At 38.4% G+C, this 72,089-nt stretch overlaps 1 protein-coding gene across 3 annotated transcripts; it reads right to left on the reverse strand.

The window, feature by feature from the left end:
* Positions 1–25,303: 25,303 nt before the first annotated feature.
* SCNN1A (sodium channel epithelial 1 subunit alpha) lies at positions 25,304–56,196 on the reverse strand. Of its 3 annotated transcripts, none has more exons than XM_074194437.1 (13): positions 56,130–56,196; positions 55,083–55,437; positions 42,666–42,924; positions 39,494–39,678; positions 36,089–36,192; positions 35,794–35,957; positions 35,068–35,169; positions 34,759–34,876; positions 27,864–27,942; positions 27,599–27,656; positions 27,279–27,334; positions 26,882–26,954; positions 25,304–26,084 (listed from the first exon to the last, which is right to left on the reverse strand). In XM_074194437.1, exons 1-13 carry the CDS (start codon positions 56,194–56,196, stop codon positions 25,872–25,874), a joined length of 1,833 nt encoding a protein of 610 aa, XP_074050538.1. In that variant the 3' UTR covers positions 25,304–25,871. The 3 variants fall into 3 exon arrangements, with proteins under 3 accessions (XP_074050538.1, XP_074050539.1, XP_074050541.1); XM_074194438.1 differs by lacking the exon at positions 56,130–56,196 and adding an exon at positions 55,980–56,123 and having other exon boundaries at positions 25,306–26,084; XM_074194440.1 differs by lacking the exon at positions 56,130–56,196 and adding an exon at positions 55,614–55,972 and having other exon boundaries at positions 25,306–26,084.
* Between the last annotated feature and the right edge of the window lie 15,893 nt (positions 56,197–72,089).

Raw genomic sequence — 72,089 nt, forward strand, 5'->3', positions numbered from 1 at the left:
AAGATAAATTGTTAAGCTCTCTGCAAACCTTAAAGTGATATGTATATTATCTATTATCATTAAAAACTCTTTTTTACACATCAATTGGGAAAAGTTGTGGTATATGGCCCTGACAGAATATTACTGTACTATAAGAAATGATGAAAAGGAGGGGCGGAGCCAAGATGGCAACAAGAGAGGATCATGTCTTAGGCGCTCTCTCATAAAACTCTAACTAAATTTTCGAGAGACAGAATCCACAGAGGGACCCAGTGAGGCAGTTCTCCTACTCAAGGTAACCTGGAAAAGAACAGAAAGGCTCTGGTCCCTGGGGTTGGAGGGGCAGCCCACCAGAGGGGTGGCCCACCAGAGCAAAAGAACTTCAGCCTCCTGGAGGCAGCCCCAGGGTGCTGGGAGCCTCAGCTCACAGCAGCGGGGGAGTTTCCTGACCTACGCCCCAGGGAGCACCGGGCAGAATTTGGGGGAACAGCAGGGGGACCTCTGGCAGAGTGAGCACGTGAAGCCCAGTCCTCAGAGCACACATCGAGCAGCGAGCAGCACAGCATGGCCAAGGCAGTCCAGATCCAGGAAAAAGAAGCAGGCAGAGCAGGTAAGCAAGAGTCCCCAGGGCATGAGCCCATTGAACCTAAGAAGGGGAGTGAAGAGAGACTGCAGAGCCCTGTCCTCTGCCCCTGGAACAGAACGCTGGGGTTCTGACCACATTCAGATCCTGATCACAGTCTAGACCCTCCCATAGAACAGCAGGGCCCCCCCACCTCTGCCCCGTGGCAGAGGGCAACGCTTATGGTCATTCAAAGACCAGGAGGGAGGACAGTGCCTCACACGCTGAGATCCTTGTGGGAGTGTCCCAAAAGCTCAGGAAGCACCCCAAAACCAGGCTTAGGCTGGGAAAATGAGCAAGCAGAGAAAAAAGAGGAACACCACTGAGAAATATTTTGCCTATGAGCCCAAGAAGGATCAAAATACTCAGTCTGAAGATGAGGAAGCACAAGCTCCTGCATCTAAAGACTCCAAGAAAAACAGAAATTGGGCTCAGGCTATGACAGAGCTAAAAAAGGCTTTAAAAATCAAATGAGGGAGATAGAAGAAAAATTGGGAAAAGAAATGAGAGAGATGCAGGAAAACATGAAAAAGAAGTCAGCAGCTTAGTCAAGGAAATCCAAGAAAATACTGAAGAAAATAGTATGCTAAAAATCAGCTTAGATCAAATGGATAATACAGTTCAGAAAGTTATTGAGGAGAAGAATGCTTTAAAAAGCAGAATTGGCCAGATGGAAAAAGAAATGAGAAAGCTTTCTGAGGGAAATAAATCCTTCAGATAAAGAATAGAACTCAGGGAGATTGCTGAATTTACAAGAAATCAGGACTCAATACTTCAAAATCAAAAGAATGAAAAATTAGAAGTAAATGTGAAATATCTCATTGAAAAAACAACTGATAAGAAAAACAGATTTAGGAAAGATAATTTTAAAATTATTGGAATACCTGAAAGTCATGATCAGGAAAAGAGCCTTGACATCATTTTCAAAGAATTACACAGGAAAATTGCCCTGATATCCTAGAAGGAGAGGGAAAAATAGAAATGGAGAGAATTCACCGATCCCCAGAGAAAGAGATCCCAAAAAACCAACCCCCAGGAATATTATAGCCAAGTTCCAGAACTCCCAAGTCAAAGAGAAAATATTACAAACAGCCAGAAGGACACAATTCAAATACCGTGGAGCTGCAATCAGGATCTCACAGGACTTAGCAGCAACTACATTAAAAGCTTGTAGGGCTTGGAATATAACATACCAGAAGGCAAAAGAGCTTAGAATGCAACCAAGAATCAACTACCCGGCAAAACTGAATGTCCTCTTCCAGGGAAAAAGATGGACTTTCAATGAACCAGGGCAATTTCAAATATTCCTGTTGGAATGGCCAGAGCTGAACAGAAGGTTTGATTTTCAAATACAGGACTCAGGTGAAGCATAGAGATTGAAGGAGAAGGGTAAAATATGAGGGACTTAATGATGATGAACTGCATGTATTCCTGTATAGAAAAATGACACTGATAATACTCATATGAACCTTCTTAATTAACAGAGCAGGTAGAAGGAGATTTTATAGATGAAGCACAGGAGAAAGCTGAATTTGAAGATAAAATATGGTGTAAAAATGGAGTCAATAGAAAAAAAGGGAAATGTAATGGGAGAAGGAAAAAGGAGAGGGGGGGAATAGACCAAGATATTTCATATAATAAGATTTTTCTTTATTACAATGAGCGAGAAAGCGAGGTGGAATGAGGGAATCTTCGCTCTCATCAGAGGTGGCTAGGAGAGGAAACAGCATATATACTCAATGGGGTATAGACATCTGGAGTAAGAAGGGGGGGACAGGGGGAAGGGGGGGATGTGAATGAAGGAGGAGAGTATGGACCATGGGGGGAGAGTGGTCAGATATAATACATTTTCTTTTTTACTTCTTGAGAGGGCCTGGGATTGGATGGCCTTTCTGGGACCATAGGGCCAGGTGGATGCTGGGCCTAAGGGGTGGTATGTGGGCTGGGGTCCTCTTGGCCCCAGGGCTAGGAATATGTCTGCTGTGCCACTCAGTTACCCTACAGCAGAGTCAGAGTGAAAGGAGAGAGAAAATATAGTACATGGTAGTGGAGAAGTACGAAGGGAGGGAGTCGCAATCAGCAATGGCAATGGTGGAAAAATATGGAAGTAACTTTTGTGATGGACTTGTCATAAAGAATGTGATCCACTGGAGACAGAGCTGGTGGTGTTGGAACACAGACTGAAGCACATTTTTATTATTTATTATTATTATTATTATTATTATTATTATTATTATTATTATTATTATTATTTTAGGGGGGTGCAGGGCAAATGGGGCTGGGTGGCCTGCCCAGGGTGATCATTGGGTGTCTGAGGCTGGATTTGGACCCGGGTGCTCCTGGCTCAAGGGCCAGTGCTCTGTCTGCCACCCGGCTGCCCCTACTATTATTCCTATTTTATTTTATTTTGGGTCTTTTTTTTTCTTTTTTTTGGTTTTTGCAGGGCAGTAGGGTTGGGTTGGCTTGCATCTCACACAGCTGGGTGATTGTTGGGTGTACAGGGCAGGATATGGGCTCTGGTGCTCCTAGTTCCAGGGCTGGTGCTCCATCCACTATACTACCTGGCCATACCTACAATTATTACTATTACTTTTTTAATTTTAATTTTAATTTTGTTCTCTCCCCTTTACTTTATCTCTCAAGTGAGTCTATAATTTGGGGGGGGAGTATTTTGTTTACTCTTAAACAAGAATATTTTATTAATATATAAAAAACATTTGTATGAGAATAAATAAATATTAAATAAAAAAAGAAAAGAAATGATGAAGAGGATGATTTCAGAAAAACCTGGAAAGACTTACATAAACAGATGCAAAATGAAATGAGTAGTATCAGGAGAATATTGTATACAGTAACAGCAGAATTGTACAATATCAGCTGTGAATGGTTTAGCTTTTCCCAGCAATATAAAGATCCAAGACAATTCTGAAGAATTTATTTTTGTTTGTTTGTTTCTTTGTTTTTTGGCAAGGCAATGGGATTGTGACCTGCCCAAGGTCACACAGCTAGGTAATTATTGTGTCTGAGGTTGGATTTGAACTCAGGTACTCCTGACTCCAGGGCCAGCGCTCTATCCACTGTGCCACCTAGCTGACCCAATTCTGAAGGATTTATGATGAAAAATGCTAACCCACCTTCAGAGAAAGAACTGATATAATCTGAACACAAGTTGACATATACTGGTTTTTTATTACTTTCATTATTTTTCTTGGGGGTTTTTGCCCTGTGTTTTCTTTCACAATATGACTAATAGGGAAATATATTATTCATGGTTGCATATGTACAGTAAACTTTATCAAATTGCTTGCCTTCTCAATGATGGGGCAGGGAAGGAAGGGTGAGAAGGAATTTGAAAAAAATGGTAAAAAAATGAAGGTTAAAATTAACTTCACATGTAATTGGGAAAAATAAAATATTAAAATTGTTAGAAACTTTTTCTTTAAATTCAGTATTACTGCCAATGATTCTGCTATCTTCCTAGTCATACAGTTCTGCCACCTCTCTGTCATCCTTGACTTCTCACTTGCACTTAATCTACATAGCTTATCTATTGTGAAATCATATCATTTCTACTTTCATTTTTATTGTATATATTCTCTTCTCCTCACTCACATAGTCATTTAGTACAGACCTTTAGTGCATCTCACATGAAATATTGTAATAACTTAATTGGTCTTTCTCCCTAATGCATTTCCCTGTTCCAATATATCCTCCACTCAATTTTCAAAATGATCTTACTAAAGAGCAGGTAATTAAAGGAACAATTAAAGGAAAATACTATGCTACTTCTAGCAGAATATGGGAAAAATCATAAGTTGAAAAGAGAATCAATGCTAGAGACATATGGAGAAAATATAAATCTAAATCATGACTTTAAATACAAATGGATTAAATAATCCAATAAAATGAAAAAAGTGAAAGATTGGATAAAAAAAACATTACAATCTGTTGCAGCTAGTTGGTATAGTGGATAGTGTGCCAGGTTTGAAGTAAGGAAGGCTAATTTTTCTTAGTTCAAATCTGGTCTCAGATACTTACCAGTTTCTTGACCCCAGGCAAGTAACTTAACCCTGCTTGCCTCAGTTTCCTCATCTGTAAATTGAGCTGGAGGAAGAATGGCCAATCACCCAGTATCTTAGCCAAGAAAACCCCAAATGGGTTCACAAAGAATTGGACACAAATGAAGCAACTGAACAAAAACAAGAAACTTTTGGTTAAAAGAATTATATATGAAAAACAAACATACACTAAATAAACCAGAAGGTTGGAAAAAAATTTACCATATGTCAAGCGAATACAAAAAAGCAGGTGATACATGTTATCTGACAAAACAAAAATATCCAAAAAGAGACAAAGAAACTACATAAAGAATGCATTATCAGAGTGGCTAGGTGGTGCAGTGGATAGAGCACTTGCCCTGGAGTCAGGTGTACCTGAGTTCAAATTGGCCTCAAATACTTAATAATTACCTAGCTGTGCAGCCTTGGGCAACACACTTAACTCCATTGCCTTGCAAAAACCTAAAAATATAAAAAAAATAAACAGTCTACCAGAATCATTTTATGAGATAAAAATAATCCCAAAAGTTAAACCAAGGAAAGATAAAACACAGAAGGAAAATTACAGATCAGAATCACTAATAAATATTAACTCAAAATATTTTAACAAAAATTTGTCAGAGTACAGTGATTTATCCAAGAAATCATTTATTGTGACTAAATAAGACATATGGCGGGGATGTAAGGATAGTTTAACATTAGGAAAACAAGTAACATTATCATAATAAAAATAAAAAGCTCCAAAAACATGTGACCTCAATATAGGCACAAAAAGTCTTTGGCAAATACAATACTCTTTTGTATTAAAAAGTAAAATATATGGGGGCAGCTAGGTGGTGCAATGGATAGAGCACCTGCCCTGGAGTCAGGAATACCTGAGCTCAAATCCTGAGTTCAAATCCGGCCTTGGGCACTTAATAATTACCTGGCTGTATGGCCTTGGGCAAGTCACTTAACCACATTTGCCTTGCAAAAACCTAAAAAAATAAAAATAAGTAAATATATCAAATAAATGAAAACCTTACAAAGTATAGGTATAAGGGAACTTTTTTAATATCATAAAAACCACTGATCTAAAATCAAAAGCAAGAATCTTATGCAATGGAGATATGCAAGGATACCCACTCTTCCTTCTATTATTTGATGTAATATTGGAAATGCTAACAACAGCAATAATCAAGAGAAAGAAATCAAAGGAGTAAGGGTAAAAAGGAGATAAAATTATCCCTGTTGGTTGAAGTGGCAGGATGTATATTTTGCTATATTTGGAAAATCCTAAGAAATTAGCAAAGATATTAACTAAAACAATTACTTCAGCATAACTGTAGGTTACAAAGTAAAATAAAAAATCAACAATATTTCATACATATAATTACAACACATGAGAAGCAATAATAGAAAGAAAAATCCCATTCCACATAACTACAAAATGTATAAAATAACTGGAGTTTGACCTAATAAAGCACACAAAAGACTTGTATAGATAAAAGGTCAAAAGAGATGAAGAAATAGTTCTCAAAAAAAGAATTGTGCAGTATTCACAGTCACATGAAAGAATTTTCCAGATCATTAATAATAAGATAAATGCAAATCAAAATAAATCAGAGGTTTATTTCCTCACTCCCTGAAAATTGCCAAATGACAAAAAATGACCATAATCAGTGTTGGAGGAGCTGTGGAATAATAGGCATTCTAATACATTGTTGGTGGAACACTGATATGATATAGCCATTTTGGAAAACAATTTGAAATTATGCAAATAAAGTGACTAAAATGTTCCAAACCTTTGAATCAAAGATTCCATTACTGGATTTGTTAACCCTAGGAAGCCTTTGATAAAAGAAAGTTCCGGGGTGGCTAAGTGGTAAAGTGGTTAGAGCACCAGCCCTGGAGTCAGGAGTACCTAAGTTCAAATCCAGCCTCAGACACTTAATAATTGCCTAGCTGTGTGGCTTTGGGCAAGCCACTTAACTCCATTTGCCTTGCAAAAACCTAAAAATAAATAAAGAGATAAAAGAAAGTTCCCATGTATACCAAAATTTTATAGCAACACCTTTTGTGAAAGTTAAGAATTGGAAATAAAATGCATGCCCATTAACCAAAGAATGGCTAAACAAATCATGGTATATGAATATAATGGAATATTTGCTACAAGAAATATATGTGACAGACAGAAAAATAGGGAAATATCTATATGAATAATACACAGTGAAGTAAGTATTAAGCAACAAGATAGTATACAAAGTAACTATAACAATGGAATTAGAAAGAACTACACAACAAAAATTAAATGTAACAAAATTACAAGATCTTGTGAGAATAAAGTGAAGAGCTATAAAAGGACACTACCAACCCACCCCTTCATGGAAGTGAGTGGTCCACAAGTGGTCCACAACATTGCTTATGTTTTTGGATTTTTTTTTAATGTATAGATCAATTATATCACTTTTTCTCTCTCTAAAAAATATTGGTTTATGGTATGAGTTTCTGAGAAAAGGAAGGGAAAATATGCCTGAGATAACTATGACGATGTAAGAAACAGAATCAATAAAAATATTTGCTAAAGAAATATTATCTCATTTGATCCTCAAAAGCAACTTTGGGAGGTAGATATTATTATCCCCATTTTATAGCTCAAGAAACTGAGGCAAAGATGAAATGACTTCTCCAAAATCACAGTCAGAGTGTCTCAGACCAGAGGTCAAAGTCCATCTAACAATTCTCTAGAGGAGTTCTTAGCCATAGCTTAGAAATGATCCTCAACAAAGATATAGTACTTAGCTTTGGTAGCTGCATCCCTCCCTGATCTCTGTACTGAAGTACATGCCTGTATTCAGGCAGTCATTCTGAAAGCCGGTGATTCTTCATGGATATGCCTCTTTCATGACCTTAGGTGAACAGAATGTTGAGCTAAGACTCAAACCTTGGCTTCCTGGGTTGATGAAGTCTGGAGGGAGAACTTCCTTGCCTTTTAGGGGAAAATTAGTCTAGCCTGCATGGCAGGAAACCCTGGTAAGAATAGAGTTTCTCATTTAGTAGCCTTAAAAAAAGAGAAACAACTTCTTTAATCATTCTCTTACTTCCTGTCTGTTAAGCATGTTTGGAGCCTTTTCTTTAGATGTCTATTAAGTAGGGGGAAGAGCATTTCTCCCCTCCCTCAATCTCAGCAGTGATAGTGGTTGCTAACCCTTAGCACCAAATATTTGTGCTTGTTGAAGTTATCAACTCTGATTTCTAATTTAGCTTTGCATTTCTTTCCCTGAAGTTAGCAGAGCCCTGTTAAGATAAATGTTGAGGAGCACAATGCATAAAGCACTGGTCTTGGAGTCAGGAGGACTTGAATTCAAATCCAGCCTCAGATACTTAATAATTACCTAGCTGTGTAACCTGTGTAACTTAACCCCATTGATTTGCAAAAAAGATAAATATTGGTAATGGTGACCTTGTGAGTCGAAGAAGTCAAGAGTTCCTAGTTGCTTGTTCCTACTTCCTTGGCAGGAGATAACTTCTGAAATGATTTCTTGGAGAAGTCACTGTCAGTAGAATAACTCCAAGTTGTGCCCTAGTTTGCCAGAAGATGTGGACCTTGAATGAAATTGCTTAGACAATGAAGTAGCAGTGAAGGTGTCATGTCTGTTCATCAATTCTACAAGATGTTTTATGTTTTAAGTTTAACTTTTCAAAAGAGTTAGAAGATAGGAATTATTACATCATTTTTTAGGATTTTTTTCATTGCATTCTTGTGAATCTTTGATATTTTAAGCATTTCTCTTATGGTGGAGAAAACAACTGCTCTATATCTTATTATTGTACAATGAGTGTCTTTCTAGAAGTGACCATGGTAATTTTTCTGGGCAGTCCTTAAACATGAACCAAGACTTAATTCTAAGAGATTTCCCTCAGGGTTCCAGGTTGTAGACAAAATGAGACAGACAGAACTTAACCCCGTTATGAGAGAGAGAGAGAGAGAGAGAGAGAGAGAGAGAGAGAGAGAGAGACAGAGACAGAGACAGAGACAGAGAGAGACAGAGACAGACAGAGACAGAGACAGACAGAGACAGAGACAGACAGAGACAGAGACAGACACAGAGACAGAGAGACAGAAAGAGACAGAGAGAGTACTCCCATTCTCTGGACTGTGTGGATATTTATTTATATAGGAATCAAATTAGAGACTGAAAAGGTCCTACAAAAAGTTCAAAGGAGCATATAAGAAGAACTGTTATCTCTTCAACACTACAGCCCTTGGTGCTTTAATATAACATACATTCACACCTTTCATTCGCATTACTTTTGCACTGACTATCCCTCATGCCTAGAAACTCCTCCCTTCTAATCTCCAGCTCTTAGAATCTTTAGTTTTCCTCAAATACTTTCTTCATGAGGTCTTTTCTGATTTTCCAGCTGCTAGTTCCTCATTTCCAATTCATTTATTGAATAAATATTCTGTTTATGTTTGTATGGATTTAACATCCCCATATTATATAAGATCCCTAAAACAGTTTCATTTTTGTTTTTATGCTCCCTGATTCATCATATGCACTTAATAAATGCTTGCTTAATAAATTATTAAATGTTGTTAATAAACTAGTATGGATGGATAATAATGAAATAAACATTTTTATTTGTGAGGCAATTGGTGTTAAGTGACTTACCCAGGACCACTCAGATAGTAACTCAGATACCCTCACTTCAGGGCATCAAGCTCTAACCACTAGGCCACCTAACTGCCCCTACATAAACATTTTGAAATACTTTCACAGCTATTGCCCCCTTTAATTCAAACTCACACCATAATCCTTTGGGAGTAGGATACCACCTAGATGATACCAAGAGCAAAATCAATCATCTAACCTCTGACTACTCCACCTCATTCACTCCCCTAGCACCTCAAAGACCCAGGAGGTAGCAAAGTAATCTGGCACCAGAGCAGGATACTGGTTGCTTCAATTCATGAGGTTATCTGAAGAAGGCTAGCTCCCTGAAATTTCTGACCAAATATATCCCTCCCATTCCCTGCTTTTATTTCCTCTATTGTCTTAGTCCCCTCCTACCAAGGCCCTGTTCAAATACATAAACTCCAACTGGTTAGCTAGCATTTGTAGAATACTTTTCACTTTACAAATGTTATCTCATTTTCTCCTCACAACAATCCTAGGAGATAGGTGCTTCTATTATATCTATTTTACTTGAGGCAGATAGAGGTTAAGTGACTTATCCAGGATCACACAACTAGTAAGCATCTAAGGCTAGATTTAAACACAAGTTTTTCTTACTTCTGGTCTGACACTAATCTTTATACCATCCAGTTATTTCGGGGTTTTTTTTTAGGTTTTTGCAAGGCAAATGGGGTTAAGTGGCTTGCCCAACGCCACACAGCTAGGTAATTAAGTGTCTGAGACTGGATTTGAACCCAGGTACTCCTGACTCCAAGGCCGGTGCTTTATCCACTGTGCCACCCCATCCAGTTATTTCAATGTTATCTTTTTCCACAACCAAAAATGGTATTTTCCTCCACTAAGAGTGCTTCATTTGTACCTTCTTTCTATACAGCTGCCCCATGGGGTAGTTATTCTTATCTTATCTCCCCTACTCTGTTATAATATATATAGCACTTTAAGTTTTATAATATGCTCTCCAAGAGATGTGCTGGTAAATGTTTAATGATCTCCCCCCAAAATTACTTATCATATAATTTTAAGTTTAATCTGTATTATTAATATTTTCTCCATAGCTTTCTTAAGTGTAGACAACCATCAAAACAATAAATCAAACTTAACTCATAATGTTTCTGGATTTCCAAATGCCCACACTAAGTATTTAATTTCCTCTTCATTTAACCTGGGCAACTTATATTTTTGTAAATATTCATGCATTTCACTTAGATTATCAAATTCATTGGCATAGAGTTGGGAAAAATAATTCCAAATCATTACTTTAATTTCCTCCTCATTGGTGGTGAGTTCACCTTTTTCATTTATGATACTAGCTTAAATCCTCACACTAAACATTTACCAACCAATTCAGGAGCCTTCATGAACAGGCTGCTGCACACCCCTGAGTCTCTCCCAAAAACAATTCTTTTGAGATCTGGAAATGTGATGTTGTTATCTTCATTTCGCAAATGAGACACTAAAGCTCAGACAGTTTAAACTGTTTGTCCATGGTAATACAGTGACTAAAATGTTAGTCAAGGATTTTAACCTAATTCTCCTAATTCAACCCATTGTCAATAGAAAGGCTGAAGGGCAAATTCAAGCTAAGTATCAGAGTTTTTGCCAGAGTAAAGATGGAAGGCAGTTCAGTGGGGAGGGAGAGTTGAAGTATATAAGGTGACCTCAAAGGAGGACATAAAAAAAGTATCCAGACATATTGGAATCACATCATCTGGGGCAGCACTGGATTCAGGAGGACTTGAGTTCAAATCTTGCCTCAGACACTAGCTGTGTGACCCTGGATAAATCACTTAACTGATTGCCTCCCACAAAATAATCTCATCATTATATAATTGTGGAGAATCTCAGAAGTCATTTGTGTCAATATCTGTCTGGAGTCCTTGGGCAGTCCCCAAAATTCTATTTAAGTAAAGAAATGGAGATTAACAATCTTATTTAGAGATTAAGTATATAGATTAATATCATTCATATAGTTCATGTATTATGCATTACACAATATAAAATATAATTATATTAGGTTTTTTATATTCATATATTATATATCAAAAATATGTCAATACTCCTATGCATCTTCCTTCTCTTTTATCTGTTTGGGGAAGGCCCCCAAGGGTTCATGGAAAGGAAGCCCTGAGCAGGCTCTTCCAGACTGTTGGGTCATATGGAACAAAGAAAGGCAGGAGGGCAACAATGAGGGGGAGAAAGACTGGATTACCAGGGGCAGATAGAAACAGAACATCAGGAAACTCATTTTACCTATTAGCGAAGTTAATAACGGGAATATTTTTATTAGCAAAGCTTCCTTGTTCTCTTGCTGGAATGCAGAGATGGGGCTAGTCGATCAGGAGAGATGTGTCGACCCCAGAAGGAAGAAGTTGGATAGAGAAATTGAGAAAAATAAGTAAATCTATTCATAGATAAGTAAAATGTATTTGCAGTTTAAAGAATTTGTCAGCCCGAGTGTTTGTAGGGAAGCCACGTGCAGTAGAGCAAAACCAATCCGATACTGATGTTCCTAAGATGAACAAAAGTGGGAGGAAGGGGGAAGCACACAGGCTAGAGATATTGCCGTTGAGAACCCGGCAAGATTGAGCCAAGTCCATTGTGTCTGAGTATGACACATGGCTTACATGCCTGAGATGTGCGTGCCTGTGTGTGAGAGAATGAAATCTCCCCGGGAGCCTATGATAAGGGGGAGGTGAGTCACATAAACAAATAAGCACGGAACACACCTTTCAGGGAAAAGGAATCCTCAGATGCACAGCCACAGATGTTTGGGGAGTACCTTAGAGACTATGTGTACGTGATTTGGAGTGGTTCAGAGATTTCTGAGAAGATGAGAGGGAGAGACACAAGAAGTTCGAAGGGTTGTACCGGACTTTCATCTTGAGAAGACACGTGGGGTGCTGCAGTGAACCCATCCCGGGTCTGTCTCTGCGGCGCCTTGGTCCAACAGGACTGCGAGAACCCAAACCCACAGAGCTGTTGCTGCCGGTGTGGGCAGTAAACGGAATCCCTTCCAGGCGGGCCAGACTGGTCTCTTCTCTCCTTTTCCCCCAACCTCAAGGAAGATACCGGTGAACTTGTACTTCTCCAGGTCTGCTTCCCGAAGTCAGAAGACGAATCAGAGGCTCTAAGACAATTTTGAAGGAGGCAGGAGGACAGATGCCATCCTCTTCCAGATGGAGTCTGGCAGATTGAAACAGATTCATTCTTACTTTCTTATATTTCTTGGGTGGTGTGGTTTTGGGGTTTTTTTTTTTTTGGTCTGTGTTTTCTTTCACAACATGACTAATATGGAAATATGTTTTACATGATTACACACGCCTTCTCAATGAGGAGGAGAGGAAGGAGGGAGGGAGAGAATCTGGTTCTCCAAACTAAAAATGCTAAAAGTAATTGAAAAAGGTAAAATATTTTTTAAAAAGTAAAAAAGAAAAAGATTTATCCATTTAAAATAAATAAATAGGGGGCAGCTAGGTGGCGCAGTGGATAGTGCACCGGCTCTGGAATCAGGAGGACCTGAGTTCAAATGTGAACTCAAGACACTTAATAATTACTTAGCTGTGTGGCCTTGGGCAAATCACTCAAACCCCCATTGCCTTTAAATAAAAAAATTTTTTAAAATAAATAAATAGGTGATTGCACACTTTCACTAACCAGCCCACCTTCCATTTGAGTGTTCTGTTTCTGTCTCTTCCTACCTCTATCTTTTGCTGTCTTTATCTCTGTCTGTGTGTCTGTCTGTCTCTGTCTGTCTCTGATTGTCTCTGCCTCTCTGCCTCTCTGTCTTTGTCTGTCTGTCTTTCTGTCTCTCATTGTCTCTGTCTGCCTCTGTCTCTTTCTAGTTCTCTCCCTGTGTCTCTGTCTGTCTGTCTCTCTACCTATATCTCTCCTTTTCTCTCTCTCCTTTTCTCTCTCTCCTTTTCTCTCTCTCTCTCTCTCTCTCTCTCTCTCTCTCTCTCTCTCTCTCTCTCTCTCTTCTTCTTCTTCTACCCAGCAATCTTTTGAAGCAAGTCATGGTACATGCATGCACAGCCTCCAGAGTTCATCCTGTGATTACTGTGCCTCACAAAACAAGTTACAAATATGCTACAATGAGAATTTTTAAAATGACATAGTTGACATAAGAGATTGGAAAGGGAGAGATCCACATTAGGAGGCTTGATCAGGGAAATCCTCATGAAGGAGGTGGCAGCTGAACTCAACCTTAATAGAAAGAATAGTGTCATCAATGAATGAATGAAGCGTATTTATTTTGTGATTGCTTTGTGCCAAGCACTTGATTAATGCTGGGGATGCAAATACAAGATAATGGTGGCCAAGGAAGAAGACAAATTAGGTTTTGCAGTGGATAGAATGCTGGACTTGGAATCAGGAAGACCATATTTCAGATCCAGTCTCAGAAACTTCCTAGCTGTATGACCTTGGGCAAGTCACTTATCCTCTGTTTGCTACTCAAGTATCTTTGTCAAGAAAACCCCATGGACACAGATCCACAGAGTCAGAAATGACTGAACAGCAACAACAGCCTTGAAAAGATATGTTGAGTGGAATGTAGGGGAATAAATTTTCAAGTTCTTTTCTAGAAACAATGGGGATATGGATTTAATAATTGTTCCCAGAACAAAAGGTGAAGGCAGGGCTGGTAGTCAGGGAAAGCAAAGCAAGAAGATTGCTAGAATAGAATGCTAGAGATGTGTTTTGGTAGTCTGGAATCAGTTAGATATTGAGGGTTTTGTAAGTTTATACCCACTGGTACACAAATCAGGACAAAAGTTCCAAAAGCTGAAAGTATTTGGTCCCAAAGGGCAAGGTCCAGAAGGGTTCAGTGTCAGGGCAAATATCAAAAAGATGGCTTAGCTGAAAAAATGAAAGTCCTGTGGAGGTGTGGAGGAAGATGGGGGATGATGTGCAAATACAAAGTGAGAGAGAGAAGGAGGATTATTCCACTTTAAACTGAGAGCTCAAGGGGGAGCCTTAAAGGTCAGTTGGTTCAACTCTCTCATTAAACTGAGGTCTTAACAATTTAGATGCCTTGCCCAAAATCATATATGTGTAAGATTAAAGATTAGATTAGATAGAGAATATCTAACAATTCACTTTGTTAGGGAGATCATTTCTTTTTCAAAGATAGGGTTATTAAGGTATTCTATTTTCCTATTCTGAACAACTTATATTTTTGGTGATATTCATTTATTTCACTTGGATTGTCAATTTTATTGACATATAGTTGGGCAAAATAGTTCCTTACAATTGCTTTTATTTCATCTTCATTGTTTGTGAATTCACTCTTCTAATTTTTGATATAGGTAATTTAGTTTTCTTCTTTCTTTTTTTTAAATTAAATTATCTTTTTCCCCCAGGAAAACAGATCCTAGTTTATTAGTTTAAAGATTTGTTTTACTTTCAATTTTATTCATCTCTCCCTTGATTTCAAAATTTCTATTTTCATGTTTAATTGGAGGTTTGTTGGTTTTCTAGAGTTTTTTCTTTTTAGGTTTATGTCCAATTCATTGATCAGCTCTACCTCTCTTTTTTTTAGTATGTATTAAGAAATAAAATTTTTCCCTAAGTACTTTGGCTGCATCCCACAAATTTTGTTATGTTATATCATTGTTACAAATATTTTTAATGAAAGTATGATTATTTCTGCAATTTGTTCACTGACTCATTAATTTTTTTTATTTATTTATATAGAATTTTATTTTTCCCGTTACATATAAAAAAAATCCTTGGGGCAGCTAGGTGGCACAGTAGATAAAGCACCTGCCCTGGAGTCAGGAGCACCTGGGTTCAAATCCGGTATCAGATACTTAATAATTACCTAACTGTGTGGCCTTGGGCAAGCCACTTAACCCCATTTGCCTTACCAAAAAAAAAAAAAAGCAAATCTAAAAAAATAAAATAAAATAATTACCTAGATGTGTGGCCTTGGACAAACCACTTAACATCATTGTCTTGCAAAAACCTAAAAAAAAAAAATTCTTAACATTTGTTTTTAAAACTTTGAATTCCAAAAAAAAGAAAAAAATACTTTGAGTTCCAAATTCTCTCCTTTCCTTCCTCCTCACCCACTCCCATTATGAAAGCAAACAATTTGATATGGGTTATAAATGTGTAGTCATGTAAAGCATTTCCAAAATAGTTAAGTTGTGAAAGAAAATAGACTCCCCTGCACCAAAAAAAAAAAAAAAAAAAAAAAAATCAAGAAAAATAGAGTAAAAAGTATGCTTCAATCTGCATATAGATGCCATCAGTTTTTTCCTGGGGGTGGATAGCCTTCTTCATCATAAGTCCTTCAGAGCTGTCGTAGGTCACTGTATAGGTGAGAAAAGCTAAGGCATTCACAGATGATCATCTTACAATATTGTTGTCACTTTGAACACAATTCTTTTCACTTTGCATTAGCTCATCTAAGTCTTTCCAGGTTTTTCTGAGAGCATCCTGCTCATCATTTCTTGTAACAGAATAGCATTATATCATACTTTCATACTATGATTTGTTCAGCCATCCCCCATTGATATGACCTATTCATTCTTTTTTTTTGGTTTGTTTTTGCAAAGGGGGGGGGATAGAATTTGAACTCACCTAGCTGCCCCGAACCCAATTTTTCTTTAGGATTGATTAGTCCCCAAGTAAATTTTTAATTTGTTTTAAAGGTCTTTTATGAAATGCAATTTTTGTTGCATTGTGGTCAGAAAAAAGATGAATTTAAGATTTATTATTTTCAATATTTTTGGAGGGGGTTTATGCCTTAATATACCATCAAAAGATGCCATACACAACTGAGAAATAGCTATACTGCTTTCCATTTCCATTTAATATTCTCCAAAGGTCTATCATATTTAACTTTTAAAAATTTTATTCATCTCCTTAACTTCTGTCTTGTTTGTTTGGGTTTTTTTAAATAGTTAGATTCAATCAGGTCTGACAGGGATAAATTGAGAAATCCCCCATTCACATAGTTTTACATCTATTTATTCCTGTTGTTTGGTTTTTTAATTAATTCCATTATTTTTTTATTTTTTTACTGCAAGAATATGGATGCTATGCCATTTGTTGTATATATTTTAGTACTGAATGAATAAATAAATAACAAACAAATAAATAAACCTCTTAGCAAAATGATGTTTCTCTGATTGTCTTTTAATTAAATCCATTTTTTCTTCTGTTGTCTGAGATAAGATCCTTATCCCCTTTTTCTTCAGTTAAAGCATAATTTCTGCTCCAACACCTTAATTTAATGAGAGAGACAGAGAGAGAGTTTTTTTCATGTGTTTCTTATAAATAACATATTGCTGCATTTTGGTTTCTAAATCATTATACTCTTTATGGGTGAGTTATCCCATTCACATTTACAGTTATAATTGCTGTGTATTTCCCTCCATTCTATTCTCTTATACTTATCTCTCTTTTTTAATGGTATCCTCCTTGAGTCTATTTTGCCTCTTTTATCCCCTCCTTCCTTTCTCTTAACCTTTTGTCTCCTTCTTTGTTGGGTAAGATGTCTGTATTCAACTATGTGTGTGTGTGTATGTATATATATATTCTTCCCTTCTTGAATAAATTCAGATGAGAGGTTCAAGTGTTGCCCACTGCACCTCCATTCTCCCCTTCATTGTACAAACCCTTCCTTGTGTACAACATTTATGTGAGATAATTTCAGCCATATTTCATATCTTTTCTCTCCCTCCCCCTCCCCCCCAAAGTGTTCCTCTTTTTCAACTTTCCATTCTTCTTTTGAGATTATCTCAATATAATAGAATCACACTTAGGTCTACAGTCTTAATAGACTCCCTCTTAGATGCCTATAGATAATTAAGCACTGAGGGGTTACATGTATCATCTTTCCATACAAGAATAAAATTTTTTAACTCTTTAGTCCATTATAATATCTCAATAGTGTTTACATTTTTTTTTTTTTTTTGCTTCTCTTGAACCTGCTTGAATGTCAGATTTTTTTAAATTCAGCTTTGGTCTTTTTCTCAAGAATTCTTGAAAGTCCTCTTTTTCATTAAATATCAAATTTCCTCCCATAGGATTATGGTTAGTTTTGATGGGAATGCTATTTTTCATTATTATCCTAGATCTTTTAACTTCTAGAATGTGATATTCCAAACCCTCTATTTCTTTGGAATTGTAGCTGTTAAGCCTTGTGTGAACCTGATTGTGGTTCCATAATACTTGAATTGTTTCCTTCTGCCTGCTTGAAGTTTTTCCTCCTTGATATAGAAGCTCTGGATTTTGGCAATAATATTCTTACAAGTTTTCATTCTGGAAAGTAACCAGTGGATTCTTTTGGTTTCTACTTTGCCCTCTGATTCTAAGATATCAACATTTATAATTAAGTGATATATAGTCTCTTTTTTTAACTCATAAATTTCAAGTAGGCCAATGATTCTTTTTTTTTTAGGTTTTTTCCAAGGCAAATGGGGTTAAGTGGCTTGCCCAAGGCCACACAGCTAGGTAATTATTAAGTGTCTGAGGCCAGATTTGAACCCAGGTACTCCTGACTTCAGGGCCGGTGCTTTATCCATTGCACCACCTAGCAGCCCCCTAGTACAATGATTCTTAAATAACTTCTCATCTATTTTCCAAGTCAGTTGTTTTTTTCTATGAGATATTTCATATTTTCTTCTATCTTGTTAGGCTTTTGACAATGTTTTGTTTATGTCACCCAGAATAATTAGCTTTCATTTGGTTAATTCTAATTTTTAAGGTGTATTTTCTGCAATGTTTTGTACCTCTTTTAGATAAATAAACCAATACTTGATTTTTTAAGAAGTTATTTTTTGGGGGTGGCTAGGTGGCGTATTGGATAAAACACCGGCCCTGGAGTCAGGAGTACCTGGGTTCAAATCTGGCCTCAGACACTTAATAATTACCTAGCTGTGTGGCCTTGGGCAAGCCACTTAACCCCGTTTGCCTTGCAAAAACCTAAAAAAAAACAAAAAACAAAAAGAAGTTATTTTTTTCCAGTATTTTGTGAATCATTTTTACCAGGCTATTTATTCTTACAATTTTATATGCATATTATTATCATTCATATAATTATTATATGTATATTATTATCATCAATAATTATTTTGCATAGCTCTAATTTCTTTTTCCAATTTTTCTCTACTGTTTTTCATTTTTTGCTCTTCTTAAAAAATCTAACTTTTCTAGAAATTCATTTTGAGCTTGTGTCCAATCTGCATTTTTTTACGCTTTTCTTTTAGATGCTTTCAAGCGTTTCTCTTCTGTGTTTGTATCTTGAGCTTTCCTGTCATCATAGTAGCTTTTTTACAGTAGAGTTCCCTTTTGTTTGCTCATTTTTCAGCCTACTTATTGACTTTGGACTCTATGTTAATGTTGGACTCTGTTCATTTCTAGGGAGAGGGGAATATCTGACCTGAGCTTCTGACTTTTTATTTCCTTCTGCTATTTTTACAGTTCAAACAGGGAGCCTTTAAACTTGTATTGCTTACCAAAGTGGTATGATCCAGGGAGAGGTCTGTTAACTGCCCTCTTGGTTTGCATTCTGCAAGTTGCTAGCCATGTTTGTCTGTTGGTTTGTGTGTGGTTGAGTTTCTATAGACTGCTCCTAGACTGAATCACTATTAGCCCACTAGAAGATTCTGCAGGTTCAGAGTGACTAACTCTGGTTAACCAAAACCCTTAGTTTTAGTCCCCTACCCTGCAGTCCTATGTGTAGGGCTAAAAGTTAGAACTAAAACTGCTTTACTCTTGGGCTCAGAGCCATGGTTCTGGAATTTGTTCCTTGCTCCTTATACAGGTAAGGCCCCTGCACAATCCTAACAATTACTACTCCCCTCCACCTTGGAACTGTGACCTAGGACTGAGTAATAAATGACCAAGTTGCCAGCTGGTACCTGGAACCTGCTCCCAGTGCTAGTACAGGGGTCTTGTGGGATCTCCTTTCACCCTGATTTTAGTCCCCTTATTGTCTCTGGGCCCTGGGCTGCTCCCAGTCAAAGCCATGATCAAAGTTATCTCTAAACTGCACAGTGCCCCCATTCTAGTGTCAGCAGGACTTTTGTTCTTTCTTCCTAAACTACCCTGAACTGGAAAAATAACTCCCTGTGAGTTTGGGTGGGGGGGGGGGGTGGCTTTCCTAATCAAAGTTTAGTCTGGTGTGTATTCTGCATTGTTGTAGAGATTATGGAACAGCTGTGGGGAAAAAAGCTATACCTCACTCCTCCATGTTGACTCCATGACCCTAGTAGTTCATTTTTGCTATAGAGAAGAATTCAAGGGCTGATAAAAACTGGTTTGTACTCTTCTCTCCCCCTCCAAAAAAAAAAAAAAATGTATGCACACACAATTTGAAGTTCAGTGCATTTCATATATGTACTTTTCTTTTAAGTCTAATCAATAAGAAAGGCAATAAATAAAACTCAGATTTGTAACAATTACTGATTTCTGAAGTGCAAAAGCTCACACTGAAAATTTAACAGGTTTTTACAATCATACTCTTGGAGAGGCTGAAAAGGAACTATAGAAGGCCTTGAATCCCCAAATAAAGAATAGTATCTTGAAGGTAATTGGGAGCATTTAAAGTCAAGGGGGCCATTGTATATTTATAACATCATTCACGGGTCATAAAAATTATTAATTTAAAATATTAGCCAGCTAAATTTGGTCAAACATTTAATTAATTCAGTCCTAAAAAACTAGATTTATTAAATTTTGATACTCTCCTGGCAATGCCAGAGCAAATGATTTTCCAAATCTGTGGGTTGGATGCTCCTTGTCCCTGATCTAAAGAATCCAACTCCGGGTCTTTAACTTCACTGACCTCAACTAACTTCCTGAAGATTACTACTTTTTACCTTTGCATTTACTTCTACAATTTTCACCTTTATTAATTCCTAAATATTATTGATCATTGAACCCCAACTCAAGGTCTGAGCCTCTTGAATCTTTTTGGTCCTAAATTTGTTTTGTTCTCTGGGTTCATAGATCAGTTATATTTGTTGTTGTTCAGTCATTTCAGTCATCCCTTATGGGATTCTCTTGGCAAATATACTGGAGTAGTTTGCCATTTTCTTCTCCAGTTCATTTTACAGATGAGGAACTAAGATTAACAGTTAAGTGACTTGTCCAGGGTCATACGGCTAGGAAGAAGGGGTCTGAAGCCAGATTTGAACTTAGGAAGGTGTCTTCCTGACTTTAAGCCTGGCATTCTATTCATTGTGCCTCCTAGTTGCCCTAAGATCAGCTATACTAGCTCCCTAAAATCTTTTTCTCTTCTTGTTGTAGCTATAACTGGATGGTCCATGCTGGCGCCTTGCATTTTCCTCTTTCCCCATTACCTACTTCAAGGGTATTGATGTCAAGGGTCAATTTACAGGGAAAAAAGTATACAAAGTAAGGAAAAAAAAAAAGAATGCTTGGTGGACCCAGTGAGACTTCATGAGGGATGGAGTTGGCAGAAAAGCTTTGAAAAGGAGACTTAGTCATTTCTGCTTTAAGAGAAAGAGAGAGGGGGCAGCTAGATGGCGCAGTGGATAAAGCACCGGCCCTGGAGCCAGGAGTACCTGGGTTCAAATCTGGTCTCAGACACTTAATAATTACCTAGCTGTAGACACTTAATAATTACCTAGCTGTGTGGCCTTGGGCAAGCCACTTAACCTCATTTGCCTTGCCAAAAAAAAAAAAGAGAGAGAGAGAGAGAGAAAGAGAGAGAAATGCAGCCCCAGACTTTCCTTGGGAAAGAGATCTATGGAAAGGAAGAAAAGACTTTGTAAGAGGGAGACATGTAAGGGGAAACTATCTCCTCAATAGGTCCCTGATATCTGGTGTGCTTCCCCAGAGACTTGAGAATTAGGGTCTCCCTGAGTTGAGCAAGAGCTCAGTTCACTCTCTCTTAAAGAGTTCATTTCCTTCCCTGCAATTTCCTATATATTTTAATCTGTAGAGCTTTTATGATTTCTTTTTGTTACCTACTTGGAAAAAAAATGGATTTATTCACTATTCACAATTTGTGATGGTCTTTGTCTAATTAGCATTGATAAGGAGTCTGCAGATATAAGTTTGGGTTCCCCTTTCTCCTTTAAGGGAAAGTAAACAGGAAAACAATTTAAATCTAAAATAAAAACAAAAAAATAGACCCTAGATGAGCAATATTTAAAGGAAAAGTAGTTATAATTCTAGTGTTGGTAGCAGGAAGAATAGCCCCTTTTCCTACTCCCCTCCTTCCTCTTAGGAAACAAAGTTTCTCTTGGAGAAACATGAGCAACATATATATTTAGATAGATATAGACAGTCACATATCTACAGATAGATATACCATGAAGATATTGGAGGTTTAGTTCCAGACTATCAAATAAAGCAAAAATCACAATAAAGTGAATCACATAATTTTTTTGGTTTCTCAGTGCATTTATATACATTATACTATAGTCTATTATGTATATTATATTATATCTTAAAAATGATGTATATACCTTAATTTTAAAATGCCTTTTTGCTAAAATAAAAATGCTAACCATCATCTGTACCTTCAGCAAATTGTAATCTTTTTGCTGGTAGAGGGTTTTGTTTCAATATCAGCAGCAATAGCTGAAGATTGGGATGGCTAAGCAATTTCTTAAAATGACAAAGAAGTTTGCCTTCTTTTCACTTTGATGTTTAGATACAATTATAAGATTCACTGATCATAGATCATAACAGATGTAATAATATTGAAAAAGTTTGAAATATTGTGAGAATTACCAAAATCTGAGACAAAAACACAATGTGAGCACATCCTAGTGGAAAATGGTGCCTATAAATTGGCTTGATACAGGGTTGGCATAAACTCTTCAACTTATAAAAAAATGCATTACTTGTGAAGCAAATAAAGCAAAACACAATAAAATGAGGTAGGCCTGTACATAGAAAAATTTTATATATATATATATATATAGAGAGAGAGAGAGAGAGAGAGACAGAGAGACAGACAGAGAGACAGAGAGAGAGAGAGAGAGAGAGAGAGAGAGAGAGAGAGAGAGAGAGAGATTGAGAATGGACATCAGTTTTATCTGTATAGGATGTTCTTAAGGAAGCATACCTTCTCTATCAGTACGAATTGTCCCCTGATCTTAAAGCTTTGCAAAGTTAGGTCAGTGAAAGGTTAAGTAACTCACCCACAATTACACAATCAGTATGTGTCACAAGTAGAACTTGAACCTGAATTGTCTTGACTCTGAGGCTGATCTTACTATAAAATATGTATACATACCTATATTGTGTGTGTATACACAGCACAATAAATTCACAGTTTATATCTAGGAATATGTACTCAGCAAAGATCTATTTTAAAAAAATGAGCTATAAGGATCTTAATTCATCCCCTGTCCAGGAGCCTCAAATCCTTCTTAAAATAAGAGATGATAGAGAGAGGAGAGAAAGAATAAGGCAGTGAGAGGATTAGAGAAAGAGGAGAAAGAAAATAACAAGTTTAAGGTAGGAAGAGGGCAGGACAGGACTGTTAAGACAGATTATGGATCAGGAAATAGAAGACCAAAAAGAGCCTTTGCAAAAAGCAAGCTGGGAAAAAATTACTCTCCCCTACTCTAAGTCAAGCATCACATCTCAGGCAAGATGAACTGGGAGACTAGGAGAGTCAAGAGGCTTGAGCTTTCTGGGTCACCTACTCTCATATGACCTTAAGTAACACATAACTTCTCTGGAGTTTCTAGCTCAAATCTCTGGGTTCCTAATAAAGGAAGAGAAAGAGATGGAAATTCTGAGAATGGGTTCTGAAGGGGAGGCAGGGGGAAGAATATGTAGAAAAAAATAGCAGAGTGGAGGAAATGGCATCTGGTTTCTGTCTTCCAAGGCAGATTCAACTTCTTTCCATACACTAAGTCAACTACTTAGACAGATAATAGGAGAGACTCAAGGAGTCACACAATTTCCTTAGGTGTCATGTTGAGAGGGTATGGGTCATGACTGGAAGGGTATGCAATCTGAGCTGGAAAGTCCAGCCTGGACAGAGGAGGGGAATGTGTGGTTGTAACAGTTCCGCCTATCCAACATGACCCCTGAGTTAGGCTCTGAGGAGAAAAGGGAAGTTGAGAAGCATCACATCAATTCCTAGACCTGACCCCTGTTCTTCCCTTTTCCCCTCCCCCTTTCTTCCAATTATCTACTTCTCCTTATTTGTATCTCTGTTTCTACCAAGTAAAATAAGGTTGACATACAGGTTTAGAAATTATCTTCATAGATAACATCTCTGAACCTATAAAGTGGATAAGATCAATAAAAATACACAATATGTATACAGAGATTAGGGAAGAGGGTCTAGGATGGTGCCTTGGCTAACCATGCTTAAAAGGGAGAGATGGATGATGAATCAGAACAAGAAAAACCATTGGGAAGAATCACAAAAGGGGGGGGGAGAAGTATTTGAAGGAGGGGCTTATTAACAGTAATAGTCGTAATCAAGAAAGATGAAAACTAAGAAAGGCCAGGGGATTTAGGTTGCTAGTTGCTAACCTTAAAGAGGACAATTAGGTGGTACAATATATAGTTTGGGGTTTAGAGTTAGGAAGACTCATCTTTGGGAGTTCAGATCCAGCCTCAATTATACCCTAACAAGTCACTCAACCCTGTTTGCTTCAATTCCTTACCTGTAAAATGAACTGGAGAAGTAAATGGCAAACACTCCAGTATCTTTGCCAAGAAAACCCAAATGGGGTCATGAAGAATCCAACATGACTGGAAAGTGTCTAAGACCAAATTTGAACTCAGTTCTTCCTGACTCCAGGTCTACTGCTCCATCTATTGTATTGCTCTACCTAGTTGTCATTACTTTAAAGTCAGATGAATTTCCACAGACACAGTTAATTATCAAGCCAGTCAATTAGTGCACTCTAGCCTTGGAAGTACCTTGCAAGGGCAAACCCATATACCTGTAGAAAGGAAGAGGGATGAACCCAGAGAGTTATACTCACCCTCCCACCCCACCTCCCAAGAATCATGCCACCATATCACTGAACCAGTAGGAACAATTGCTTCCAGATAAGAGAAGGGAGACAATGCATGACTTTGGTTTGCTTAACTAGAATTATTGGTTATTAGAACTTAGGTTTTTTTTGAGGGAGGGGGAGCAGAAGGTGACAAATAAAGTGGGGAGAAATGATTAATGAGAGTAAGATAAAAAGAATGATACCTGATCAATGAAAACTTTTTCCTATAATGCACAAAACAGAAGGAAGTTCAGAAGGAAAGATAGTTTTGAAACTACTGTTACTTTACACTTTAAAAAGTAAGCTAAGTAATGAGGATTCATAGTAACATGTATAATTTTTTATGAAAAACTATTTTTCATGTAGAATATCAGAAAAATAAATATATTCAATAAAAAAACAATAAATTGGGGTGGCTAGGTGGTGTAGTACATAAAACACCGGCCCTGGAGTCAGGAGTACCTGAGTTCAAATCCAGTCTCAGACACTTAATAATTACCTAGCTGTGTGGCCTTGGGCAAGCCACTTTTTGCCTTGCAAAAACCTAAAAAAAAAAAACAAAAAAAAAACCCAATAAATTTAGGAGGGACAAAGAGAAATAGGAAAAAAGGAGACTGTTAGGGGGATGGGGGGGTCAAGATTTCAAAGTACAAAATTGTGAAGAACCACATGGGTTGGAAGGAAAAATGATTTAGGGTCAGAAAACCTGACTCTATTATTCCCCCTCATCTATAAAATATGATAAAGAGAATTATGGTGAAGGGAATAGAGGGGAAGGTGGGCAGTTTCTAGAGATCCACAGTGGAAGGAGAAAACAGAAGAAAGGGACTATTGAGGGGTAAGACTGAGCTGAATAAAGATGAACTGCAAGGGAATTAGCAGGGGAATAATAAATATTTTCTGAATTGAATAACTATTAAAAATGAGTTATACTTTTTCAGTATTCACCCCCAATTCTTAACTTCTAATATCTTGCTGAAATAAGAATTGATAGAAGAATATGGCTTCTCAGGCTCCAAGATACAATCTCTGTATATTCATTTCCTGATTCCTGAACCACCTCTGACCCTTTGGGTCACAGTGTTGGTGTGGATTAAGTTGAAGTCCCTGAATATGTACCCTTCTTTGACCAGAAGGGAGATAATCTCTCTCCTCAAGTCTTAGGCAAAATCAGTCAATTAATTCAGAGAAGTTCTAAAATTTCTTTACTCCTGCAAGCCAGTACCCATCCTAGGTCCACACAGATACACAAGGAATAAAATCACACTGGAGAGCAGAATGTCATGAGAAAATTGGCACCATTTGCTCAGTGTTCTCAAACAATGAAGAAGATGGAGGACAGACAGGAGAGAACATCATAGTTGGATGGTGGGGTTGGGGGAAGCACACCAGCTGAGATCCAAGGATGACTCGGACCAGCCAGAAGACAGGGTTTCAAGGTTATTGTCCTGGCCATGTCTGTCTTAACTAACAGATGGGGGAGGGGGGCTCAGGGTAGCATAGGCAGGTGTTGGAACTGGTGTAGAAGGGTCTCAGGACCAAGCTAGTCTGAGGAAGCATCTCAGTAGCAGGAGAATCAAGCAGGCAGTGATGAGTCCATGGCCACCTCCTGGCATCTCTGGGCTGACTGGCTGGGAGTCCAATAGCGGCTTCGGAACTTTCGGAGTAGCAAGAAAAAGGTGATAACCAGGAAATCAAGGATCAGCTCAACCATCTCCACCACAGAGAGCACTGAAGAGCCAAACCACAGGCTCCACTGACTGCCCAGATTGGACAGAAGGGTGACCATCTGCAAAGGGGAGGAACATGAAGGAGATTATGATAATCAGGAAGATACTTCCCTGAGCTCAGGGCAAAGATCAGGACCAAGGGGATAATTTTCATCAAATAATGCAGTGCAAGAAATAAGAATTGATAGAAGAATATGGCTTCTCTGACACAGAGTGTCACCTTCTGCTCTGGAGTCTAGAAAGAAGTGACATGCCTAAGTCCACACTACTTGTAAGTAGCAAAATCAGATTTAAATCCAGGTCCTCTGGCTCCAAATCTAAGGCTCAATCATATTGACTACTCTCATTTTTATTCATCTAGCATAAAAGTTCCAAACAGTTTTGCTGTGTTCCAAACCCATGGTCCCTCCCCCATTATGTCTCTTCTCCTCTCCCCTCCAGAGTCCTGGACCTTAACCCTTCCTCCCCAGTGTCTTCAACCCATTCCCAGACTCTTAGAACTAGAAGGGACTTTCAAGATTAGTTAAGTTTACAGATGAGGAAGCTGAGATCCTTGATTCCTCTCTCCCAGGAACTTAACCTTTAACAAGGTCAGTCCACCACTTCTCAGTGTCTCCAACCTCTGATCCTTTCCTTACAAGATCTCCAACTTCTCATTCCCCCTTTCCTAACCTCCCCTAGATGCCTAGACATATATCACCCCTGATCCTCCCCCACACCAACCTATCCTTCTCCCCTTCTGCCCTAAACTCCGCCCTAGAAACTTATGCCCTTTCAGTTCCCCAAGATCCCTTCAATGAGCTACTAAACTGCTACTCTCCAAATCCCATTGCCCAACACCCTACAGGGAACCCACCGAAACAGAAGGAGATTCTGAGTTGGTTTTATAATTCAGTTCTTTGAAGAAGATATTAAGTTTGGCAACACCACTACATGGGGAGAAGGAAGAAGAAAACAAAGTTAGGTGACTGACTCTCTTTAGTTGCCCACAGATTCCCTCCCCCTCAAATAACAAAGCCTGAATCTTCTTAGAGAATGTTAGAGCAAAATATCATCAAATCCATGCTTCCTTGGACCCTACCCCCTCCCATTAAACAGATGAGGAATAAAAATAATGATAGCTGGCATTCATAAAATGCTTTAAGATTTATAAAGTACTTTATTCTCTACCCCCTTTCTTTCCCCAGTCTTTGGATCTCCCTTCCCCAAGACAGCACTCCTATCCTATGGCTTGGAGCCAGGTGACAGAATACCTTTTGGAGCTGACGGTGTAATTATTCTGTAGTGACAACATCTGGAACACCCAGTCCTGAGGGAAATGAAATCAGCTAGGGTCATTATTTCTCTCTGTGTGTGTGTGTGTGTGTGTGTGTGTGTGTGTGTGTGTGTGTTTTCTCTCATTCTCTATCCATACACACACATAAAATTACATATCCTTTCACATTCAGACACAAGCTCACTCAAACATTAGCAAACATTCACAAAAGCATGGTGGCCTATGCTAAATGCAGGCACAAGCAGGCACATGAGTCTCTAACCTACTTCTTCCCATGCCCAAGTCCTCCTGTTTTACCTTAGATGTTGCAGAGGGCCATCGGGAATAACCAGCAGACAACTGGTAACTGGTTACACTAGGAAGAGAAGAAAAGGATGAGTGAAAAACAATGGAAAACTACTCCAACCTCTTTCCATTTTACCCCACATTTATTGACTCAAAAAACTTCAAAGTCCTTCCTCCTAGTTTTTCTGACTAGGAGCAACTCAACTGGTGACCTCATACTATCCAACCAAAAAATTACACTAATTTTTTTTTTTCCTAAAGAAGAGATGACACTCACAAACAAGGTTTACGGCACTTTGCGAAACACCCTAGGTTATCAGAGGAGAAGGCATCCTGGAGTTTATAATAGCAGTAACCTGTAGAGCCAAGAAAAGAGAAAGTTATATATTTCTTGAGGTCAATTCCTGGCCTCTAGACTGAATGACCCATTCCCTATCCTAAGCTGATAGAAGTCTCTCCTTTTGGAGAAAAATCTAAAGACCTTCTTTTGGTACAAATTCTCTTAAGACTGCTTCTGGCTCATCCCTCAAACACTAGGTTGAAAATGAGAGCTCTATTCAGCAAGATGACATAAAACAAATAATTTCTTTGGGCCTCAGTTTCCTCATCTGTAAAATGAAGGAATTGAACTGAATGACCTTAACGTTACTCCTGACTTTAAACCCTATAATCCTATGACCAGTCTACCTGCTTTCCTTCCTTGTTTGCTAGTACTCATTCTTCCAATAATGGTTTCTTTTTTTCAAATTTAATTTTTTTTAAATAACAAGAGTTTATTTTCTCTCTCTTCCAGTTTATACACCATTGAACTAAAAAAGAAAAGAGTGAGAAAGGAAAGAAAAAAGGTAAAAAGGAAGAAATATATATGTGTATATATACATTTATATGAATGATCAAAGCAAAGCAAATTCCCAAATTTGACATATCCAAAAATTTTGTCCAGTTTATATTCTGAGTCTATCCCCTCTGTCAGAAGATGGGGAGTATGTTTCATCCACTGTCCTCTGCATCCATGGCTGATCATCTGCATTGATCAGAGTTCTTAAGTGTTCCAGAGTTCCAACTATAGTTTGTCTTCTCCTGGGCCCATTATGAAACAGGAACACAATCTTCTATTGTCTGCCCTACCTTCTTATCTTTGAAGCAAGTACACAAGCACCTCTTAGATTTTCTGTTTTTCTACAAATAAACAATCAGAAATAACAATAACATTGTGTAATGATCAACTATGATAAGATAAGAGCTAATTTGCTCTTCTCAGCAATACAATGATTCAAGACAATTCCAAGAGATTCATGAGGGAAAATGTTATCCACATCCAGAGAAAGAACCAAATGCACAAATCTGATGTCTGAATACAGATCAAAATATACTGTTTTTACTTTTTTGTTTTTTCTTTCTCAGGGTTTTTTTCCTTTTGTTCTGATTCTTTTTTAACAATATGACTGCTTGCTGAGGGGGAGGGAGAGGGAGGGAAAAAAATTTGTAACTCACAATCTTATAAAAGTGAATGCTGAAAACTATCTTAACCTGTAGTTGGAAAAAATTAAAATACTATGGGGAGGAACAATCAAGGTAAAAATAGCAAATGGAAAGTTGCAAAACTTCACAACATTTTAAAAATCTGCCAATCAAAAATCGTCCTTCATATTCATTGGTTGGGAGTGATACTCAGTCCTTTCTCTTTTCTAGTGTCAATTTCTATTTCTATCAATAAATGATAGCCTTCATTCTTATTGTTCATTCATAGAATTACATGATGCCAGAGTTTCAAAGGACCTCCCAAACCATCTCGGGCAATCCCATACCTAAGAAAAGATCACTGTCATCCAACTTCCCTGAAGAGCTACAATCCATTTGGACAGCTCTCATTGTTAAGTTTTTCTCTCTATCACATTGAAATCTGCCCTTTGCTCTTAGGTCCATCCTCAGGAGCCAGCAGAACAAATCTAATCCTTCAAATACTTGAAGCTATTTTTAATGTATTTGATAACTCTTCTCTTCAAGCTAAACACCTTCAGCTCCTTCAACTGTTCTTATAGCATGGCCTATTCTAAAATATTCTAATTTTCTTATATCCTTCAAAAAAAAAAAGGTGGCATAAAATGCCCCAAATGTGGCCAGACTAAGAATATTTTTTGCAGAACTCTTACCTCCTTTCTTATGAAAACCATGCTTCTCTTAATGTAGCCTAAAACAATTTTTGTTTGTTTGGTTCCTGTGTAAAAATGAGTTCATAGTTCATTAAAACCTTAGACCTTTTTCACAGGAACAGCTGTTCAGTCATGACCCCCTGCACTCTGTATTTGTAAAGGTCATTTTTCTTTAATCCAAAATTTAAGACTCTATATTTTGTTCCCTTAAATTTAAGCCAGACCATAATTTAAGCTTGTGGAGACTTTTTTGGATACCAATTACTCATACCACTAGAGACTTTCTTTCTTATCAGTCTATTTGTGATTACTCTATAGGTACAGTTATTCAACCAACTCCAGATTTACCTTACTGTAAACCATCCTAGGTTATTTCTTTAGACTCCCCTTAAGAATTCCCCTCCCCTCTCCATGTCTTCACAGGCCATCCCTCACTCTTACCTCCAAACCTACAACATACTCACTTCTCACCTCCATCCCTTAGAATCATTAACTTGCTCCAAGTTCAGTTTAAATTCCACTTCCTATGTTAGGCCTTCCCTGATCCTTCACCTACTTGTGATTCTCTCCCAAAAGCACCTTGCAATTTGTTTAAATAATTTGTATTTTCTGCCATGAGAATATACTGTTTCACCTGATCGAGTATAACCTCCTTTTTGAGAGAGCATTGTTTTGTTTTGGTCTTCGGTTCTCCAGTGCACCTGGTACAACATATGCACTCAATAAATACTTGGTGACTGTTGGACTGATGAGGAAGAAGAAGAGGAAAAAGAGGAAAAGGAGGAGGAAGCAGAGTTGGAGGAAAGTAAGAGGAAGAAGAGAAGTAAGAGGACAGAGAAGGAGTTGTAGGATGAGAACAAAAATAAGGAAAAAGGAAAAGATGATGATGATGAAGAAGAACTGAGAGACAACATCAAACAAAGTAATAAAATCTCAATAGGGCAGTGCAATGAACTGAAACTACTAAAATGAATTTTCAAAATTAAAAAAGATAAATGCAAATTCTTGTACTTGAGTTCAAAAAAATCAACTCATAAAGTATAGGATGAGAGAAGCATGGTCAGATAACACTGCTGAATAAAAAGAACCAAGAGTTTTCATTAACTTCCTGCTTAATATAAGTCAATGCTATTATAATACTACCATAGCATATCTTGCATCATATAAATAGCAAAAGCTCCTACTTAAGAAGGGGTAATAATAGTCCTGTGGTGCTCAGTCCTGATCAGACAACATCTGGAGTCCAGAGTCTTCCTAAATAAGACAAGCAGGATGGTATGAGAGAGAGAGACTAGGCTATAACCGGATTATTTGAAGGAGTTGATGATTTTTAGTTTAGAGAAGACGTAGCAAAAACATGTTAGCTGTCTTCAAATATTTGAAAAGTCATCATCTGGGAGAATGGCAGATCTGTTGTGCTTAGCCTCAGAAGGCAGACTTAGGAGATTTAGGAAAAGTTACAGAGATGAATTTGAGTTCAAGAGCTGCCCAAAAGTGGAATGAGCTATGGTTCCTTCCCTTTCACTGGAGGATTTCAAGAGGAAGATGGATGATTATTTCCAATCTGTCTGTGTGACCTTGACTGTGTCACAACTTCTTGGAGTCTCAGTTTTGTCTTTAATTAGAAGTCTCTGGCACATATTAAACACACATCAACTGATTGAATATACTGTGGAAAGTGGACTCAGTCACCTCTAAATCTGCTTTTGGCTTTAAAAACCTTTTGTTAAGCTTTAAAAGATTTGTGTTAAATAGGAGATTCCTGTTGAAATGTAAGTTGGGGGTGGAGCCAAGATGGGGGTGTGAAGGCAGGAATTTCCAGAAACTTATTCCCCTCAAAATTCTAAAAGCCATCAAATTATGACTCTAACAAAAATTTAGAGGGGGCAAAACCCACAGAAAGACTGAGTGATACAATTTCCCAGTCCAAGACAACTTAGAAGTTCCTTGGGAAAGGACTATTTCACCACGACCCAGGGTTGGAAAAAGCTACTGTGAGTGTAGCTGTGGCTCTAGCACATTGCAGTTGGGCAAGGTATCTAGATCCCTGGGGGTGCCTGGGTCTGTGACAGAGAGGGTGGTTTCCAGACCTCCTGGTCCAGAAATCATCAGGAATAGCTTGAAGGGGTGGAGAGAGAACTTTGCCACACCAGAATGAGTACAGAGTGAGCACTGGCCTCAGAGTAGCCCTGGGATGAAATCTGTGATGAGCCCTGCGATGAGAACCTGCAGCGGGAATGGGGGAAGTCAGCCTGCATCTCCAGAGCACAGCCCACAGATGGTAAGGGAGTATGTGGTGGGGGGGAAGACTGCAAAGGTCTCTCCATTCTCCCTGGGGCAGGACTCAGCTGTTTGCCCACACCCAAATCCAGGTTGCAGTTTGGGCTCCCATACCTAGCCAAGCAGAGACTCTCTTCACAGCTCCAGGGCAGAGGGGAGGGTCTATGGTCATCCACATATCAAAGCATAGGCAAAAGAGTAATCAAAGCCTCTCAAAAGACCTTGGAGGGATTAAGGTACCAGTGGGGTGTCCCCAAAACCCTCCAAAGCCTTGAAAGTGTGGTAAATCAGTCATAGGCTGAGGAAATGAGCAAACAAAAGAAAAAGAAGAATCTGACCATTGAAAATTACTTTGGTCCCATGGAAGATTCAGAAGATGACAAAATAGGGGCAGCTAGGTGGTGCAGTGGATAGAGCACTGGCCTTGGAATCAGGAGTACCTGAGTTCAAATCTGACCTCAGACACTTAATAATTACCTAGCTGTGCGGCCTTGGGCAAGCCACTTAACCCCATTGCCTTGCAAAATCTAAAAAAAAAAAAAAAAAAATGTGACAAAATCAAAGTTTCTATACCCAAATGCATGAGCTCCAAAAAGACTTTGAAAAGCAATTAAGGAAGGTAGAGGAAAAATTGGGAGGAGAAATGAAAGCAATGCAGATAAATCATGAAAACCATGATTTATCTTGGTGAAAGAAATACAAAAAATACTGAAGAAAATAATATGCTAAAAGCCAGTTTAGGCCAAATGTTAAAAGCAACACATAAGGCAAATGAGGAGAAGAATGCCTCAAAAAAGCAGAATTGGCCAGCTAGAAAAGGAGATTAAAAAAGCTCTCTGAAGAAAATTACAATTTACAATTTACAAATACAGAATTTACAATTTACAAATACAGAATGGGACTAAAGGTAGCTGATGACTTTGTGAGAAATCAGGAAGAAATAAAACATATTACAAAAAACTCAAAAATTAGAAGGAACTGTGAAATATTTAATTGGAAAAAACAACCAACCTCAAAAGCAAATCCAGGAAAGATAATTTTAAAATTATTGGACTACCTGAAAGTCACAACCAGGAAAAGAACCTGGACTTCATTTTTCAAAAAATAATACAGCAAAATTGCCCTGAGTCCTAGATTAGAGGGTAAAATAAAAATTGAAGGAATTCACAGTTCACCTCCTGAAAGAGAACCCAAAAGAAAAACTTCCTGTAATATTATAGCCAAATTCCAAAACTCCCAAGTCAAAGAGAAAATACTAAAAGCTGCCAGAAACAAACAATTCAACTACCATGCTCTATAGTCAAGATTACACAGGAATGTGGCAGCATCTACATTAAGGGATCATAGAACTTAGAATGATATTCTGGAAGGCAAAAGATCTTGGTTTACAACTAAGAATCAATTACCCAGCAAAACTGAACATCCTCTTTCTGGGGAAAAGATGAACTTTCATTGAAACAGGGGACTTTCAAACTTTCCTGTTGAAACAACCAGAGCTGAACAGAAAGTTTGATCTCCAAGTACAGGACTCAGGTAAACCACAGAGAGGGCGGATGAGAAGGACTAACTATGAGGAACTTAATGATGTTGAACTATTTGTAAGAAGATCCTGATAACTCATATGAACATTTTCATTTTTAAGAGCAGTTAGAAGGAGCATATATAGACAGGGCACAGGAAGGAACAGAATATAATAGTATAATATAGTAAAAAGATGGAATCAATGGGTGATAAAGGAAAGTACTGGGAGGAAGAGAAAGGAGAGGAAGAAGGAGCTGAGATATTTCATATAAGAGTGAAGAGAAAGCTTTTACAAAGGAGTGGAGAGGGGAGGGGAATGAGTAAGCCTTCATTCTCATCAGAAATGGCTTAGAGGAAATAACATACACACTTATCCTAGAGAAAAATGAGAGAAAAGGGATGGGAGAAAGGACAATGAGGGGAGGAAAGGGGGGAATAGGTGATACAAGAGAGAGATCTTGGGAGAGAGTTCTCAGATACAGCACACTTTTTAATAGGTTCAGGGTGAAAGGAGAGAGAGAGAGAGTGGAATGAATGGGAGTGGGAAGGAATAGAGTGGAGGGAAATACAGCTAGTAATAGTAACTGTGAGGAAAAAATTGAAGCAACTTCTTTGGTGGACACATGATAAAGAAGGGAATTTATTCCAGAGACAGAACCACTGGAATCTGAACACAAACTAAAGAACATTTTTTTTTCTCTCTCTCTCTCACTACTCTTGCGGTTTCTCATCTTTTTTTTTTTTTTTTGGAAAGGGAATTATGTTTACTTTCACAACAAGATTATTGTAATAATATAAAATAAATAACCCCCACCCAAAAAAGAAATGTAAGTTAGATTTGAGGATCTCTGAGTTCCTCACAACCTTTATATTCTTTGACACTCAAATAGAAACCAAGAGAGAAACCTTGATAGAACATCAGAGAACTGGGGGAAAACAGACTTAAAAGTAGAGATCCAGAGAGAGAAACAATAAATCAGACTTGGACCATGTGATTGAGAAAAGAGAAAAAGCCTGAACACAGGGAGTCCACAACAGAAACTCAAAGAAAGAAAAATATGAACAGAGCTGAGCACATGGAGATAGAGAAAAATGCCAAGACCAAAGCTATGAAATTGAATGACAGAAGACCAAAGGGGAGGGACAAGTTGTCAAGGAACAGGGAAGGATCTCTATGGGAACCCTGGTCTAAAGCCAAAAAGTGGACAAATGTCTCACCCCAGTCTGTATGCTTCTTATAGTCACAAAACTCCACATCATGGGGCTTTGGGTAGGAGATATATGCACAACCACACTTCTCGATCATGCTTTCCTGGAAGCAGGAATGGACACACACCTAAGGGAGAAAGGGGTGCAGGGAGAGAGGAGCTCAGACTGTGGACTAGAACCCTTCCCCTGACAACCTCTTTTGAGTAACCCCACACTTCATAAAATCTAAGAAGGGGAAAGTGGTCCTGGAGACTTAGTCTTGAACTGACCTGGAAGACATGAGGAGGGTGGGAAAGAATCATAAAACTGGGACCTCACCTGTTGTGTATACTTGGAATAATAGAAGTTCTTGACTTTGACCTCGCTGCTGCCATTCTTGGTACAATCTCCATAGTCACCCCCAAGTCGGTCCAGGGTTTCCTGTTTATCCCATCCAAACCCAGACAAGTCTTAAGTCAAAACAGTAAACCTTATCCCTACCCCAGTGTTCTATTCTCCCTGATTGGATCCTCAGGGCTCACTTTTTTTTAATTTTTTTTTTTAGGGCTCTCACTTAAATCTACTACCCCCACCACCAAAATTATATGACAACTAACAAATTCATATGGCTTTCAGGGACCATCCTAATATCTAGCTCTATATGCTTCTCAGGTCCTCCAGAGACTTTCTTCACTCCCGTCCTTGGAGTGCTATCGGTACTGATCTGATCCTCAGAATGGCAACATAACCCCAGTTCCTAATCCCTAGCATAACCATGTCCCTGATGCCTGCTGCTCAGCATCCCTTCCTCCTAGTACCTACCCTTGAAAACCCCACATGCCTTATATTTATTCTATAAGAACACTACATTCCAATACCTTCTTCTAATTTGTCACCGAGGAGACACAATTCTGCCCTCCATGCTATGGCCCCAAGAGTTATTGCTGGGGTCCTTCCCCGCCATCTTGCTGCCATCCATGCCCTTCATATCCCAGAGACCATTCCTTCCTGTTCTTGCTATATTCCTCCCATCCCACACCAGGGTTCTAGGCATATCAGCCATGCCTTTCTCATGCTGATAGATGTCTCCACTCCTGGCCGAAGATTGAAGCCACCATCATCCATGAATGCAGGTTCATCCTGCCCATGTACCATCACCCTGGCCCCTGTCACTGTGGATAGCAGTGGAATGAAGTCATTTCTCTCTGTTCGTAGTGTCAGGGACAGACCTACCAGGAAAGATGGAATTTAAGAAAAGAAGACTGTAGCACACCAAGGATAAAGGGAAAGGAAGTCATCCCTATCTCACTCCAATCTTTTCTAGCTCCCCAAAGTTTAGAGCTAGGGGAGAGTCTCTTACCATTATTGATCCCAGGTGTAGAGGACATCCAGAGGTTGGAGTGATTCTTGCCATTGAAGGTGTAACAGTTTCCATAGATGGGATGATGAAATTGGGAGTAATTCCTTAGCAGTGAGGAGAGAACAGGGTTAGAGGAGGAAGAGAAAAGTCAAGGAAAAGAAATGGGATTTGAACTGGGGACAAAAAGAGCCTCTCTCTTCTCTGGACTCCTGTAGTACCTTATACTATCTGGAGCCATTTGTTTGGTTGTCATTTGACAACTCAGAGTCAATATAATTTTAAAAAATGTTAATTCACTGTGCTGAGCACCAGGTAAACAAAAACAAGAAGACAGGAATCCCTACCTTTTAGAATATAAATGCCAATGAGAGTGGTAGAGTGGAATTTAGGAGGGGGGAGGGAAGAGAAGATTATTTCCAGTAACTTACAACTTTTGCCTTGTTAGTTAACTCTTCAAGGAGTCAGTATTATATAAATTCTCTGAGAGAAGGCACCCAGCACAGTTCCTGCATATAATTCCTGCTCCCAAACCAATTTCTGAATGACAGCAATTCAGGAAAGAGGAAGAGAGAGAGACTCCTCAAGGAAAAGCAAAGGATTGATAAAAGAGAGATAATATATGTTTGGGAAGGGGACCAGAGTCAACCCTTCCCAATAAGGACCCTCTTAATTCTGAGATGAGGTTCTATAATAAATCCAAATTATCATTTTCATTAATGTATTTCTTCAGCTAGAAGAACCATCCTCTCCCCAAGTCTGGTTGTAGAGAGTTGGTAAGGATGAGGAAAATCCTTCACAGACCAAGGCTGCAGTGATCTGTGTACCTATTTCTGAGTGACTTACAGAATTTGGAAGCAGAAAGATAGGATTTGTATGTATATACTAGGAACTAGTAGACCTGAGTTCTGAATCCTGATTCTACCACTCACTAGCTATGTGATTATGGCCAAATCCTTTACTTTCTCTGGAACTAAATTTCCTCAACTATAATATGAGAAAATTGGACTACTTAACCTCTGAATTTTCTCTGCGTTCTGACTTTAGCATTATCCTAGGGTAAACTCATCTCTTTCATATCCCTCCTCCCAAATTCCCCCAAAGAACAGATTCTAAATGTCAAGGAATAGATGAACTGTGAACTATTGGGAACATGGAGTCCATGATGGGAGGAATCAGAGTAAAAAGCAAGACCTTCAGAACTATTCAAGGTCAGGAGATGAGAAAAGGATTAGTGACTGGGGAGAGTCAGAAAAAGGCTGAAGTATCAGGGAGGTATGGGCTGATCAAACCCCAGGTGCTCTGACTACCACACCCTCCAGGTGGAGAGATCTGTCCTTAAACAAACACCAGCTTAGAGTTAGAAAAGAAAACATGTGACTTGGAAAAGTGGAGGAAATGGGGAGAGAAGGGTGTCACAAGACAGCTGGAGTGGGGATGGTAGCTGGGAGGCAAAGCAGCTGAGACCCTTGCTGATTTTTTGCAAGCCTTGGCAAAGCCAACTAGTATAACAGGTGTCAGATGCTACCTTAGGAGAGAATAACCTACTGAGAGATTTGGAGAGGGTGAGAAAGATCAAGTGAAGACCCCTCTATTGAAGATTTAGGAAAAGGTTAAATTTGTACAAGCAGATGAAAAACTTAAGACTTGGAAAGGAACTCAGAAGTCATCCCCTTACCTACAACATTCTGGCAAGAATGACTTCTGTTATAGGTCAGAATACTGGCAGAGCTAGGGAAGTTTGAAGGAACAATATCCTCCCCACCACCATCCCACACAAACACATCTACACACACATATGTCACACTCCTAGCCTACACTATTATTATGAGCAAATTAACTATGGTTCAGACCTGGAGCAGATTAAGCTCCCTTTCCCCCAGGGAGATTGCCCTGGAATCTAGCTGTGGGCTCTTGGGGGGCAAGATTTTTTTTAAGTTGTTTTTTTTTGTAAGGCAAATGGAATTAAGTGGCTTGCCCAAGGCCACACAGTTAGGTAATTATTAAGTGTCTGAGGCCAGATTTAAACTCAGGTACTCCTGACTCCAGGGTCAGTGCTCTATCTGCCAGTGCTCTATCCACTTCGCCACCTAGCCGTCCCTTGGGACAAGTTTAATACAAAGTGGTTTTTTAGGACTTTGACAGGAACTGAGACCCTCATGCAAAGTATATTTCTTGTAGACCACTCTTAACCTTCTTACCTATTACTTTTATTTCCTGAACTGCTTTTAATTGCCTTGAAACTCATTTTTACCCTGGAATATTGGAATGGTTTTTAATAAAAAGCATTGTTAATGTGAACCCTTGGGTTCTGAGGGATCCATTGCACCAGATGCCAAATTGCAGCTCAGTCTGCTTCTTTCTGTGCTCCTCTGGTGAGCAGAAACACACCACATCCCAAGGTCACAACTGTTAGAAAATTCTCCCTTACATTGATTCAAATCTGTATCTCTGAAATTTCCAACCACTAGTCCTAGCTTATCCAGTTGAGTCTAATTAGAATGTTTTAACCCTTCTTCCACACTAACCCTTGGATAGCCCTCCAAATATGTACAGAAATCAACTGGTCTCCCCCTTCCCCCAAAATGTCTTCTCCTTGCTAGCCCTAGTTCCCTCAACTTAGACTCTTTCAGTGTGATCATATTCCTCTGGACATATTCGGGCTTATCTGTGATTCCCCCAAAGTTAACATTACACTATGGATATAGTCTAGTCTGACCAGGAACAATATAGCAATATTAGCATCTCCCCATTCTGAACCTTATATTGTTCTTCATTCAATTTGAAAGGACACAGACCAGATTTTCCCACCCACCCATACCATTTTTCCCACAAGCTTTCCCTTTTTGAACCCCTTCAGAAATTGGGCAGAGGCTGGAACCTCTCTGGGACCTAGGAAGAGTCAAGAAATAAGAATAACCTAGGAGTTTAACAGATGAATAGGCAAAAGAAAGGAAAGCCCAGATTTCTGGCACCGCTTCAACCCCAATTCTCCACAGATCAGCACCACCATCACACAATCCAGTTCTCAGACACATCATAGGATTCAGAGTTGAAATAGATTTTTATACAAATAGTAATGGGACTGCTGAAGATCATTTATATATATATATTATATATATATATATTTATATATATATATATTTATATTTATATATGTTTATTTATATATATATATATATATATATATATATATATATATATATATATATATATAAAGAAGAAAAGCAAAGGTGCAAGCTTAGACCCTATTACTTTATATCTACAAAGACTGGGAAAGCAGCAAGTTATCAAGGCACATTGGGGCTGAATACAAGGAAGGAAAAAGTCAGCCCCAGGAAAGAGAGAGGAGGGCCAGTGGGAGTGGGGAGGTGGGGAAAGAGTTGAAAAAAGTGGAAAGGAACTCACCCTTGGTTGCAGGATACTTGATTGAAGCGACAAGCAAAGATGAAATTACCCAATGCAGCCTCCTTCAGATCTTGGGCATCCAGACGAGCCAGAATGTTGATGAAATGGAAGCGATACCACTCTCGAACAGCATCCACACCTGAGGAATAGGTCTGGTAGAAGCAGTCCGATTTGTTCTTGTTGCACTGAGATACAGATGACAGAGATGAGTTAGAAGGGAAAACAAGAAAAGTAAAAGAAGGTGGATAGACTCAGGGACCAGAAGGAAGTCTGGGGGTCTGAGACACTAGAAGGATAATTGTGGAGATAGGATAATCAGTGATGGGGAGGGAAGGAAGAAAGAATAGAAAAAGAAAACAGAAGCCCAAGATCCAGGAAATGGGGGAAAGAATTAGTAGCTCACCTCCATGGCAGGAAAAGAGAGCACTTCATAGAGACAACAGAGCTAGGGAAAGAGATTGGAATATAGATGAAACGAAATAATAATAATTACTATTTAATATATTTAATTGGCATAGAACTGTTTTATTATTCAAAGTTCTTTCTCATTTGATAGATCACTTGTTTCATGATAGACCAGTTAAGTAAGGGACAAAAGGAAATAAATTATTTTTCCTACTTATAAATCAGGAAGGTCCAAAGAGATCATGTTGCTGTTATTGTTGTTTTCATTAATTAATGATATTTGTCCTTCATTCATAACATCAGGGAGGTGATGCCTTGACAAGCAATTGAATTGGATTGGGGGGGGGGGGGCTGTGCAAAGTCACCACCCTCACTTTCTCTTCCAGAATCATCTGGGTCCAGTGACCAGAGATGGCCCTGGATGCAAGGCATTCAGGATTAACTGACTTGCCCAGGTCTTTCTGACTTCAAGATCAGCACTCTATCAATAAACATTCATATGTTATTTTAAAGTTTGCAAAATGGGGCAGTTAGGTGGCACAGTGGATAAAGCACCGGCCCTGGAGTAAGGAGTACCTGGGTTCAAATCCAGTCTCAGACACCTAATAATTACCTAGCTGTGTGGCCTTGGGCAAGCAACTTAACCCCATATGCCTTGCAAAAACCTAAAAAAAAAAAAAAAAAAAAGTTTGCAAAATGCTTTAAAAATATCTTATTTGATCCTTACAACCACTCTAGGAGGTAGGTGCTGTTTATAATTCCCTACTTCATGACTCAGAAAACTGAAGCAAACAAAGGTTCTCAGACTTATCAAGGTTCACATGGTATTTGCTGAGGATTTGAACTCAGCTCTTCCTAACTCCATGTCCAGTCCTCTAACCACTGTTCTACCTCAATAAGGTGATTTATTCAAGGTCACACAGTGAAATGATATCCAAGTAAAGAATGGATCCCAATCCTGAGTTATTTCTATTAGACTAAATGCCTAAAATTGGTAATCACTGAGTCATCTCTGAAGTCACTGATGGTAGGGACCATCACTTTCTCCTTTGTGTACTTTCTTCTTTTCTTTCCCTCTTATTCTTCTCTTTCTACCTTTTTTTACAGGCTTGTTATCTTGCCCCTAATCTGAATTTAACTGCTATTTCCAGTTGGAGTTTCAAGGTGACCAGGTCAGAGAAAGTGGCTACCCTTAATGTAAAGTGCTCCAGCAGAATCCTTCACCTTGGTCTTGGGTTGGTCCCAAAACCACACAAAAGTCATACTAATGATTTCAGGAGGTCCGTGACTTTTGATAAGGAAATAATTACATCTTAATTTCAATATAATTGACTTCCTTTTAATGAATAGTTAAGGCAATTAAAAATATAGTTCTGAAAAAGACAATCCAGAGGCTTCACCAGACTGACCACCAAAGAGAAACATGACACCCAAAAGATTCATGGACATTGTTTCTTTATAAGGAGATTTTCCAAAATAGATTTAAATCTGCAATTCAAAGAGCCAAATAAATATTTTGCAAACTGTGACTATATCAACAATTATTCACAAAGGAAAAAGCAGCACCGATTTAGTTTTTTTAACCACTAATCAGTGGGGTAGAAGGGCCAAGGCTCTAGCCTCCTGTTCATATCTTCTGACCACTTATCAATTGGAGGATGAATTGTATTCCTATAAATTTGACTCATTTCTTTGTATATTTTTAGAAATGAGTCCTTTGTCAGAAATACTAGCTGTGAAAATTGTTTCCCAGTTTTCTGCATTACACTGGTAGTCTTGTTGATTGAAGGAAACAAGAAGTCAAGAAAGCAAAAGGAAGAGAAAAAAGAGAAGAAAGGTCCTGTCACTAGACTAAAAACATTTGAAACTAAAGGAGTAGATAGGAGGTGCAAGTATGAGCAATTAATGGAGGCAGAACCAAGAAGCAGAGTCATAAGTAGTAATTTTTGCAATTGGAGTAAGCAGCATGAACTGTATGAAATGAAGACTCATAAATAGCCCAGGGAGACTTGGTGGAGAGGAGGGGAAGAAGAAGCTTACCTTGGTTGTGGTCATCTTGAGGAGAGACCCTGGCGCACTACTGAGGTCATCCAAAGGTGAATACAAGTTCACCCAAGTTGCAGGAAGCTCCTTTTAACAATAATTCTTGCTAACAAAATGCTAAATTGTCCATGCCTACTTTGCGAAAATATTGCAAATGCTGTCAATGCTCTCTAAATTCTAGTAATCTGAGACATAGTCCTGGTCACCATACCTTGTTACAACCCTGCTCATAAGAGTGGACTGGGAAAGTCTATTCATTCTTCAAGGAACATCTCAAATGTCTTAATTTCCCTAATGACCCAAATTATGTTCTGTAAGTAATGTGTGTATTATCTTGCATTCCTCTTAGGAGTACAAATTGTATTCAGTCTTATATAAATCATATTTGCTCATGTGTCTTATACTCCTCTTAAGTCATTTGGTCATGATCTAATCCCCAAATAGTTCAATGTCCCTCAAATGCTCTGATATGGTTAGGGTTCTAAGTTTTATATTCATTTTTGTGAGTCCTGCAGCATTCTGTACAATGTCTTTCATATAATATATGCTCAATCAATATTTATTAGATAAAGGAAAGAATAATGAGTGGGTAGGACCAGGAGATTGGAGCTTACCAAGGAAAGAGAATGGAATAGGGAATTGCGGGGGTAGAATGGGGCAAAGAAACCTGGAAATGGGGGTTATCAAGGAATGGATAAAGACAAGAGTCTGAGCAAGATCTTACCAGGATAAAACCAATCCTCCAGTCATTCTTATCCACCTGAGGGTTGTTCTCCCGGACACCAGAGGCTCCACTTCGGTGATGGTGTGAGGACTGGGAGTCAGGAAACCTAACTAAAGGATAGGGTAGGGGGTTTGGGAGCTCACGTCGGCTTCGAGGCTTGTTGGAGGGGATATGTGATGAGTTGTACTTGTAAAGGTTAAAAAGTGTCTGTTCTGTAATGCGATCCAGTTCTTCCAACTCCTCTTGGACCTTAGTGTACCTGGAGAAGACATAAGTTTCTTGTAGGAGGTCTACCAGTAACATAATTACCCATGTAGGTATATCAGATTGGAGAGGGGGGAGGGAAGGGAAGGAGGGAGAAAAATGTGAAATTCAAAACCTTGCCAAAAAAAAAAAAAAAAGAACGAGTGGCGAAAACTATTGCTGCATGTTGTTGGAAAAACAAGCAAATATCCTTAAGAGAAATAAATAAATAAATAGAAAAGGAAATAAATGGATGAATAAAGAGATGAAAAAATAAATAAAGGAGACTACCAATGTAATGCAGAAAACTGGGAAACAATTTTCACTGCTAGTGTTTCTGATAAAGGACTCATTTCTAAAATATACAAAGAAATGGGTCAAATTTATAAGAATACAATTCATCCTCCAAATGATAAGTGTTCAAAGGATATGAACAGGTAGTTTTCAGATGAAGAAATTAAAGTTATCTATAGTCATATGAAAAAATGTTAAATCATTATTAGAGAAATGACTTAACCCTGTTGCCTTGAAAAACCAAAAAAGAAAAAAGAAAAGAAAAAGAGAAATTAAAATCAAACAACTGTGAGGTGACTACCTCACACCAGATTGGCTAAAATGACAAAAAAAGAAAAATGATCATTGTTGAAGATGCAGGAAAACTGAGGCATTAATGCTCTGTTTGGTGGAGTTGTGAACTGATCCAACCATTCTGGAGAGCAATTTGGAAACCATGCCCAAAGGGTAATAAAACTGTACATAACCTTTGATCCAGCAATGCCAATACTAGGTATGGGCAGCTAGATGGTACAGTTTGGTAGAGCATTAACTCTGAATTCAGGAGGACCTGAGTTCAAATATGACCTCAGATATTTACTAGTTGTGTGTGACCTTGGGCAAGTCATTTGCATCCAGGGCTATCTCCAGTTGTCCTCATTCATATTTGGCCACTGGAGCCAGATGACTCTGAAGGAGAAAGTGAGACTGGTGACTTAGAACAGCACTCCCCTCACTCAAATCCAATTCACCTTCCTGATATCATGATCTTCTTCTAAAATGGATAATTATCATCATCAATCATCAAACATCAATCACCACTACTAGGTCTGTATCCCAAAGAGATCATAAAAACGGGGGAAAAACTGACATGCAAACATATTTATAGCAGCAAAGTGACAAAGGATTAGACATATATGGAATGCCCATCATTTGGGGAATGGCTGAACAAATTATGACATATGAATGTGATGGGGTATTGTAAGAAGTCATAAAAAGTCAGATTTCAGAAAAGCCTGGAAAACCTTGATGAACTGATGCTGAGTAAAGTGAGCAGAACCAGAATATCCTACACATGAACAGCAACACTGTGAGATGATCACCTATGATGTACTCAACTTCTCTCAGCAGTTCAGTGATCAAGGACAATTCTAAAAGACTTGTGATAGAAAATGCTACCCACATCCAAAGAAAACCTTAGAGTCTCCATGAAGAACAAAGTATATTATGTTTACTTTTTAATTGCACATGTACAACCTATATCAGATTGTTCGCTGCCATGGAGGAACGGTTAGAGAAGGAGGGATATTAGAAAAATGTGGTATTCAAAAGCTTACAAAAAGATGAATGTTGAAAACTATCTTTGCATGTAATTGGAAAAAATAAAATAAAATAATATTAGAAATTTTAAGAGACTACCAGTATTCCAAGGAAAGTTATTAAATTAAGTGAAAAGAATCTCTCTCTGTACATATTTAGATAACTAGAGGTGACTCCCCTGTTCATAGAATCATAGAATTATGAAGGAGAGAAATGCAAAACTTCCCCTAGCTAATGAGATGGATTAGCAGTTCCTTTTGCTGAAGGGGAATGTTAGAATCATTTGCCTCAAGGGTTCTTAGTCTTATCAAAGAGGTCTTTAGAAAGATTCGGGGAATACATGAACTTGGATGGGGGAAAAATTATATTTTTATTTTCATTTACCTCTAACTGAAATTTAGCATTCCCTCTTATTATAAATAAAGTCAAAAAGGCTAAGAACCTCTAATCTAAACCAAATCTCTTATATTACCTATGAGTCCCAGAGAGGTGCAATGACTACAAAAATCAGTGACCTAGTAAGTGTTCAGATCCTTGATTTTGAACTCAATTATTTGGTTTTCAATTCCCTGTTCTGTACTTCATGGACCCTGATCTTCATGTTACCCCAAAGTTTTCACAGAGGGGGCAATGAGAACAGGGCAGAGGTGAAGCATGAATTGGACTGTGGAAACAGATAAATTTTGTAGTTAGTCAATTGACAACATTTATTGAAGAACTGTTTACCAGTTTGACTCCCTCCCCACTGAGTGCATGATTTCTTCTAAGGAATAGGAACACCTGAATAGGGCAATTTGAAACATTTTCTTTTTTCTTCACTTTTTCCAAGACTGGAGACAGAGAGGATCCAAAGGATCCTGAGTCCCCAAACATTTTCATATCATGAGATTACACTCTATATAATGTCCAAACCTGAATGTCTTATTTCATCAGAGTTTGTTGAAGGAACTTAAAATGAAGGCTCTAACCAATAACCATTAAAGTCTTCTATAAGTGTCATTTATATATTATCAAAGAACTTCTTGTGATCCCCTCTCATCCATTCACCCTGATCATTTCATTTCATTACAACTTTCTCATCTGTAGGTGACAGGGATCTAGACCATGATCTGAATGACTTACTTTTCACCTTTTGCTGTTCTAACTGGTGAATGTATCTCACTACATCTAAGCTGGTTCCAGATCATAGTTGAAGCATTTCATGTTTCACTCTACATTTTCCTGACATTCATTCCAATCTGCTTGTCTCCCCTCCTTCTTTTGCCCTGACTTTTTTCCAGCTCTAGAACCATAATCAAAACAATATTTCCATTGCTACAGGAAATGGTGGGTCAATCTATTCTCTTTTCCAAACCAAAGTATCCCTCCCAGGGTATCACTTGTCTGTGTGTGTGTGTGTGTGTGTGTGTGTGTGTGTGTGTGTGTGTGTTTCGCTTATTAGAATGTAATGGGAAAGATTGAAGACAAAAAGAAAAAAGATTCACAGAGGATGAAATAGAATGGAAACAATAAACATGAAATTAGACAGACTTCAAGAGGTAGTGGAGGCCTGGTATGCTCTGGTCCATAGTGTTCTGATGAGTGAAATATAACTCAACAACTTAATAATAAAAACACTTCCTTGAGAAGAGGGTCAATCTCATTTTTGTAGTTATCCCTTTAAGATTTAGCAAAGGGTCTTCAGTAGGCATGTATGTGGGATTTGTGCTCAGACACACTATAACTCCAAATAAGTTTTGTTTTGTGTCTCATTTTAAAAGTTTGTATTTCAAAGTCAAGTTTGGTTGCAATTTTAAAAATTAAGTTTCTTTAGCTAAAATTCACGTCTTTAGTTTGATGGAAAGAAAAGTTCATTCAATAAATATTCACATTTCAAGATAGCAAATAAAATTCCCTATTCTCATGTGTATCTATTTACTGCTGAATCTTATACCAGTCATTCACAATTTTATCTATTCACTCCAGAAGCCTTATACTGTATACCATAGTCATTCACACTTGGCTCATTGTATATTTTTATTTCTGTTTAATATATACCTGTCTCTTTTATTAAACCAGGGTGGAACATCCAGCCTTCCAGCCTTTAATCATTTGGTCTGGTGCTGCCAAAACAACCCTAGGTGGAACTCAAAAATTCAATAAATCTAGGAAGTTTTAGTGGTAATTATGATGATGATGTTTGTCCTTGTTCTCAAAGAAGATCATGACATCAGAGAGGTGATGTAATGACAAGAACATGAATTGGATTTGAGTGAGGAGGCTGCTGTGCTAAGTCACCAGCCTCACTTTCTCTTCCAGAGCCATCTGGGTCCAGTGGCCAGATAGGAATCAAGATAACTGGAGATGGCCCAGGATGTGAGGTAGTCAGGGTTAAGTGACTGGCCCAGAGTCACACTAGTAAGTGTCAAGTGTCTGATGTCAGATTCAAACTCCCATCCTTCTGACTCCAAGACCAGTGCTCTATAAAGACAAACTTTCAAGACAAACTTTACTCTGAACAGTAAAATAATCAATCATGTATAAGATTTTTTTTTAATATTTATTTAGACATGGCCAATGTGGGAATTCATGTTCCTTGACTATATATGTTCTTTCATTCTCAATTGGGTGGACCTTGAGGGAGAGTGAGAGAGTGATGTATGGATGGGAGAGATAAAAAGGCTCTCTCTCTCTCTCTCTCTCTCTCTCTCTCTCTCTATATATATATATATATATATTAATAATATGTGTATTAAATTAAAATAAATGAGCTACTTAGATTAGGAATTAGGAGTTTTGATTTTGTTCTGACATGGGTTCAATACTTTCTATGTGATCCTATAAGTTCCTTAACTTCTCAATTAGCAGTGCAACTCTCTAAAAAATATGAATTGCAGAGGAGTTACTAATAGAGATTCCTCCCAATGACATTACAGGTCAGATTTTTAAAAAAAATAAATCAATGATTCTTATTTGTAATCTGTATAGCAGTCTAATTTTTCAGTTTTGGCCATTGGCAGAAAAATGGTTCCCCATCTCTATGTTATACTGGGAAAATGGCCAGAACAATCTGTCTATAAAGGACACCTGTAGTTTTATCAACTAACTGCTATTTCTTTGTTGCCTGTAATCCTGCCCAGCTGCTCCTTCTAGATACACTCTCCTCTCTCTTCTCAGATCAATCTTTCTCTGTCACCTTTACAGGATCATTATCCATGTCCAGCCCCTGGATGTGAAAATACTGTTCAGCTCTGTCTCAGATTTTCTACTCTTCTCTCTCTCCATTCTTCCTCTACCTGATCTTATCAACTCACATGTCTCTTAGCCATTTATACAAATCTCCATATCCAGCTTTCATCTTTTCTGACCTCCAGTCTCATGTCCCAAACAGTCTTCCTAGACATCTCCATGACAATATCCCTCAAATTCAAAAAGTCCAAAATACAATTTATTCTTTCTCCCTAAACCAACCTGACTCCTTTACATACCTATTTCTGAGCAAGACCATTTTTCCAGTAACGCAGTTTTACAACCAAGGAGGGATTCTCAATTCTTTACTCTCATTAACCTCTCTCCTCTATATCTAGTCTGTTGCTAAATCAGTCTGATTCTACCACCACAGCTTTCATCTGTTCCCTTTTCTAGCCTTGATGCCACAACCACCCTGGTCCAAGCCCTTCAATCAAATCTCTGAATTTGTATTATTGCAATTGTCTCTCAACTGCTCTCCCTGCCTCTAGACTCTCTTCCTCCAGTTCATACTGCTATCAAGTTGATATTCCTAAAGCTCAGATCTGACAATGTTGTTCTCCAATTCAAGAGATAGTTTTGCATCTAGGCAAAAATACAAATTACAGTTTATAGCCTCCAGTTCTTTCTTCCCCAGCCAGACTTCAGTCTATCTTTCCAGGCAAATTACACCTTCTCTTATGTTTCCATCAAACTGGTCTACTTACTACTGACATTGCACCCTTTCTACTCTCTTTATTTGGCTTGTCAACTGTTACAGAGGTCTTTACTGTTTCCTCTAGTTGTTTGGGTCCCCTATCCCTCAAAAAATTAGTTTGTATTTAAAAAAAATTTATACTCACTTACCTGCATCCATGTTATTGTGTCTCCCTTCCCCCTAACAGAATGTAAAGTCCCTGAGGGTGGGCACTATTCTGTTTTTATCTTTGTATCCTCAGGGTTTATCACATTCCCCAAAAGTCACACAGGTATTTAATCAATTCTTAATGAACTGAATTGAAGAGAGTGGAATATAGAGCTTGAGGAAGAGGAGGAAAGGTTGAAAATAGCCCCTGTGGGGAATATGGTAGGGAGTTTATAAGAATGACCTCCTACTTGCCCCAATGAGAAACTAAGAACAGAAGCAGCAGTTCTAATCAAACACCCTGCCTTCTTTCACTTTCTCTAGAACTGACAAGTATAATATTGGGGATAGAGAAAGGGAATGTAAAGAGGTCCCCCCATGCTGAGAGACTGGTTTGATGGTCACCAGAGAAGAGGAGGTTGAGGTCAAAATATTGGAAGGGTCAGAAGCTGAAGTCACTAATAAGGATATCAGAAAGAAAATGGGGAAGGCTAGGCAGCGGATGCTAAAGTCCTGGAGGAAGATATGAAAGTTTTCTGAAAGGGACAAATGATGATGACAGGGATGAAAAGGGGCTACTACATAACGAAATGATGTAGGCTTCATGGAAAGAGAGTTTGGTGAATGATGGTGAGTTGGTCTTGAAGTAACAATGTAAAACATGGAATTTCATATGACAGTGAGAGCAGGAATAGGGTTCTATTTATCTTTATATCCCCTATGGCATGTTTGTTGTTGTTCCAGTCATGTCCAACTCTTCCTGACCCAACTTGGAATTTTTTGGCAAAAATACTAGAGAAGTTTGTCATTTTCTTCTCTGGATCATTTTACAGATGAGGAAACTGAAGCAAACAGGGTTAAGTTGATGCCAAGGAAATGCTAGACATCGGGAAAGGTTATGCTACCAAATAGTTAACTTTTCCTTTTCCTTGTTGACTTAAAGGAATAATATGTTTTTGTAACATCTCTGGAAAAACTTGTTGTTTTGCACCTCTCCTTGAGCTGATAAAGATTATCTCAAAAAAATTTTTTTAAATTTTTAAAAACTATCTCACATCTCTGTCAGAAATCTACCCATATATCATGAGAACAAAATGTTGTCCAAGTAATGAACTATCCTTAACTATTTCTGGGCTGATTCCCTAAACCATACTTTCACAGAAGTATCTTTTCCTAGTACCTCCCCAATTCCTCAAAGCTCGCCTCCTTGCTTGTCTTTTCCTTTAAAAATCTTTACCTCTATTTTCACAAGTTGCTAGTTCCTGGAAGTCAGCATAGTCCAACTTCTCTGTCCCTCACAGCTCTGGGTCATTGTCTCTCAATGAATTCTTCATCAAAGTGACTTGCCCAGAGTCACAGAGCTAGTAAATGTCTGAGGCCAGATTTGACTTTGGAAACAGCACTCCATCCACTGCACCACCTAACTATACTCACTGACTATTTACTGAATAAAATAAATGAATGAAGTAATCCATTCCACTGTTGGGTACTTCTGGATGTTTATTCTTTTTTATAAGACTGAATGCTGCCATCTTGCTTAAAAAATAATTTTAAAAGGGAGGAACTCAGTTTAACTAATATATTGAAAAAGTCACGTGTGTGTGTGTGTGTGTGTGTGTGTGTGTGTGTGTGTAAATATTTCACATTTATAATCCCCTTTTCCCAACCTCTTCAGAGAAGTAGGGGATCACTTCTCTTTGACCAAGTATGGTCATTACAATTTTGCAGCATGAATACTGTGTAAGTTAATAAGCAAACCTAGACCCAAAAAAAGATGAAAAAATTCATTTCCCTCCTTTTTTCAAAGAGGTGGAGGGAAGGAGGGAATATGGATATAGAATATCAAATATGCTAATGAACTCTGATAATATGTTGGTTTGCTGTGCTGAAATGATTTTTTCTCTCTTTTTTTAATTATTTGGTACAAGGAATTACTGCTAGGAAGAAGGGACATAGAAATATGTTGCAAAGTTGTTTTTCAAAAACAAAAAGTATCAATAAAATTTTATTTTAAAACACTTTTAAAAAGATTTTTTTGTTATTGTTGTTGCTGTAAAAATTTACCTCCCTATAATTTCCACCTAATTAATTTCCTCAGAACAAAATTCAATTTCATCTACGGAAAGGAAAAAGAAAAAAAGAGGAAAAAGAAGAGAATTTGGGGAAAATATAGAACAGAAATTTCATATCACACAACTGAAAAGATTAGCAGAATCATAAATAGAATGGAGGAGACCTAGAGAGCCAGAGGGTTGAGCTCAAGAGATAAAACTGGAAGAGATTGACTTAAAAGGTGATCATTAACATTGCAGCAGTCATGGGAGGTGGTACAAATAGTATGATACTGATTTTGCAGATTAGGCAAGTGAAATGACTTGCCCCCAGGTCTTACAGTGAGTGTGTCAGAATTAGAATTCATCTCTAGGTTTTCTGACTGCATGTTCAACTCTCTTGTATGTTGCTTATCAAGGGAAGTTGATGAATAGTTGATGAATGCATGCTACTATTTCAAACTAGGTAAGCTTTAACTAAGGTCCTTTCCTTCTTTAAGATCTTATAATCCTTCTCCCTACCACATCTCATCCCCTATAAAACTGAGGTGACCATAATTCTTCAACCATGAATTAGTACACCTTGTCTGACAAAGGATAACTCTTTTGCAAAACCTCCACTTTTTCCCCTGAAATTGGATCAGAATATCAGGGACATATAATGACTTTTAAGTATAAGGTGGGTGTCCAAAATCTTGGTACTCAATGACTAGAGAGTCTCTCCATCTCTTTATGATCTTTTCTCTTGGGGGGGTGTAGGGAAGGTGGAAGGTCTTCCTGAGTCTCCCTGCCCTTCTTTCTCCATCGAAAAAGGTACTATGAACTCTTTTGACATTTCATTTCATTGCCTTAAGAACTCCCAACTACTTCCTTAAATTTACCCTAAGTTCTCTGGTGGCTAAGGAATAATTTCCTTTTGCTCTTATTTCAGTGAAAACAGAACTCAACCAGTCTCCTTTAAATGATAAAAATATGTCAATGACCAAAAAAAAGTGCTGAAATAATTTCCTCCCCAATCTTCAGTCATCTCTTTTACAAGCTAAAGGATTAACACTCTTCTTTTCTTTGCTATATGATTTCATCCTTTCTTCCATCAGCTATCCAAACTGCTTTCATATGCCCTCCCAGTTCTCCAGGCCCAAGACAGAGGTAAGGTGTATCTTTGATTGGAATTCATTGAGAGGACAGATGCTGTATGCCCATACATAGATATCTGCTCAGCTTCTCACCCTCCTTATTTTCATATTTCATCCATTAGCACAATCTACTTCTTCTCCAGTGATATCACCCATCTCTCCTTCCTTCATTTGTTCTTCCACTCTGATTCAGACCTAGGTCATCACCCATATAACCTGTCTAAACCTGCCCTTCCCTACTCTCTCTCTCTCTCTCTCTCTCTCTCTCTCTCTCTCTCTCTCTCTCTCTCTCTCAACCTACAAGTCAAGCCACCATGTTCTCTGCTGGCATAGTTCCCTTCTTTCCTTCTCCTTCCCTCCCTCCCTCTCTCACATCCTTCTCTTGCATCTCTTGAATTAAGGAAGGACACCATTCCTCTAATCTGGAATGACTTCCCTCCTTCTCCCCTTTCTACCTCTCCCAGGCTTGCCAGTTTTTCAAGTTCCAATACAAATATCACTTCTTTTGGTAAGCTATTTTGGACTATCCCAGCCCACAGAGATCTCTTCCTCCCTTTTTATCAAAGGCTGGTAGCTCTTTAGTACTTCTGTTTTGAAACCTATATAGTCTCACATTGTTATTTAACTTTTAATGTGTTTGGGTTCCCCAAAGAGGAGGCAACTTCCTTGAGGGCACAAACCCAAAACTTCTGTGTATTCTCACCCACCTCCACCTAACAGAGTACACAATAAATCCAGTACTCGAGAATTGATTGGTCAAAGCTTCTTTCATTTACTTCTTTAGTGAAAAACACAAGTATTTAACAACTCCTCCCATCTTCTCCCATTCTCTTGCCTCAGGCAAAGTGATCCTCTAACCTAGGTGTGCCTTCAAGGTCAAGTGGTTTAACAGAAGTCCAAGGGTCCAAATTTGCATCTCTAACCAGTTATACCACTCTGTCTCCCCACCGCACCCCTCAAATGTTAAGGATCCTAGGTTTAGGGAAGCATGGGCTAGGCAATTTAGGAACCAAAAAATAAAAAGGAGGGGGGTGGGTGGGATGGTTCAGTGGAGACCAGCCTTGAGCTATCAAAGGAAGAGGAAATAGGGACTAAAAAAATGGCCTTAAGGACAGCTAGGTGCCTTGGAGTTTAAATCTGGCCTCAGACACTTACTAGCTTGTGTGACTTGGACAAGTCACTCCACTCTATTTGCCTCCATTTCCTCATCTGTAAAATGAGTGGAGGAGGAAATGGCAAACCACTCCAGTAGCTCTGCCAAAAAAACCCAAATGGTACCACAAGGAGTTAGACACAACTGAACAACAAAAAGACCTACAAGTTGGGGGGGAGGTAAAAGGGGAGGAAAGGACTTGGTCCTAGAGGGAATCTTGTCACACATGAAAAAATATAATGCTGTGTAAATCATGTGAGCATAATTCTAAATAGCACTAATTAAATATGCCTTCCTCTACACATCTCTCCATCCATCCCTTCATCCTCCAAAGGCTTATAGCTCCTACACTAACAAATGGAGGTCAAGGACACATCAAGTCTGGACCCTGTTCTACTATTCATTGTTAATAAGTCATTTCAGTTGTGACCAACTCTTCATTACCCCATTTGGGATTTTCTTAGTAAAGATCCTGGAGTGGTTTCTTGTTTCCTTCTCCAGTTCATTCTATAAATGGGGAACCTAAGGCAAACAGGGTTAAATGACTTGCCCAGAGTCACACAGTTATTGTCTATGGCCCCAATGAACTCAGTTCAATGGCTCCATCAGCTTGCCCCTTCACTAAAATCCATTAGGTCTCTGTGAACTTGATAGAAGACATACCAGAAGACTTCTATCCTCCACATTCATTTACCAGAATAGTCACTTAACCTGCCCATGAAAATTCCCCACCCTCAGTCATATTCATAATAAATATATGTGTATATATGCATATACTGTCCCCAAAACAAAACCATATATGTACATAAGATTCTGAAAGGCAGAGACTGTGTCTTTTCATATTAATAAATTCATAATAATAAAGTTCATATTTATAAATAAACTATATTTGCTGAATAAGTTTATATGTATACATACATACATACACTTCCATGTGTACAAGTTATATATATATATATATATGTATGTATGTATAGAGAGAGAATGAATGAGTAGGATAAAGAAAGGAGAACTTGGAACAGAAGAGAAAAACTAAAAATTAGTAAATTTTAGAAAATCACTCATTCTAATGTGTCAAAAATAGCATACATACAACATATGCACAACACATTTGTCTCCTACCTACCTTCTGTTGTTAACTTCAGCCTCCAAGTCAAAAATTGGCAAAGGGAAATAATAGAACTCAAAAGCTTCCAAACTGGATTCCAAGGATGGCCAGAAGGAAGGAAGGGGTCATGAGGGAAAGGGATCCAAGGAGATAGTAGGTTCATGAGGAGGTAGAGTTTAAAGTAGATGAAGGAGATCAAATAAGGTAACATAACTTGTGAAAAATAGAGGAGTCCAAGGAGAAAGAGGAAGTCAAAGAACTTCCTCCAGACTAAAAGGTACCCATACCTCTAGTATGGGAAGCAACACTGTGATTACAGTATAATACTATGGACTGGAATCGGTCACTTCCAAGTCAACCCTATAACTTGGGCATTCGGGCCAGACTTATTTTAAGAGAGAGGCTTTCTTGGTCTTCCATTCTCCCTCTGCTATTCACCTTCCATTCCCTTAACTTCCTTTCATCCACCAGTGGCTTCACTAATGTTTTGAACTTCCAACTCCAGCCACTATTACCATCCTTTAAAGAAATCCACTCCCCAAAGGAAGAAGGTCCTCTGGTTTCTGCCAGCACCAATCATCCATCTCCAGTTCCTACCCCTCTTCCCCATCAACTTCTCTCTTTTGAGGTTAAAGAGGTTCCCCTCTTCTCTTCTTGGTTTGGAAAGGGGAGGGGGGGGGGGAAAGTGTGAAACAGAGTTTTACCCTGTTCAAAAGCATAATGCTTTAAGGTTTAGGGAACACAATAATTATATGTGGTAGAATATTCAAGTATCATTGTCCTTTTTTAACAGATGAGGATACTGAAGTTCAGAGAGGTTAAATGATTTGTCCAAGGTCATATAGCTTATGAGCATTTGAGCCAACCTTTGAACCCAGGGATTCAATGCTAGCCAGAATAAGTTGCAAAGGGGGATTGGAGCACTTAATTCTACTTGAAGTCAGGGTCTGTCTAAAAGTTGCTCCAGTGGGAATCAGAATTTATCAATGGCAGAAGGGGTGGTAGAGCCTGATGAGATAGAAGCTATGGTTTAACTACCAAGAGAATAAGGGCAGACTGACCTGTATGGGTTGAGAGTGCAGACAGTGACCGCAGGGAAGACGAGTTTTTCAGAATTGAGGTTGATGTTGAGACTAACGGGAAAGCTGAAGTACTCCCCAAAAAGCAGCCCAAACTGCCAGTACATCATACCAAAGGTAGCAAGCCACAGCACAGCCCAGAAGGCTGTCTTCATTCGATTGTGCTTGGAGCAAACCAGGCGGATGGCACCATGGATGGTGGTATTGTTGCAGAAAAACTGGAAGAGCTCTTGGTAGGAACAGTGGAACTCAATCAAACCTTCCTCTTCCTCCTCTTGGGGTCCTCCTGGTCTGGAGCACTGCCCCTCATGCTCAAGTTTTTCCTCCTTCATGGAGCCTTGGATTGGAAGTAGATAATGTAAGTCAGGATAAAGCTATTGACTTGCCTACTACCTCCATTATCATTCACCTAGACTCTTCCTTTCCCCAGGCTGGGTGTGGGACCAAACCTCCTTGGAATGGTGGAGAAGGGAGTAGGAGAGAGGGCAATCCCACTCCTCTCCACCTACTCACCCTTTCCTGCTTTTCCTCTGGAACCAACTAATTTGCTGGTTTGGACGGGTTAGTTCCAGTCCTGGGGTAGTTGCTTCACTTCTTCCTTCTCTGTCAGCTGTTTTTGACTCTTTAGAGTGAGTACTTGTCTAAAGTTGTCTGACTAATTTTTAGCTACTCTCTTCTGTCCCAGGTTCTCCTATTTCTATCCTAAAGGTCTTTCTCTATTTTTTCTGTCTCTTTCACTCCAGGCTAATCTGTCACTGTCTCTGTCCCTTTGCCTATCTGTCTCTTCTTCACTGTCTCTTTACATCTCTTCCTTTCTCTCTTACTCCCCTCCTCCCCAATTTTAGTATGTCCTATCTCCTCTGTCTCTGTGTTACCCACTCAGGTTTCTTCTCAGCTTTCTTGAGCCTCAGGGACTGTGGGTTCCAGGAGGTCTGAGCTGTCTCCTGCTCCCTACTCCCAAGTGGTAGTTAGGCAGGGACCGGTTTCTTTCCAGTTGAATCTGGCAGCTGGGTCTCTCCTCCCCCTCACCTGACAGGTGCAGTGGCCTGGCCAGCCAGCCCGCGCAGGATAGAAGTGACAGAAGCCTCATTAGCATCTCAATTAAAGGTGAGCTGGGCTAGGGGGAGGAGCAGAGGAGGAGCCTGGCCTGGTGGGGAGGAAGGTGGGCATAGAATAGAGAGTCCAAAGAACTGCAGACTGTGAAAGAAGCTTGGAGACATCAAGAGAGTCTGGGGGTTCGCACAGTGAGATGAATGGACTATCAGGAAGAAAAGAAAAACAGGTAAAAAGAGACAAAAGCAAAAAGAAAGGGAGAGGGAAAAGAAGGTTAAAAGAATAGGAACTTTGAATTAAGGACAGCCAGGGACAGAGAAAGTAAATGAGAATGAGAGATGTAGAGATTATAGCATCATAGAATTTAGAGCAGAAGAAACTTCATCAATTATCTCTTACAAGTCCTTCAATACATTTTCAATACATCTAATAAAATTCCTTCCTTTTTCAAATGAGGGAACTGAGAACCAAAGAGGTCACATATGGCAAGGAACCAGGAAACTCAAGGATTCTAGATGCTGGAGGGGAGAGAACCAAAAGAAAAAGGAAGTAGATAAAGAGAATGGGAGGAAAACAAAGGGAAAGGAAAGGAAGAGAGACATTTGTGCAAAAGGTGAATTGGGTGATGGAGTGAGGAAGATGAACATAACCAGAAGACAGTTGGGAAGATTAGGGGTTAGGGGCACATGGGATTAGAGGGGGACGGAGACCACAGCAGCTAAGTGGTTCCCCAACTTCTGGAAACTGAGCAAGTAAAGAATGAGACATAATTTGCCTTTGGGAATAAGGGGGAATCTTCCTAAGTAGAGGTAGAATGGAAAGAGCATCCTTTAGGGTGGGCTACTGGTTCAATCCTGCCTCAGGCAGGGGAGAGGAAGTATTTGGAGAATGTGTGTTGTCCCTCCCTGCTTGTTGATGCAGGTAACCCTTCCTTGCTCCACCCCTCTCCTCCCTTTTGCCCAAACCATCTCCTTCCCTTCTCTCTCCTCCTCCCAGACACTGGCTTTGCTGGGAAGGAGCCAAGGTGAGGCTTGGGGGATGGGTGAGGGCTCAGGACATTCTGTTCTTTTTTGCACCATTGACTGCCAGGCTAGGAATGTGTAATATCCACTGTTGTGATCAGAATGGGACAAGAATGTAGACACAGGGAAGCAGGCCAGGATTAGGGCAGAACCAGGGATAAGCAAAAGACAGGACCATAGGAAAGTACTAGGGTGGACAAAGAAAGAGGAGAGGCACAAAGGCTAACAAAAACAGGTTCAACCAGAGCCCAGGACACAGATAGTGGGCAAAAACAGCAGTACCCTGAACCAGACAGACTGTGGTGCAGGGAGTGATCAGAGGTGATCTGGGGGGAAGGAGAAAAGACTCAGCAAGGAAAGGAAATCTTTTAGGGCTGGGTATGTGTCTTCTCTTATCTCTGCTAAAAATTTGATCCAGCCCAAAGGTTAATAGTGAATTGTCTGGTGGGGGGGGGATAGGGCTGGGCTAAGAAGGGAAGAAATGTTTGAGCAGCCAGAAAGGAAGGGCAAAGAGGAGGTAAGAAAGATTGAAGGGATTGCACATGTACAACCTATATCAGATTGTTTCCTGCCATGGGAAGAGGAGAGGGAAGGGAGGATGTTAGAAAACTGTGGAACTTGGGGGCAGCTAGGTGGTGCAGTGTATAGAGTACTGACCCTGGAGTCAGGAGGACCTGAGTTCAAATCCAACTTCAGACACCTAATAATTACCTAGTTGTGAGGCCTTTGGCAAGTCACTTTACCCCATTGCCTTGCAAAAACCAAAAAAAAGAAAATTGTGGAACTCAAAAGCTTGCAAAAGGATAAATGTTGAAATATCTTTGCATGTAATTGGAAAAAATAAAATACAAGTTTTGTTTAAAGAAGTGTTGAGTTCAAACCTGACTTTATCAACTGTACAACACAGACAAGTAGAGTACCTGATTTTTTTAAAGATAAATTATTTCAATATAATTGATTTCTTTTTTATTATATAAATATTTTATTTACATTCAATGGTAGTTTCTACCAATCACTTCTTTTTGCAAGGTTTTGAGTTTTACAATTTTTCTCCCACTCTCCCTTCCTTCCCATCCCCCCCACCCCCCCACCCCCCACCCCCCCCCCACCCCCCCCACCCCCCCACCCCCCGCCAAAAGAAGGCAATCTGACATAGGCTTTACACTTCATGAATATAATTGATTTCCCTAGTGATACTATTAATTTTAGTTTATTTGTATAGAAATATTACACTGAAAAAAGGTCCATAAGTTTGTTCAGATTGCCAAGGGAGAGAGGAGAGAGCAGAGCTGGTACAGAAAAAGTTGGAAATCTTTGATTTAATCCAACTCTCTCATTTTAAAGATGAAGGGACTAAGATAAACAAACGCACAGGTAAACTCTCCTAAAATAACTACCATTTTCTGTCACATACATATGGACTTGTATGTAAATTATGTGGAATGACACCAATAATCTAATATATTTACATAAGAGAGGCAGTATAGCATTATAGCATACTGAATGGAGAGCCAACCTTAATGCTGTGGTAGTTCACATCCTGTTTCTGACATTTGACTATGACTCTTTTTTTTTTTTTTGGCAAGGCAAATGGGATTAAGTGGCTTGCCCAAGGCCACACAGCTAGGTAATTATTAAATGTCTGAGAACGGATTTGAACCCAGGTACTCCTGACTCCAGGACCGGTGCTTTATCCACTGAGTCAACTAACTGCCCCTTGACTACTACTCTTGCAAGTCTTTAACTTCCTAGTACTCTGGACAACTCTCTAAATTGCAGAGAAGATGCCACTATGCATTGAAGAAGATGAAAATCTGCTTTGGTAAAGAGATTTTCCTTCCTGGGAGTAGCTTACACCAGTGAAATAACTGATCTGATCCCTAGTTCTATTTACACACAAGTTTTCTTCCAGAGATATGGTCTTATTTCCCCTTTATGGCCAGCTCTGATATCAAAGTGATCCCTAAAAATTTTAAACTTGGTGTTTTTTATTGGAATATCTGCTCAAAATACCTCTATGAAGTTAGAAAAAGTTGGTTCCCCTCCCTTTAATGGTGAAGAAATTCAGCCTAGTCAATTAGCCACAGATTTAGAATTGAAAGCCAGATCTGATCTATATCCCCAGATATCTTTATCATTGCTGCTCACTTCCTGCACTATAAACCAGTCACCAATCTGTGGTAAAGTGATGTTCTGGGTCTGATTCCACAAATGAGTAAAGAGGAAATAGAAAGAGCGGGTATCCCCAAATGAACGTGTATTATTACATCAACACTTCCTCAATCCAGTTCTAGATCATCAAGCAAGGTGACTTTATAAATCTTTGAACACAATCCTCATTTGATTCCTAACTTGATCAGATAACCCCAATAAACTCAGTTCTAACCACTAGTTCTGCCTTATCTGCAGAGTAGATAGCAACCTAGCTGGTATCATTTTTCTTAGACTATTTGCTCCCCATTCCCCCTTTCCAAAAAATACATGCCCCAAACCCATTCCCTCCCCCAAAAAATCTACAACCTATCACCACACTCATTTCTGAACTGATACCTGGAATTCTAAAATTACAAGCTCACTGCTTTGACTAAAGTTGAGATGCTGGTTAAAATAAATAAACTCCTGGTAGAAACCAAACAAATCACCAACTATTTATGCTTTGGAGCATGGGAAAATAAACTGAGTATTTCACAATCCTGCCTAAGGGCCTTGCCAGTTTTCAAGAAAACATGGTATAAAACAATGTCTTATTTAGCAAAAGGCTGACAAGTGTCAAAAATTCAATTGGGTACATCTGCTCTGTCACTAGGAAAACATTGTTTGACCTTTCTACATAGAGAGGTTGTTTAAGGACCCTCAAGATCATTGACATTGAGAGATTCAATGATTTGTTCAGAATCACATAGTCAGTTCTGGAGACAATCTCTTGATCCCATGTTGTTTAGATAAATGTTACTTCAATGGTTCTGCCTTTGTTCAAAGACTGAATGTCCCCTAAGAAAAGATCTGTTCCCATTTGGGACACTAATGCATTGTTGGTGGAGCTGTGAACTCATTCAACCTTTCTGAAGAGCAATTTGGAATTATGCCCAAAGTGCAATAAAAATGTGCATACCCTTTGATCCAGCAATACCACTTCTGGGTCTATACCCTGAAGAGATCATTAAAAAGGGTAAAAACATCAATTGTACAAAAAAATTCATAGCATCCCTGTTTGTGGTGGCAAAGAATTGAAAATTGAGTGAATGTCCATCCATTGGAGAATGGCTGAACAAACTGTGGTATATGTATGTCATGGAACACTATTGTTCTATTAGAAACCAGGAGGGATGGGAATTCAGGGAAGCCTGGAAGGATTTCCATGAACTGAGGCTGAGCAAGATGAGCAGAACCAGAAGAACATTGTACACCCTAACAGCAACATGGAGGTGATGATCAACCTTGATGGACTTGCTCATTTCATCAGTGCAACAATCAGGGACAATTTTAGGGTATATGCAATGGTAAATACCATCTGTATTCAAAGAAAAAATTGTGGAGTTTAAACAAAGTCCAAAGCCTATTGCCTTTAATTTAAAGGAAAAAAAGGTGTCTTATTATGTAATTTTGCTATCACTTTTACTTTATTTTTTCCTCAAGGATATGATTTCTCTTTCAACACATTCAATTTTGACCAATGTATAGCATGGAAACAATGTAAAGACTATCAGAATGACTTCTGTTGTGGGGGGTGGGGGAGGGAAGAGGATTAGAGGGAAAATGGTAAAATTCACAAAGCAATTAAAAAAAGTTCCATTCTCTACTTAATCTCCATTTCTGCTGATTGAAGTTCACCTGTCCAAATTCAATTCAATAAAACACTCATTAACTGCCTACTGTTTTCAAGGCACAGTGCTAAGCACTGTAGATAGAGAAAAATAAAATAGCTTTGCTCTCCCATGAGAGCTTACATTTTCCTTGTGGGTCACCAATTAAGTAACAAACTTTCTTGAGGTTATGAGCTATTTCTTCAACTTTACATCTTCTCTGATACCTACTACAGAGACTTGTACGTGACATTGAGTTCAACTGATTTGAAGAAAAAGTACCCTTAAAATTATTTCTGGAAGTCAAAATTCAGGTGTTCCTTATAATAATAATGCCTACATATACATAGTACGGTATTTGAGGTATATTAAGAATTATTTATTGTTATTATTGTTTGAACATTTTCAGTTGTGCCCATTTCTTTGTGATCCCATTTGGGGTTTTCTTGGCAAAGATCCTGGAGGGGTTCGCAATTTCCTTCTGTTCATTTTACAGATGAGGAAACTGAGGCAAATGAGGTTGTGCCTAGCCCAGAGTCACACAGCTAGTAAATGACTGAAGCCACATTTGACTCAAGGTCCAGCATTCCATCTACTGTGCCACTTCATGGACCAATAGTCTCAGTGGATGGTTAATAAATGTTAATGAATTTTTTCTAGCTCGATAAGATAGTTATTTGGTAGTTTGATTTATATGGCACTGAATAAGTAATTTAATTTAGATAGTATTGTCATTTTTATTGTATTAGCTTGACCCAACCATGAGCAATTGGCATTTTTCCAATTGTTTAGATCTGACTTTATTTGTGTGAGAAGTGCTTTGTAATTGTGTTCATTTGGTTTCTGGGTTTGTCTTGCAAGGTAGATTCCCAAATATTTAATGTTGTCAGCAGTTGCTTCAATTAGAATTTCTCTTTCTATCTCTTGCTCTTGGGCTATGTTATTCATATATAAAAATGCTGGTGATTTATGTGAGTTTATTTTATATTCTGTCACTTTATTGAATTTGTTAATTGTTTCAAGTAGTTTTTTAAATGATTCTCTTGGATTCTCTAAGAATACTATCATATCCCAGAAGGATAATGACCATTGTTGGAAAGGTTGTGGGAAATCTGGGACAGTATTACACTGTTGGTGGAGCTGTGAACTTATCCAACCTTTCTAGATAGAAATTTGGAACTACGCCCAAAGGGCAACAAAAATGAGCATACCCTTTGATCCAGCAATACCACTACTGGGTCTATACCCTGAAGAGATGATGAAAAAGGGTAAAAACATCACTTGTACAAAAAGTATTCATAGTAGTCCTGTTTGTGGTGGCAAAGAATTGGAAATCAAGTAAATGTCCCTCAGTTGGGGAATGGCTTAGCCAACTGTGGTATATGTATGTCATGGAACACTATTGTTCTATTAGAAACCAGGAAGGATGGGAATTCAGGGAAGCCTGGAGGGATTTGCATGAACTGATGCTGAGTGAGATGAGCAGAACCAGGAAAAACATTATACACCCCAACAGCAACATGAGGGTGATGATCACCTTGATGGACTTGCTCATTCCATCAGTGCAACAATCAGGGACAATTTGGGTCTGTCTGCAATGGAGAATACCATCTGTATCCAGATAAAGAACCGTGGAGTTTGAACAAAGTTCAAGAACTATTCCCGTTAATTCAGGGGAAAAAAACATATCTCTTAAACTTTTTGTTTCTTCCTTAAAGATATGATTTCTCTCTCATCACATTCAATTTAGATCAATGTGCAACATGGAAACAAAGTAAAGACTGACAGATTGCTTTCTATGATGGGGTGGGAGGAAGGAAGTAAGATTGGGGAAAAAATTGTAAAACAAAATCTTTAATAAAAAAAGAATACTATCATATCATATGCAAAGAGTGAAAGTTTAGCTTCCTTATTGCCAATTCTAATTCCTTCAATTTCTTTTTCTTCTCATTCTGTAGCAACAATAGGTCAAGAATATGAATGGAACTGAGGGGGGGGAAAAAAGTAAAGGAAGGTAACATAGTTCTACTAGATCCAAAACCATACTATAAAGCAACAATCATCAAAACTGCCTGATATTGGTTAAAAAAAATAGAATAATGGATCAATGGATTATGATAGGTTCAAAAGAAACTATAGTAATCTACTGTTTGGCAAACCCAAAAACATTAGTTTCTGGGATAAGAACTCACTATTTGACAAAAATTGTGGGGAAAACTGCAAAATAATATGGCAAAAATCAGGCATAGACCCACAGCTTACCCCTTATACCAAAATAAGGTCAAAATGAGTACGGGATTTAGACATAGAAGGCAATAACATAGACTAATTAATAGATCAAGAAATACTCTATCTGTCAGATCTATGGAAAGGGGAGTAATTGATGACCAAACAACAAAGAGAGTAAATCATAAATTGCAAAATGAATGATTTTGACTATATTGAATCGAGAGGTTTTTGCACTAATAAAACCAATGCTGGCAAGATTGGAAGGAAAACAGAAAGCTGGGAAACCTTTTTTCACAGCTAGAGGTTCTGATAAAGGCTCATTTCTAAAATATTTAGAGAATTGAATCAAATTTATAAGGTTTATCTATATCCAGAGAAAGGATTGTGGACTTTGAACAAAGACCAAAGACTGTTACCTTTAATTTTTTAGGTTTTTTTTTTTTGCAAGGCAAAGGTTAAGTGGCTTGCCCAAGGCCACACAGCTAGGTAATTATTAAGTGTCTGAGACCGGATTTGAACCCAGGTACTCCTGACTCCAAGGCCGGTGCTTTATCCACTATGCCACCTAGCCACCCCTCATTACCTTTAATTTTTTAAAAAAAATGTTATCTTGTTATGTAATTTTGCTCTTATACTTTATTTTTTTTCCTTAATGATATGATCTCTCTCTCATCACATTCAACTTAGATCAATGCATAACATGGAAACAATATAAATACTAACAGACTGCCTTCTGGGGGGCAGGGGGGCAGGGAGATTAGGGGAAAAATTGTAGAATTCAAAATAAATAAATTTTTAAAAATTTGTAAGGTTATAAGTCATTCTCTAATTGATAAATGTTGAAAGGATATGAACAAGCAGTTTTCAAATGAAAATTTCTCCATATTATTACTAATTAGAGAAATACAAATTAAAACAACTATGAGGTACCACCTCATACCTAATAGATTGACAAAGATGACAAAAAAGGGAAACAATGTTGGAGAGGTTGTGGGAGGACTGGGATATTAATACATTATTGATGGAGTTGTGAACTTATCCAACCATTCTGGAGAGCAATATAGAACTATGCCCAAAGAGTAATAAAACTGATCATACTTTTTTGATCCAATCATACCAATACTAGGCCTACATTAAGAAGAATTCATAAAAAGTGGGGAAAATCCCACATGTTCCAAAATATTCATAGCAACTCTTTGTAGTGGCAAAGAACTGGAGATTGAGGGGATGCCCAAGAATTGAGAAATGACTGAAAAAGTTATGGTATATGAATGCTATGGTATGCCATTGTTCCACAAGAAACCATGAATGATCAGACTCTTGAGAAGCATGGAATGCAATTCAGAACTGATGCTGAGTTAAGGGAGCAAACCTAGGAGAACATTCCACACATTAACAACAACATTTGTGAATTGATCAACCTTGATGGATACAGCTCCTCTCAACAGTTCAGAGACTTAGGATAATCCTGGGAGATCAGTTATGGGCAATGCTATCCATGTCCAGAAGAAACAAAATTAAAAAATCAGCAAAGTCTGAGTGAACACTACATTCGCTTATTTAAAATTTCTCTTATGTTTTTCTTTTTTTATTTCATGGTTTTCTCTCTTTTCTCTTAGTCCTAATTTCTCATACAGAAAATGACTTATCTGTAAACATGTTAAACACATGTATATATAGAATGTTCACCAGATTGGTTGTTGCTGAGGGGAGGGGGGGTAGAAAATAGAGGGTGGAAGGAAATTGTATAACTTATAAATATGCATATGTATATGGATAAATTTTGAAAAACTTTCATTCTAATTGTTAAAATAAAATATCAATTGGGAAAAAAATGAAGCCAGCATTAAAAATGATAAAAATTGGGCTATAAAAATAAAAATCTTGTATTAATACTCAAAAAGTTAAAAATAAATGTTTATAAATTGAATTTCAATAACTCAAATTTTAATAATGCTTAATGATTACAATATATTTTGTGTAAAATATCTCTTGGTTAGTTCCCGTTTTCTACCACTGCCTGCCCCACCAAAAGATCTTCCTCTATCATCTATTACTTTGCCAAAATTCCATCATTGAGCTCCATAGGAAGGATGATACACACAAATGTTTACTTGCTACTTCTTTTTTGGTGGGGGGGGCAGAGAGGAGATCAAGATTAATGACTTGCCCAGGGTCACACAACTAAGTGTCTGAGGCTAGATTTGAACACTTGCTCTATCTGCTACACTGCCTAGTTGCCTTATATCAGATATTTTTCCAGGGTGAGAGCTAGTAATCTCCTTGAGAGTAGAACTTATTCTTTGTCTTTTGCATCCTCAGCATTTAGCACAGTATCTGATCCATAGATAATATTTATTAGAAACTGATTAACTGAAGGATGGAATTTTTATGGGAGAGGAAGGAGATCAGTACTGAGTAATTTTAGAATATGGAAACTTGGGGGGGTGGCTAGGTGGCATACTGGATAGAGCACTGGCCCTGGAGTCAGGAGTACCTGAGTTCAAATCCGACCTCAGACACTTAATAATTACCTAGCTGTGTGGCTTTGGGCAAGCCACTTAACCCCATTGCCTTGCAAAAACTTTAAAAAAAAAAAAAAGAGAGAGAGAATATGGAAACTGGGGAAGGGGAAAGGGAGGGTAATTGAGGGAAGAGAGTCTGAGAAGCTAGCTTTTTAAAATTATATAAATATTTATTTGTTTTCCAATTACATACAATGGTAGTTTCTACCAATCATTTTTTTTGCAAGGTTTTGCATTTTTCAACTTTTCTCCTTTCCCTCCCCTCAAGCATAGATGGAAATTGAACTTTTTGTGAGAGGAACTTTTTATAAGGAAGAAAGAAATCATTAGAGAGCAAAATTACATAATACATAAAATAACTTCTAAAAATTGAAGATAATAAACCTTGGCCTTTGTTTAAACTCCACAGTTCCTTCTCTGGATACAGATGGTATTTCCAATCACAAATCCCCTTAAATTGTCCCTGATTATTGCATGATGGAATGAGCAAGTCCATCATGGTTTATCATCACCCTATGTTGTTGTTAGTGTGTATAATGTTCTGGTTTTGCTCATCTCCCTCTGCATCAGTTCATGCAAGTCTTTCTAGGAAGCTAATAAACTCTATAAAAGCATAGAGTATTTGGAGGAGAGAGACAGGTACACAGGAGAGGAGGATAGTCTGGGGAAAAAAAACACTCTACAATATTACTCCACTGACCCACCCCTTATCCATGTATACTTTTACTTTCTCTCTCCCTCCTCATACCAAAGATGGGAGCCTAGGAGGTAGATAAGAGGTGAGCATGGGAAGGTTTTTCAATAATTACCTATAGACAGGAGCGTCAGGAAAAGTCCCTACCTCTTTCCTCCTTTATGCTCAACAGCTATTCCCAACAGAACTGATTCTTGTCAGAGCAGCTAGTACTGTCCAATTGTGTTCAAGCCAAGTTTGCTAAGTGAGGAGAAAGTCTTCACAATTTCACCTGTGCATTCACTGACCTTTCTCTTTGGGGCATCTCCCACCCTGAGATGGATATTTTTAAAGTATTTTGATTCTCTCCAAATAGTGAAATGGATCCATGTTCTCATCAATTTGGATCTTGTCTCCAACTATGTAGATCACAACCATCCACAGTGGCCCAGATTATGTTGTTTTTATCCATAAACTCCAAAAAGGAAGTCTTCCTCTCTTTATCCTGACATCAAAAGGATGTCAAGAGGAGTAGGTGGACTCTCTACTTTCTTCACTCAGCACTTGACATATTTTTCTATCACATTATTTTTCTGATGAAATCCTTTAAATCTGGTTGTCAAACTTCCACTTGACCATTTTTTCCCACTTATGTGAAGCTCTTCAGAGGCTGCTATGGTTCATATCTTACAGCCTTTTGGCAATACTTTTTTTTTTCCAGTGAGAAGTTAGGGTCATTAAAAGAGTAATGCAATTTCCTGGGAAAAATTTAGCTTACCCTTCTCTACCTGTTTATTTCTGAGTCCAATGTTTATATTTTGATTGGTAGATTAGGCTTAGAGGTTTTCCATTCAATTTACTTCTGTATTTTAGGCAAGAGACATTCATCATATGCTTGGATTGTCTATATGGATGATCAAGTTTGAAAAATATAACAATAGATATTAACAACATCTAATCATAAATAAGAGGTCTAAAGATGTATGCTTTCCAAATATATATCTTTCGAGTCTTGGAGTAGTTACCAGGTATTTTCTAAGAGATTCTGAAATATTGTAGGACTTAGAGAAAATCATCATAATGTCATCTGTAAATAAGATCATCTGGAGGACTTGACTATCCACAGGGAATCCTCTTCAACTTGGACTCTTCACTGGATTTCTTCTATCACAGTGGCAAATACATTTGGTAAACACACATCTCCCTCTCTTTAGGTTTGTGATATTGATATGTCTTTCAAGGAACCATGAATGATTTAGATGGATGAATGAAATATGTATATTTTTATTGATCAATCAATACAAAGATTATGTACCTACTATCTGCCACAAATTATTCTAGATTTTAGAGATAAAAGCAATAAGCGAAGCTAAAATTTAACTCAGTTGTTTTTTTTAAGTTTAAAAAACTTAAAAACACAAACATTGCAATTAATTTTTAAAGTAATTTCTTTCCCTCATCTCAAAATATAGAACAACCTTTTCAGTCTTTCCTCCTTGTTTAAAAATGAGCCTTTCCAATCACACAATGCTCCCCTAGCCCCTCACTTTGTTGTGAAGAGAAACTGGTGGAATTGAAGGACTAGTGACCAAAGGCATATTCTTTTAAAATTTTAAATTTTGCCTTCCTTGACTAAGCCCACCAGAGCTCCAGATTTACATTATAGCCTGAGCCACAGAAAGTGGTTAGAGGAATCAAAGGCAAATTGATTTTTCCCTAACCCAGACAGAACCAGTTGGAGTCCTTGGGGGGAAGAGAGAAAGTAGAACTACCAGAGACAAAAAGAAAGAGGGCAGAGAGCCAAGAAAGGACCAGGCTCTGTCAAGCAAAAGCACCATGGGAACCAACAAAGTGTCACCCCAGAGAAAACTGGAAGAGAGCTGGGGCGGGGGGGTCCTTCCAGACAGTCGCCCTCTTCCTGTGTCAGATCCTCACAGAAGTGGCAGAGGGGAAGTGAGTGAGAAGCAGAGGAAGGAAGCGGGAGGGTGGCAGCTGCTGCGGGAATGGGAGTTCCCAAACACTAGAATAGCCTCCTCCACCCCAGCAGTCTCTGGATCCAGTACAGCATCACACCAGTGAGAGGGCTGTTCCACACACTCCTGACATAATGGCAAAGATGCAATCAATCCACTATGCAACCCTGTTGGCAAAAGTCTACTTGTTCTCAAGGGGTGGCTAGGTGGCACAGTGGGTTTGGAACCAGGAAGACTTATCTTCCTTAGTTCAAATCCGGTCTCAGTTGGTGTGACTTTGGGCAAATCACTGAATGCAATTTGCCTCAGTTTCCCTATCTGTAAAATGAGCCAGAGAAGCGATAGCAAACCACTCCAGTATCTTTGCTGAGAAAATCCCAAATGGGGATTCCTTTGATACATATAAAAATGACTTTCACACAGCAAGTGTCTTAGAGTATTATTTCCCCCTCATCCTTGGAACAAGACCAGTTGACATTCTTGGTGACCATATCTAAATTCAGGGAGTAAAGTAGGCTTCCAGCCATAAATGACAAATCAATAAGTTGAAACTATTAATTGGGTGTTGAGTTGGAGCTTAGGGGATATACTAAAGGGGCATTTCCCTCCACCCCCACTTTCCTTTCCTCTAACTTCAAAATCTAAGGATGTCTCTCCTAGGAGTCTGGAAATTTAGGTGGAGGTGCCTTCACCCCACCTGGCTATAAGTCATGAACAAATAAATGATCATGCTTCTTGTCATGCTCTGAAATTTTGTCCTAATCATTTTGTAATGTGTGCTATGATTCTTTTGTGCTTAGCAATTCTTTTTCTGAGACAACAAATTTTTCCTAAGAATATTTGTACAATTAATATCTTTTTCTGTTGTCTCCGATCTTTTCTTTTTCTTTGTAAGGGAAACCTTAGACTAGATTCAAAAGATTTGTTTCCATAGTAGCCAAGATCAAGGTCACTTGCCAGTGAATGTGAGACTTTGGGAGATGATTGTGATAGCCCATGACTATAATTCCTACTATTGGGGAAGGCTGAGGTTGGTGGGTCCCTTGGTCTCAGTTTCCGAGCTGCAGTGGTGTTAAAGCTGATGGGTATCCACACCAACTATCCCACCAGAATGATGAGTCTGAGAACTTAGGAGGGAAGGCACCAATGAACTGATGATCATCAGTAATGAGATCAGACCTGGGCAAGATGGAAGACATTCTAATAAGACAAAGAGTAAAGGGCAAATGGATGGGTACCCTGAGCTCCTGTATCCCAGCAACAGTTACCTGTGACCTTTATGTGTAACATAAATGGGGAAATAGTCATAAATGCTATATTGTCTTTATATTTTTGTTATTAATAATAATTAAATGGTGCAATGAGTGGAAAGAACATTGAATCTGAAGTCAGGATGACCTGAGTTCTAATTTGACCTCAGACCCTTACTAGCTATGTGACCTTGGGCAAGTCACTTAGTGCTATATATCTCAGTTTCCTCCTCTATAAAAAATGGAGATAATAAAAGCACTTACCTCCCAGAGTTGTGAAACTAAAATGAAATTATATTAATAAAGGGCTTAACAATTAATCAACCAACTAGTCTTTATTAAGAACCTAACAAAGACTACACCAAAAAAAAAAAAGACAAAAGACAATCCTTGTTTACATTCTAAAGGGGGAGACAACAAGCAAAAAACTACATGCAAACATGATATAGACAGGATAAAATGAAGATAATTAAGAGAGGGAAGGAGCTAGGATGAAGGGAAATCAAGAGTCTTCTTGCAGAATGTTGGACTTTAACTGAGACCTGAAGGAAGAGGACAGAGAGAGCCAGTAAAAATATTCAATATTGTATGAGAAGAATAGCAAGGAATGTAGCTTATATTTGATCCTGGAGACAACAGGGAACCTTTGAGGTTTATTGAATATGGGGTGGCATGGTCAGATCTTTAGGAAGATTATTTTAACATCTGAGTGGAGTATGGATTGGAGTGGTGAGAGCCAAGGCAGGGAGAAGACCCAGAAGGCTACTAAAATTTTCCAAGTATGAAGTGATCAGGACTTGCACCACTTGAAAGCAGTGTCAGAAGAGAGAACATTTATGATTTAATTGATGTAGACCTACAAAAGATCTTGAGTCTGGGATGGTATTCTAGAGGACCTTCTCTATTTCATTTTTTGTCTTTATATTTCCAATACTTAGCACAATGCAGGCACTGCGCTATATTAGGTGCTTAATATAAATTTAATACTATTTGTTTATAAAAATATGTTATACCTTATTTTATTAAATAGTTTATTAATAATAAGTGCTTGCTTATTGAATTGCTTGAACTTGATGATTTGGGGAGGACTGGTATTATTTTTTTTAAGTTTTTTTTTTTTTGCAAGGCAAATGGGGTTAAGTGGCTTGCCCAAGGCCACACAGCTAGGCAATTATTAAGTGTTTGAGGCCAGATTTGAACTCAGGTACTCCTAACTCCAGGGCCAGTGCTCTATCCAGCATGCCACCTAGCTGCCCCCAGGACTGGTATTATTATTCCTCTTTTGTAAATATTTGTAAAAGAAAGGCTAAGTAACTTAGTCAAGGTCATTTAAAGGGCTAGAACACTGATCTAACTTTTCACCAAACCAAACCATGATCCCTTGCTTCAATTTCCCTCTCTCATGTGCCTTTGAGATTTCTTTTGCTTTTCAAGACTGCCCTCTAATGTTCATTTTAACCCGATTTTACCTGTACAAGTAGGGGAGGGGAGTGGGGTTAGTGGCATCTACTTTTTGATATAAAATTATTTGTTCCACTCTGAAGGACTTATATTAAAGAATGCTCTCTCAAAGACAGAGTTGATGGTGTCTGAATACAAGCAGATATATATATATACTTTGTTTTCACTTTATTTTTCTTGAGGTTTCTCTTTTTTTCAGGGAGGGTGATGTTTACTTTTACAACGTGACTATTTTTTTCTTTAGGTTTTTGCAAGGCAATGGGGTTAAGTGGCTTGCCCAAGGCCACATAGCTAGGTAATTATTAAGTGTCTGAGGTCGAATTTGAACTCAGGTACTCCTGACTCCAAGGCCAGTGCTCTATCCACTGTGCCACCTAGCTGCCCCATAACTTGCTTTCTTAATGATGGGGAAGTGAGGTGGGAGAAAGGGAGAGAATTTAGAACTCAAGGTTTTGGAAGTAAATGTTGAAACTTGTTTTTGCATTATAGCCAAGGAAAATTTTTTTAAAAATAAAGAATGAAAAAATTAAAAAATATATATTCCCATCTTTCAGTCTCTGTACATTCTAGCTGAGGTCAGAAGATGAAGTTCTCAGAATTACAAAAATCATCCTTCTTCTCACCCACAACCAAGGCCTCAGATATAATCACAACCCAACACACTCCATTTCTCTTTGCTACGGTATGAGCCTGTGCATCCAGAATAATAAATAAGTGGGCAGGAGATTTTGAGGAAGTATATGCTAAAGGGACTAGATTTGTTAGTATTGTGCCAGAGAGACACCTCGTGAGTCACAGGAGCTACTTACAAGGACTTGGATATAAACCTGGAACCCCAGGATTCAAACATTCCAGTTCCAATCTTTGCTCTTTCCATCTTTTGTCAACCCACCACTTCTAAATATTCCTCCTTTCTCCTATCTCCTCTTCTAGAGGTATGGAATAGGTTGCTTGCTCCAATTGAGAAAATAATGAAAAGACCCCAGATTTCTGAATAAGA

The sequence above is a fragment of the Macrotis lagotis genome, chromosome 7 (genome assembly GCF_037893015.1).
Source record: "Macrotis lagotis isolate mMagLag1 chromosome 7, bilby.v1.9.chrom.fasta, whole genome shotgun sequence".
NCBI lineage: Eukaryota > Metazoa > Chordata > Mammalia > Peramelemorphia > Peramelidae > Macrotis > Macrotis lagotis.

Bases quoted from the DNA above. Each gene is read 5' to 3' on its own strand.
- SCNN1A (XM_074194437.1), bottom strand. From the start codon at position 56,196: ATGCTAATGAGGCTTCTGTCACTTCTATCCTGCGCGGGCTGGCTGGCC. The intron at 34,877-35,067 runs GTGAGGTCCCAG...TTTCTCCCTTAG, and splicing joins ATTCCAAGTATACACAACAG to GTGTGTGTCCATTCCTGCTT. The intron at 27,657-27,863 runs GTGAGTGTCATC...TTCTCTTCCTAG, and splicing joins AAGTGCCGTAAACCTTGTTT to TGTAACCAGTTACCAGTTGT.